Source organism: Cucurbita moschata, unplaced genomic scaffold, assembly GCF_002738365.1.
Source record: "Cucurbita moschata cultivar Rifu unplaced genomic scaffold, Cmos_1.0 Cmo_Scf00012, whole genome shotgun sequence".
NCBI classification, from domain to species: Eukaryota; Viridiplantae; Streptophyta; class Magnoliopsida; order Cucurbitales; family Cucurbitaceae; genus Cucurbita; species Cucurbita moschata.
The window spans coordinates 5,104,889-5,176,366 of NW_019268528.1; the positions used below are offsets into that span (position 1 = coordinate 5,104,889).

At 38.1% G+C, this 71,478-nt stretch overlaps 5 protein-coding genes and 2 long non-coding RNA genes across 8 annotated transcripts in view; 5 read left to right on the forward strand and 2 right to left on the reverse strand.

The window, feature by feature from the left end:
* Positions 1-24,076: 24,076 nt before the first annotated feature.
* Positions 24,077-46,879, reverse strand: LOC111450376 (cytochrome P450 704B1). 2 transcript variants are annotated; one of them, XM_023090461.1, is made up of 7 exons: positions 46,869-46,879; positions 46,724-46,725; positions 27,158-27,705; positions 26,123-26,413; positions 25,657-26,043; positions 25,377-25,577; positions 24,077-24,425 (listed from the first exon to the last, which is right to left on the reverse strand). In XM_023090461.1, exons 3-7 carry the CDS (start codon positions 27,677-27,679, stop codon positions 24,246-24,248), a joined length of 1,581 nt encoding a protein of 526 aa, XP_022946229.1. In that variant the 5' UTR covers positions 27,680-27,705; positions 46,724-46,725; positions 46,869-46,879; the 3' UTR covers positions 24,077-24,245. The 2 variants fall into 2 exon arrangements, with proteins under 2 accessions (XP_022946229.1, XP_022946230.1); XM_023090462.1 differs by lacking the exon at positions 25,377-25,577.
* Positions 28,662-31,195, forward strand: LOC111450377 (origin of replication complex subunit 6). The gene is made up of 10 exons (XM_023090463.1): positions 28,662-28,918; positions 29,019-29,065; positions 29,168-29,272; positions 29,352-29,432; positions 29,658-29,769; positions 29,860-29,922; positions 29,997-30,084; positions 30,174-30,244; positions 30,497-30,593; positions 30,679-31,195. Exons 1-10 carry the CDS (start codon positions 28,799-28,801, stop codon positions 30,738-30,740), a joined length of 846 nt encoding a protein of 281 aa, XP_022946231.1. The 5' UTR covers positions 28,662-28,798; the 3' UTR covers positions 30,741-31,195.
* On the forward strand, positions 33,723-38,182 carry LOC111450375 (probable methyltransferase PMT2). The gene is made up of 7 exons (XM_023090460.1): positions 33,723-33,946; positions 34,530-35,184; positions 35,301-35,511; positions 35,644-35,938; positions 36,052-36,441; positions 36,793-36,870; positions 37,528-38,182. The coding sequence occupies exons 2-7, from the start codon at positions 34,537-34,539 to the stop codon at positions 37,757-37,759; spliced, it is 1,854 nt and encodes a 617-aa protein (XP_022946228.1). The 5' UTR covers positions 33,723-33,946; positions 34,530-34,536; the 3' UTR covers positions 37,760-38,182.
* An 8,271-nt stretch (positions 46,880-55,150) lies between the features above and the next one.
* On the forward strand, positions 55,151-55,777 carry LOC111450846 (uncharacterized mitochondrial protein AtMg00860-like). The gene has a single exon (XM_023091136.1). It carries the CDS (start codon positions 55,151-55,153, stop codon positions 55,775-55,777), a length of 627 nt encoding a protein of 208 aa, XP_022946904.1.
* A 2,045-nt stretch (positions 55,778-57,822) lies between these two features.
* LOC111450222 overlaps positions 57,823-71,478 on the forward strand; it is a 23,634-nt gene continuing 9,978 nt past the window's right edge. The window contains exons 1-2 of the long non-coding RNA XR_002711774.1: positions 57,823-57,835; positions 66,820-66,825. This is a non-coding gene — a long non-coding RNA (uncharacterized LOC111450222). The remainder of the gene's footprint in view (positions 57,836-66,819; positions 66,826-71,478) is intronic.
* Positions 63,736-71,478, reverse strand: part of LOC111450223 — a 13,154-nt gene continuing 5,411 nt past the window's right edge. Inside the window, exons 2-3 of the long non-coding RNA XR_002711775.1 lie at positions 66,104-66,110; positions 63,736-63,747 (exon numbers count right to left, since the gene is read on the reverse strand). This is a non-coding gene — a long non-coding RNA (uncharacterized LOC111450223). The remainder of the gene's footprint in view (positions 63,748-66,103; positions 66,111-71,478) is intronic.
* On the forward strand, positions 69,186-70,780 carry LOC111450220 (sucrose transport protein SUC8-like). Its single transcript, XM_023090234.1, has 2 exons — positions 69,186-70,470; positions 70,563-70,780. The coding sequence occupies exons 1-2, from the start codon at positions 69,195-69,197 to the stop codon at positions 70,778-70,780; spliced, it is 1,494 nt and encodes a 497-aa protein (XP_022946002.1). The 5' UTR covers positions 69,186-69,194.

Genomic DNA, 71,478 nt, shown 5'->3' on the forward strand with positions numbered 1-71,478 from the left:
CGAATTAAACAAAAAGAGAGAATTGAAGATATTTAAATAAGATTTAAATATTTTAATTATGAATAGGGATTCATAATCCATATGTGCTGGAATTGATTGAGATCCACATTTTATTTAATGTTAAACATTAATTAAATTGTTTAATTAATCATTTTATATTATTTTGATTTGAAATTAATTATTTAAATTAATGGTTGAATTACAAGGAAGAAAGTCAAAATGTTGACTTCTTTAAGTTAGTGGAATATTGAGTGTCAATATATAGTTTAACCAAACTTACATGTTGCCACATAATCGCACAAATTTGAGTAGAATTTTGAGTTTCAAAATTTGGTAATCTCAAATTTGCATGAACATGCATATATGACTCTATAAATAGAGTAGTCAAGATACATGGAAAGTCTCCTCGAAATTTTTTTGAGAAAATCTCTCAAAACTCTCTCTTTACATATACTAAATTCCTATCAAGTTTCATCCCTCTCGGATTCCACAATCCCATTCTAAGGCCGGAGAATAGTAGAGAAGACACTAGTGGTGGTTCGAAACCAGTTCGTGAGGAAAAAGGAATTTGAACTACAAAAGGTTAGTATTCAAACTTATTGAGTTTAAATGCTTTTGAACATGCTAGCTAATTTACTATAATTGATGTAATTAGAGTGCTTAAGATCCAAATTGCTCCCGCACATGTTATAGTAACACCATCACGAACTTGATTAAGACTTGATTGAATGGCTCGAATGCAATTCTACCATAAGAATTGTTTGAAACTTAGAAATGACAAAATTGATGCTCGGATTTGTAAGGGAAACGTCTCAATTTGAGATCTGAATTACATTCATCCACGAATTTGATTTTTACCTAATATTTATAGTCTCCCAACAAAAGACGTTTGTGGCCAGGATTTAATCTCGATCCCCTTTAATCTCTCCAAAAGACGAAGTCAAATTGACCATTTGACCGATACAAACTTTATATAGTTAAAAATAAAACTTTCTAATAAAGGTTGACGTGGTTCTGTGGATAAGAAGACAAACTTGAAATCAATTGTGAATCTCTTGGCGTTGGATCATGTAATAGGTCCATTTGAAACACCGTGATTCTTATCATCTTCCTCCTCTTCAAAATGATTCGTCATCGAATCAGAAAAATCATTCTTTCCTTCACCTCCTTATGCAATATTTTGATCAAATATGTCTCCTCCAATCACAACTATTAAAAGGAATAAGAAGAAAATCAAGTGGACTAAATCTATAACTACTTCCCCTCTAGAATAAGTCAACAACATGCTTTGTATCATCCATTTTGTTGCCAGCAATAGAATGAGTCATTTTAATAAATCTATTACTTCAACAAAAATACTATATTTACCCTTTTAGGGTTAAACAAAAACCATAGATACAGTAGTGCAAGGTTTGTTAGGTACATTCAAATGAGTATACAATCTGTTTCGTTGTGATCTACATTTAGCTTCTTTGCTTTTAAAACATTTGCTACACAACTTATGGACATCGTGTTTCATCTTCGGCCAAAAGGAGTGTTTGTGCAACCTCTTATAACTTTATTAATCCTGAGATGTCCCATTAAGTCACTGTGCTTCTCTCAAAATCAAATCTTTTTAAGAGCATTTAGGAATACAAAGTATATTTTTCTTAATTAAAATTTTTTGAAACATATAATAATTATCCATAGTTTTTTTTGCCAAACAAGATGCATAAATAGTTTTGTCATCTCTATATAATTATGTAATATGCTCAAACCCAAAAATTTTTGCACTAAGATAAGTAAAGAGATTATACCTTTCAAATAACACATCAGTTATCAAATTATCTTTACCTTGCTTATATTTGATGACATACGAAAATGTTTCAAGAAAGTCCACCCACTTTGCATGTCTACGATTTAGTTTGCTTTGACCCTTCACATACTTCACGCTTTCATGATCAGAGTGGATCAATAATTCTCTAGACCATAAATAATGTTGACACACATGCAATGTATCAAATATCAAAGTTTTAAAAGTTTTATCAATTTCAATTTCATACCACATACATCACATACATCACATTCATCACATTCAAAGTTTTATCAAAGTTTTATCACACCCCATTCAATTTCATCACATACACTATATCAAAAGTTTTAAAACTACATGCACCACATTCAATTTCAAAAGTTTTATCCAGCCAAAATAAATAATGTGTATTGCTTAATTTCTTTTTAAGAAAATTAAATGCATTATCTTGCATTTCTTCATTTAAAAACGACGTTATTTTTCATTAAGTCATTCTATGGTGCAGCTACGGTACTAAAATCCTTTATTAATCTTTTATAGAAGCTAGTTAACCCATAAAAATTCTGAACACTTTTTGGTGTTGGCAAATCTTTAATGACTTCAACTTTCACTTCTACTCTGTTGAGAGTGACTTTTTCCATGCCTTTATTAGAATTGAATTTCTCTTATCTATTTGTAATCAAAACTAACTTAACATGCTCGGCATCGTCAATCAAAATCTTCAAATAAATTATAATATCATCAATATAAACAATAACATATGTGTTAAGATATTCTCTCAAAACATTATATATTAAACGCATAAATGTACTAGAATCATTAGTTAACCCAAAAGAAATAACAACCATTCATACCATCCAAACTTGATTTTGGAAGTTGTTTTCCATTCATTTCCTACATGCATTCTAATTTGATGATATCCCGATTTCAATATAATCTTTATAAATAGACATGAATCATGCAATAAATCAAGTATATCGTCTAGCTTAGGAATAGGATGTCGATACTGTACAGTGATTTTGTTGATGACTCTATTATCCATGCACATGCGACAAGTTTCATCTTTCTTCCCCACCAATAAGACTGGAACATGGACTCAAACTTTCTCGTATATAGCCCTTCTCCTCTTGCCTTTGAATTTCTTTATTCTCAGTTGGATTGACTCTATAAGCTGGCTTATTAGGAACGACAACCCCCGAAAATGAAGTCTATTTTATGTTCAATACCTCTAATGGGAGGTAGTATTTCGGTACTTTATCTTGAAACACGTCTTCAAATTCTTGTAAAAGAGATTGAAACATGCTAGGCAAAGACAAATTGTTATTGTTTGAGACCAAATATCCTTCCTTGTACATAAGTACAAAGATTGATTTTTGTGAAAACTTTCTCACCTCTACCACTCTAGCCCAACAACTCTGTTTCTTTATTTCTTTTTCAATTTCATCTCTTTTTTTTAGTTTCTTTTTTTTCTCTTTGATTTTTCTCTATTTTTTCACTCAAACTCTTGTTTTTCTTTCAACTCTTTTTCCTCAGACACTTTCTTTTTTTCCTCCATTTAACTGATTAACAAATATATTTGCTGAACTTAAAGGTACAAGAATGATTTTTCTACCATCTTTTACAAAAGAATACCCATTCAAATAGCCATCATACATGACCCTCCTATCAAATTGTGATGGTTGGCCAAGTAATATGTCTCCAACATGCATTGGTAAAGTATCACAAAGACCTTCATCTTTATATTTTCCCAAAGTAAAAACTATCATTGAGTCATTGGAGCTGATAAGGTTTAAGATGGTGTTGGGTTGAAATTTGCAACCTTTTGATCAACATGGTACTTACTATATTTGTGCAACTTCCACAGCGGGTGGAACAGGTTGTCTCTTTAATCATCAACATTATTCTCTGTAGCTTGAGTTTTAATAAGTCTTCTTGTAATGAGTGTCATATGACTCCCATCTTCAAATTCCTTCTCTTTCTTCTGGATTTCTTCAACTAGCTCATTGATCTCCCCTCCACTTCCCTCGTTTTGGTTCATGATTGCACAAACAGTTGCTAAATATGTTGTGGACCTCACAGACTCAACTCACTGATTTTACACTCAGGAACACTCATGATTATTACACACAAAGTTAGGCTATTTGGGAAAGTGACTAAATTATGATCCAGGTAAGCTAATATATGGATAAATCAATTCTTATAGTAGCAAGCTATTCAAAACAATTAAGTCAAGATAGTTATGAAATAACAACCCAATAAAACAAGAAATGAACAAATAAATAAGGGACAAATATATTTTTGGATATAATTGCACACTGAAAAAAAAAAAAGAATTCCAAAGAGAATGGTCGTCAAGATTTGAGAACGATCTAACTTTCCTTTTTACAGAATTCGAAAAAATTTAGAATTTATCTTCGAGTTTAAATGATGAAAGAAGAATATTGAACATAGCAATTCCAGATTTATATGCTTTCGAAAAAATGAGAATTGAAACTTATTTGATCTTCAAATAAGTCTAATGATAAGAATTTATAAATACAAAGAACAATATGATAAGCATTTCTTTTTTGTTTTTTTGTTTTTTTTTTCAAGATCTAAATATGATCTTTAAGAGGATAATAAGACAAAGTAGAAAGATGATGAAGAACGGTGGAAATGGCCACAAGAAAATAAATGGACAGATTTAAAGAAACTATAAACAACATCAGAAATGAAAGATAAAATCAATTCTAGAGTCGGCCACAAAGATGAGCTTGCCACAAGGATGCAACCTAGGCTCTGATACCAAATTGATAAGGCAACCCTAATCCTCAGCCCCACGATCCAAATTTTTGTTGAAGCAAGAATCCTTGAATCAAACTAATTAACATCTCCTTGTACAAAATTCGGATCAACCAAGAGATAAGGTTAGAATTAGATTACCTATTACCTCTCACGATCGAAGATCTAGAAGCAAGATTTGGAAACCTTGTTCTAAATTGAGTCACTCCACAATCGAACTTGATCAAGGCTTGATTGAATGGCTCGGATGCAATTCTACCACAAGAATGGCTTGAAACTTAGAAATGGCAAGATTGATGCTCGAATTTCTAAGGGAAACGTCTCAATTTGAGATCTGAATTACATTCATCCACGAATCTGATTTTTACATAACATATTGTGGGTATTTATAGTCTCCTGACAAAAGACGCTTGTGGCCGAGATTTAATCACGATCCCCTTCAATCTCCACAAAAGACGAAGTCAAATTGACCATTTGACCCTTACAAACTTTATACAATTAAAAATAAAACTTTCTAACAAATGTTATATGCTTTAGTGGCTAAGAAGACAGACTTGAAATCAATTGTGCTTTTGCTCGTGTAGGTTTGAACTTTGTTCTTGACATTTTTAATCTTTTTGGCATTTTTGAATCTCTTGGCGTTGGATCATGTAGTAAGTCCATTTGGAACATCGTGATTCTTATCAGGAGCACAAACATGTAGACAATCGATCCTATCCTTAACAGTATCTCAAAGGAATAAATGAACCTAGGGCTTAGCTCTTCCTTCTTGTCGAACCTAAACCCCTCTCATGGGATTATCTTTAGGAATACATGATCTCCCACTTCAAACTCCAAGTCCTTACATCTGAACTGTGGCATTAGTGACTTGTACAAGTTTTAGTCCCAACTCCAAGTCCTTACATCTGAACTGTGGCATTAGTGACTTGTACAAGTTTTAGTCCCAATAGTTGTAATTTGCCTACTTCTTCCCAAATGACAGAGGATCAATGCACATACATCCATCAAGTGCTTCCCAAATGACAGAGGATCAATGCACATACATCCATCAAGTGCTTCATAAGGTGCGGTTTTTTATAGTTGTTTGATAGCTATTATTGTAGGTAAAATCTATAAGGGGCAGGTATTTGTCCCAACTAGTAAATTTCATGACACATGTCCTCAGCATGTCTTCCAGCACTTGGTTAAATCTTTATGTTTGACCGTCTGTCTGTAGGTGGAAGGTTCTAACCTTAGTTGCATTCCTACTGCTTTCTGCAAGCTCTTCCTAAAGTGAAGCATGAACCTAGTTTCTTGATATGATATTATTGATACATGTACTCCATGTATTCAGACTATTTCTTCATATAGGGTTCGGATCATTGAATACATTGTCTTTCCTAGAATGAAGTGGGTAGATTTTGTTAACTCGTTGATGATGACCCACATGACTATAAAACTCTTTTTAGTCTTGGGCAACCATGAGATAAAGTCCATACTAATGTTCTCCCATTTTCATTGGGGAACACTTGGGGTTGCAAGAGTCTTGATGGGCGTTGTTTTGGCGCTTTTGATATACTAATAGGTCAAACATTGACTTACATATTCTACCATATCTTGTTTCATCCCTTGCCAACGGTAGCAAGACTTCAAGTTGTGATACATTTTGGTACTTACAAGGTGGATAATAAATGGCTAATTGTGAGCCTCCATGAGCAAATCCTTCAATAGTTACTCATCTTTACGTATGCATAATTGACCCTTCCATTACAAGCCCTTGTCTGTGGTCATAGAAAATCCTTCAGGATGCTCGACCTCTTGTTGTTGTAAGACCTTGCTGACATATGAGTCTTTTTCTTTAGCATTTATTATGTGCTTTCTTAGCGTAGGTTGGACCATTAACTATGTCATTGTCGTTATGCCTTTGATTATGACCTCGATGTCGACCCCTTGCATATTCTTTTGAAGATTTCTTTGTCCCGTGATTAATGTCGAGGAGTGAATTGTCTTTCTGTTAAAGGCGTTGGCTACCACATTGGCTTTTTCTAAGTAGTAAAGGATCTTTAGTTCATAATCTTTTACTAACTCCAACCATTTTCTCGATGTTGAGCTCGTTTTTGCATAAATAGGTACTTGAGGCTCTTGTGGTCGGTATGTATATTTTCTCTCCATACAAGTAATGTCATCATATCTGGAGAGCGGACACTACTACCACTAGTTCTAAGTTGTGTGTTGGGTAGTTGCACTTATAGTCCTTAAGTTGACGGTAAGCGTACGCTATAACCCTTTCATTCTGCATTAGTATGCATCCTAGGTATCACTGCAAATGACAATTTCTTGAGTTGTCTAGCAATGTTAAAATCGGAGAAGTTACCAACTTGTCCTTAAGCTCCGTGAAGCTCTTCTCACATGCCAAGTAATCGTCTTCCCTTTTTTGGTCAGCTGGGTTAATGGTGCAGATATATTTGAAAAGTCCTTTATAAACCTTATGTATAGTCTGCCAACTCTAGGATGTTTTTAACTTCAGTGATTATGGTTGACCAGGCCACTTCATAGTTGCTTTGGACCTTGATCAGGTCTACAGAAATACCTTTTTTTTCGACACGACATGTCCAAGGAAGACCACCTAATATGAAATAAAGTATCTTAATTATGTCAGGGATGATTTAGATTTAAAAAGGTTTTATTGTATTTTTTAGGTTTTAGGGAATTGTCTTTCAGATTAGAAGTTACCATTAGTTAGTGATCATTGAGGTACTATTGGCCATGAAAGTTACAATCTTTCAATTAATCATACCTTATTTATAAGGTTTATTTTCGAGTCTTTCGTGTTATTATTTTAGTAGGAAGATTTTGGAGATTAAAAATTGAAGTTTGCATATTATACTTATTAAGCCATGAGTTTGTTCCTTTGCATTTCTTGTATTTAGATTTGCAAGTTAAAGTCATTCAAGTAATCTTGATCCATCTATCTTGTGGAGTGATTCAAATCATAAGTTTTCTTTATTGATCTTGGTCATCAAAGTAATACATTTCAAAACTTTCTCTTGAGTTGATTCTAATCGTATTTGAGATTTTTAAATAAGATTGTTATCTCGAATTTCAAGAGTTTCATAACATTTAGTATTAGTATCAGAGCTGTTCTTGGTGGGATATATGTTTCCATTTTTTTTTCCTTATTTTTCATTATGAAATTTTCTTATTCTTTTTCATTTCTTCCTATTTTGTCCAATCATTTAAAACAAAAAAGTGTCATTTTTGTTATTCTTTTCTTATAGGGTTGCTTTTGTCTTCTGTGGTTTTTTTTTTTTTTTTTAAAAGATCTTGTCGTATTCTAAAAATTTTTATTTTATAAAATATTAAAATTGAGGTTCTATACAAAAATATAAATATGTGTATTTGATAAAGATGTGAGGAAAGACTTTTTTTTTTTTTTTTTTTCTATCTTCTTCTTCTTCTCTTTTTCTTCTTCTTCATCTTCATTATTTGCAACATGTCACAAAGGATATCAACCAAATCTATGCTTCATCGAGCACAAAGACATTGTGAGATCCATATTAATGATGATCCATTTTGAATAGTTTTTCAAGAAAATTTGGATGGAATCCACCGAACTATGAAATACATGTCTAATACATCAAGAGATGAATTTGTAGGACCAAGTAAGAGAGACTAATTGTACAACCCATTCAAAAAGAGGAAGATTGTGTTATGTCACGAGACAACATTTCAAATGATGATATTGTTACTGATGATGTGGAGACCAACAATAACAGTGTGCAAGTATATGTGCTCCATGTCTATTAGAGACGATACGAAAGTGAAAATGAGAAAGAATGTGAGGAATAAATATTTGATGCTTGCATAAAGATTAAAGAGAAATAGAGTAATGTTTTACTTAGAAAACTTTTTCTAAGTGTACTTACCTTTTCTATTGAATTCTTGCGGCAGCAGCGAAGGAAAGGAAAAAAAAAAAAAAACTTGTTGAAAAGTTCAACTTAATAAGAATGATGGTGTTCCCAATGTTACAACTGCACTTATTACACGATCAAGGCCAAAAAGATTCAACAAAAATTCATTCTTCATCTAAAAATGCACTCGATACGAATCATCTATAAAATTGGCTTTCCGAAGGACAATTGAACATTTGCATGGTTGAAGTTGGAAAACTTTAAAATTTTAAAATATCAACAACAGTGTTTGAATCTACACAAATGAAGCCCATTTCTTACCCACCCAAACATATCAACTTTGTTAGAAAACTTTATTGTTTTTTTCATTTTCATTTTGTAACGGTCAAATGGTCAAAATTGACTTCGTCTTCTGTGGAGATTTAGGGGATCGGGATTGAATCTCAGCCACAAACGTCTTTTGTCAGAAGACTATAAATACTCAAAATATGTTAGGTAAAAATCAGATTGGTGAAGGAATGAAATTGAGATCTCGAATTGAGACGTTTTCCTTAGAAATTCGAGCTTGATTTCGTCTTTTGTGGAGATTAAAGGGGATCGGGATTGACTCCAGGCCACAAACGTCTTTTGTTGGGAGACTATAAATACCCACCATATGTTATGTAAAAATCAGATTGATGAATGAAAGAAATTGAGATCTCGAATTGAGACGTTTTCCTTACAAATCCGAGCATCAATTTTGTCATTTCTAAGTTACAAGCAATTCTTGTAGTAGAATTGCATCTGAGCCATTCAATCAAGCCTTGATCAAGTTCGATTATGGAGTGAATCAATTTACAACAAGTTTCCAAATCTTGCTTCTAGATCTTCTATCGTAAAAAGGTAATCTAATTTTAGCCTTATATATTGATTGATCCAAATTTTGTATAAGGATGTGTTAATTACTTTGATTCAAGGGTTTTTACTTCAAAAAAAAAAAAACTTGGATAGTTGTGTTGAGGATTATGGTTGCCTTATCAATTTGGTATTAGAGCATAGGTTTACATCTTTGTGGTCGACTCTAGAATTGATTTTATCTTTCATTTCTGCTATTGTTTATCTTTTCTTTAAATTTGTCCATTTATTTTATTGTTGTTAGTTCTGCCATTATTCATCAACTTTTGACTTTGTTCTTTTTCAAGATCACGTTTAGATCTTGAAAAAAAAATCTTATCATATTTGTTCTTACAAGTGTGATTATAAACAATCTTTATCATTTATTTTAGATCATTTGCATGTTTATTTAAACATCAACTAAACTTCAATTCACATTTTTTTCTTAATCCATATAAATCTAGAACCGTTGTGTTTGATTTTTTTTCTTTCTCGTAATCTACGCATGAAGATAACTTCTAAATTTCTCGAATTCTGTAAAAAGGAGAGTTAGATCTTTCTTAGAATCTTCACGTTCTTTCTTTTTGAATTTTTTTTTTTCTTTTTCATTGTGCAATTCTATCCAAAAATATTTTTGTGTCCCTTATTTGTTTGTTCACTTGTTGTTTTATTTTGTTGTTATTTCATAATTAACTTATCTTGATTGCCTTGAATAGCTTGCTACTATCATAATTGCTTTACCCATATATTAGCCTACCTTGATCATAATTTAGTCACTTTCCCAAACAGCCTACTTTTGTGTGTATAAACACGAGTGTCCCTGAGTGTAAAATCAGTGAATTGAGTGTGTGAGGTCCTAAACATATTCCACTACTGTTTGTACAATCATGAACCAAGACGGAGGAAATGAAAGGGAGATCAATGAAGCTAGGTGGAGAGAAGCATAGGTCGGAACAATTACTCGTTTGAATCAAGTTATTAGTACATTGATAGATCGGATGGAGCGAATTGAAATAGCCTTAGGTAATCTTCAAGGGAGGGAAGTACTCTTGAATGAAGGAGTTGAAAATGAAGAAGATGACAATGTCACCCTTTTAGCGGGACATAGTCCTAAGGGAGGGAGAGATGTCGGTCGAGGGAGAGGAAGAGTCAGAAGAAGGGGTAGAGAAATTTTAGCACCAAAAAGAATTGAGAGGGAGTATCAATATGAGAGAGAAGAAGAAAGAGGAGTCGGGGGAGTAAAGCTAAAAGTTCCAACTTTTTATGAGAGATCTGATCCAGAGGAGTATTTGCAATATGAAAGCAAAATTGAACACGTTTTCGATTGCAACAATTTCAATGGAGAAAGAAAGTTGAAGCTTGTTGTGGCTGAATTTTGTGACGCCATTATATGGTGGACATCTTTGAAATCAGAGTGGGGGAGAAATTATGAAGAACCAATTGAAATGTGGGGGGAATTGAAGACATTAATGAGAAAAAGGTACCTTCCTAAGCATTATTCTTGAGTACTCAACCAAAAACTCTATACTTTGCAATAGGGATCCAAAAGTGTTGAAAAATATTACAAAGAAATGGAGGCCCTTATGAATAGAGCATGTATTGATGAAGATGAGGAAGATATCATGGCTAGATTCCTTGGTGGGCTAAACCGACAACTTGCTCATCAAGTGGATAGGGGCAAGCGTACTTTGATATGCAAGAATTGTTACATCTTGCTGTCAAAATCGAAGGGCAACTAGCTTGGGAGAAGGAGAACTCCAAGAGGTATGGTATTTCAAAGTCTACTACTTTCAACACTTGGAAAAAAAATGCAAATATTGAAAAGATAGATTTCAAAGTTGGAGGCAAGTATTATCTTGACAAAAAGAACAAAGCTGAGACCTCCATGGGTAAAGAGAAAGCGGAGGAATATAAGGAGATTCGAGAAAGAAATAGAGACATCAAATGTTGGAAATGTCAAGGAATTGGTCATCTTAGTCGTGATTGTCCTAATAAGAGAGTCATGATCATCAAGAATGGACAAATTGTCACAGATAGTGAGGAAAGTGATCAGGATGAGGTAGTTGAAGAAGAAATCCAGGAGAACGAGGAGGAACTGGAAGATGGGAGTCATTTGATACTTGTTACCAGAAGACTTCTTAAAACTCAAGTTACAGAAAATGATGTTGATGATCAAAGAAACAACTTATTTCACACAAGGTGTTTAGTTAAGGGGACTCCTTGTAGTCTTGTAATTGATAGTGGAAACTGCACCAATGTCGTAAGTACCATGCGGATCAAAAGGTTGCTAATTCCAACCCAACACCATCCTAAACCTTACAAGCTTCAATGGCTAAATGATAGTGGAACAATGAAGGTAACTTCTCAAGCTTTAATATTTTTTACTTTGGGAAAATATAAAGATGAAGTTCTTTGCGATGTTTTACCATTGATGGCTATTTGAATAGGTATTATTTTGTAAAAGATGGTAGAAAATCCACTCTTGTACCCTTTGAGTTCTAGAAGTGTATTTGCTGATCAATTAAAGTGGGAGGAAAAAAAGAAAGAGTTTGAGGAAAAAGAGTGGAAAGAAAAACCAGAGTTAAAAAATAGAGAAAAGTCAAAGAGAAAAAAACTTAGTGAAAAAAAGAATGAAATTGAAAAAAAAAAAAAAAGAAAGAATGTGAGTTGTTTGGCTAGAGTAGGAGAGGTTAGAAGGGCAATGTTCTCACAAAAAACCATCATTATACTTGTATACAAGGAAGGATGTTTGGTCTCTAACGATAACAATTTGTCTTTGCCTAGTATGTTTCAATCTCTTTTACAGGAATTTGATGACGTATTCCAAGATGAAGTCCCTAAAGGACTACCTCCCATTAGAGGTATTGAACATAGAATAGACTTCATTTCAGGGGCAGCCATTCCTAATAGGCCAGCTTATAGAGCCAACCCAACTGAGACTAAAGAAATTCAAAGGCAAGTAGAGGAGATCATGGAGAATGGCTATATACGAGAGAGTTTGAGTCCATGTTCTGTACTAGTCTTATTGGTGCCAAAGAAAGATGAAACGTAGCGCATGTGCGTGGATTGTAGAGCCATCAACAAAATCACTATAAAGTATCGACATTCTATTCCTAGGCTAGACGATATGCTTGATAAATTGTGGTTCATGTTTATTTACAAATATTGACTTGAAATCTAGATATCATCAAATTAGAATGCATGTAGGCGACGAATGGAAAACAGCGTTCAAAACTAAATTTGGATTGTATGAATGGCTTGTTATGCCTTTTGGGTTAACTAATGCTCCTATAACATTTATGCGCTTAATGATTCACGTTTTGAGAGAATATTTAGGAAAGCATGTTGTTGTGTATTTTGATGATATTTTAATTTATTCAAAGACTTTGCATGAGCATGTGGAGCATCTTAAGTTAGTTTTGACTACCGTTAAAAAAGAGAAACTTTATGCTAATTTTAATAAGTGTAGTTTTTGCATGAAAAAAGTTAACTTTCTTGGCTTCATAGATGGTAAAAATGGAGTAGAAGCTGATAAAAAGAGAGTTAAAGCAATCAGGGATTGACCAACACCAAAAAACGCAAGTGAAGTTCGTAGTTTTCATGGGTTAGCTAGCTTCTATAGGAGATTTATAAAAGATTTTAGCACCATCGCTGCACCATTAAATGACTTAGTGAAAAAGAATGTTGTTTTTAAATGGGAAGATATGCGAGAGACGACATTCAATGAGCTTAAGAATAAATTAACCAATGCACCATTACTTGTCTTGCCTAACTTTGATAAAACTTTTGAAATTGAGTGTGATGCAAGTGGTTTGGGCATAGGTGCTGTTTTGATGCAAGATTGGAAAACCCGTAATGTATTTTAGTGAAAAAGTAAATGGGGCAGCATTGAACTATCCTACCTATGATAAAGAATTGTTTGCTTTAGTTAGCACATTGCACTACTCATGGCCTAGAAAATTTGTGATCCACTCTGATCATGAAAGCTTGAAGTATCTTAAGAGTCAAAGAAAATTGAACCATAGGCATGCAAAGTGGGTGGAGTTTATTGAAACATTTTCGTATGTCATCAAATATAAGCAAGGTGATGATTTATCTGATTCGAGGACGAATCCTTTTGAAGAGGGGAAGATGATAAGAATCACAATGTTCCTACACGATCAAGGCAAAAAAGATTCAACAAACATTCATTCTTCATCTACAAAATTGGATCGGCTCCGTTCAACCAAACCATAGGCATGCAAAATGGTTGGAGTTTATTGAAACATTTCCGTATGTCATCAAATATAAGCAAGGTGATGATTTATCTAATTCGAGGATGAATCCTTTTGAAGAGAGGGAAGATGATAAGAATCATGGTGTTCGATCAAGGCCAAAAAGATTCAACAAACATTTATTCTTCATGCTCCGTTCAACATCATTTCTAGAATTGGAAAACTTCAAAATGTCAACAACAGGGTTTGAACCTACACGAGTGAAGCCCAATAAATTTCAAATTTGTCTCCTTAGCTACTCAAACATATCAACGTTTGTTGGAAGACTTTATTGTTTTTTTCGTTTTTATTTTGTAATGGTCAAATGGTCAAAATTGACTTCGTCTTTTGTGGAAATGAAAGGGGATCGGGATTGAATGCTGACTACTAACATCTTTTGTCAGGGGACTATAAATACCCACAATATGTTAGGTAAAAATCAGATTGGTGAATGAATGAAATTGAGATATCGAATTGAGACATTTTCCTTAGAAATCCGAGCATCAATTTTGTCATTTCTAAGTTTCAAACAATTTTTGTGGTAGAATTGCATCCAAGCCATTCAATCAAGCCTTGATCAAGTTCAATTGTGGAGTGACTCAATTTAAAACAAGGTTCTAAATCTTGCTTCAAGATCTTCGATCGTAAGAGGTAGTCCAATTCTAGCCTTATCTCTTGGTTGATCCAAATTTCATATAAGGAGGTATTAATTACTTTGATTTAAGGGTTCTCGCTTCAACAAAAGCTTGGATCATTGGGCTGAGGATTAGGGTTGCCTTATCACAACTCCAGCCAACATCGAACTCGTGAGAAAAACAAGACCAATGAGCTACACATGAATCGACACTCTCATTCCACTTTTACATCTATGCGTGGCCTAAAGATAAAAGTGAAGACCTCAAGAAGACTAAGACCACAAAATGCAAATGATTTTAAGTTTGCACTACAAGGGGATCAATTGGATTCGAGGACGAATCCTCTTGAAGAATGGGAGAATGATACGAAATAATGTGTCTTAATTATGTCATGCATGATTTAGATTTAAGAAGGTTTTATTACATTTTTTAAGTTTTAGAGAATTGTTTTTAAGATTATAACACCATGAAAGGTACAACCTTTCCATTAACCATAACTTATTATAAGGTTTATTTTCAAGGTTATAAATAGTCATTCATGTTATTGTTTTAGTACGAAGATTTTTGATATTATAATGATAGTTGCATATTATGCTTCTTAAGTCATGAGTTTGTTTATTTGCATTTCTTGTGTTTAGATTTGCATGCTAGAGTCATTTAAGTAGTCTTGATCAAGCTATCTTGTGGAGTGATTTGAATCACGAGTTTAGAAACGAGTGTTCTTTACTCTTGATCTTGATCATCAAGGAAATATGTTCCAAACTTTACCTTGGTTGATCATTATCATTTTTTGGGTTCTTGGATCAAGTTGTTAGATCCAATCCCAAAAGTTCCATAACATTAATGATACGAAAAAGGTGTCTTAATATGCCATGAATGATTTAGATTTAAGAAGATTTTATTGTGTTTTTTAAGTCTTAGAGAATTGTTTTGAGATAGTTAATTACAATTAGTTAGTGGCCATTATGTAAGGATTTGGATTTTTATTTCTTTTAGATTTTATGTAGATTTTATTTTGCTCCCAAAATGAAAAGATATTATGCTCTATGCATTTATTCTCGCTGGAAAAGGTGCACGATTTCTGACAAGGAAGTTCCTACCTTAATGTAAAAGTTATAAAACCTTTTATATTCCTCGATTCAACTCTTCTTCTTGCTTGGAAACGACTTTTGCTCTCCAAACTTGTTTGTGTTTTCGAGGGTGTCTGAGAGTACGGGGAAAATCGAGAGTGTTAGCCGGAAAAACGTGTGAGTTGGTTCGCTGGGTAGTTTTCTTGTTCGGCGAGTTCTCAAAATCGATTGTGTTACTATTTTGGAGGAAGAGTCGAGTGGAAGTTAGCGTCGACGTCGGAATTGCTGCGTCGAAGAAGGCAAGCTATCGGAACGAATTAGGAGGACGCCACGTACCATCGTTGGAAACAAAAGGGATTGCGTGGGCGGTGGTGGCGGCACATAAGATTAGGGTTTTCGTGAGGCTTCGGGCGAAGAAGACGCAGAGTCGGGTCGGGTTTTGGCCTCTAAACCAGCCCACGGAACGAACGCGAGCCCTATGCGTTTCGGCCCAACACGGATGCGCGCTGCAGCCTTGGTCTCGGCTCCGCACACGTGCTCTCGGCTCGGCTTGACGTGTACGGCGGCTTCACTCCGTCAAAACTCGCGGCTCCGCTTGGCGGCTTAGTTGGTCGGCTTGGCAACTCGGCTTGGCGGCTCGGTATCACTATAATATATTGATTCCAAGATTTTTGGCCCTTCCAAAGCCGTTTCTGCCCTTAGTTTTACCATCTGAGGTCAGTATGGTTCCTAACCGTCAAAGATAGATTGGGTCGGGAGTTTATTTTGATAAATAGCATGATATTTAACTAGGGTATGTTATGAAATGTTCCTAAGCTTTTATGTGGTTATTATAAGACGTATTTAACCGTTGGGATTAGGTTGTTGTGAGTGACCCCAACCAAGACCATCGAGGTGAGTAACCTTACTGTTGGAGTTAGTTTACTACGTGTTGTATGATGGTGCATGCCCTGTGATCCCTGCATACACCATGTTTTATTATGTGATATGACTATATGATGTATGAATTATGTGACTGTTTATGCTATGAAACGTAATGGGTTATGTTGACGGTTGACTGTTTATGTTATGTGAAGTTATGAATGATATGTTAGTAATATATGCCATGAAAATGTTGATCGATGTCATGGATACACATAGTATTATCAAGTCATGTCATGAGATGTTTATGCAACTGGAATGTACTTTCATGTTATGTAGTATGTCATGTAATGTAAGTCATGTGAGATGTCATGTAATGTAAGAAACGTATATGCGATATTAGCACTGTTTATGTAATGTCATGTTAGATATGTTAAGGGATCTCATGCATATATGTATGTCACGTGCATCGGGATTCTTCTCCTTTATGATACGAAAGAATGAATTACGATATTTATGTTCGCCATGATATCATGCGGGCCCTTTTCTGTTCTGTGGTGTCCGGCGACGTGTAACACGTTGTGCTCGACCAAGTCAGGCCTAGGGGGTATGTATACGAGCTCGCCTAGTGGGCCCATGTACGCGTACATGGGCCGCGTGTGAAGGAGTACCATAGACCCAACCCTACCCAGAATAGAAAAGCGCCCAAGGCTATGTAAAGTTTATGAAAAGATAGATCCCACTCATATGTTGCATGTGTTTGCATTTCTGACCCCAACAGTGGGGTGACTTACTGAGTATTTCATAAAATACTCAAGCCACGTGCTACCTACATTTTTCAGGTAAAGGCAAGGCGCCAATGTACGGTTGACGGCGGAGCTGAGTACACCATGGAAGTTGGAAATGGGATATTTTTAGGAGTTTACGTTCATTTGATTGTTTTAAGTTATATCATTGAGTATTGTTTCATTTAGATTTATTTTTGAATTCAGTTATTGAAGGTTTATTTTCGGAGATATGTTTGTTTTGGATTTATGAATGTTTATGAAAGACTCTGTTGTGTTTTTACAAGGTTATTTATGATGAGTTTCCGCGTAATAAATTATGCATGCATGAGTGACGTCACTAATTAAGTTTAGAAAATTAGGGGCGTTACACATTATATATTGATGGAGTGATTTAGATTTAAGAACACATTTCTTGTGTTTAGATTTGCATGCGAGAGTCATTTAAGTAGTCTTGATCAAGCTATCTTGTGGAGTGATTTGAATCACGAGTTTAGAAATAAGTGTTCTTTACTCTTGATCTTGATCATGATCATTAAGTGAATATGTTCCAAAACTTTCCTTTGGTTGATAATTATCTTTTTTGAGGTTCTTTGATTAAGTTGTTAGACCGAATCCCAAGAGTTTCATAACATTAATGATACAAAATAAGGTATCTTAATATGCAATGAATGATTAGATTTAAGAATATTTTATTGTATTTTTTAAGTCTCAGATAATTGTCTTTAAGATAATCAATTAGAATTAGTTAGTGACAGTAATGATGTTAGAACCTTTCAATTAACCACATATATTATATAGTTTATTTTCAAGGCTACAAATAGTGGTTCATTTATTGAGATTTTCATGCTAGACTATTTTAAACCATCTTGGTCAAGCTATCTTGTCAGGTTCGAATGACTAGTTTAGAAACTATTTTTCTTTACATTTGATCTTGACAAAGAAAGTAATCTATTTCAAAATTTTCCTTTAGGTTGGTTTCTTATCATTTTTTGGATTTTTGGATAATTTAAATCTAATTTTTTACTCTTATCTAGTTTGATAATCTTGACAATACCTTCTTGAGGTGGTCCTCATGTTCCTTCTCAATCTTAGAGAAGATAAAAGGATGTTGCGGTTGGGATTTATGCATTAAAGTCTAGTAATTAATTATTTAATTTTTACAATAATTTGATTATGTTATTTATAATTTAATATTATTCATTGTATGAAAAATCTAAAGTTATCTGTGAATCTTAAACCATACATGATTAACGTGCAAGAAAATAATGTTCAAGTACTAACCTAAATGTTCATAGTATATAGATAAGTTCGGGTGCATTGTCCTGGTTTGTAACTACCCTAGTTTTATATTAACCTAAAGTCACTATCACATGTATGGCGTAGTATCTTGTGAGGAAATATTCATTTAAAACATATTCATAAAATAATGTCATGAACTTACATGTTTAAGAAAAATATCCTAAAGCAATACAACAAAAAAAAAATTAAAATTAAAATAGACAAATAAAAATAAAACAACAAGACGCTATACTAACTTAAAGTCTACAAAATTAAATGCGACTATCCTATGCATGTGTCATGATCTTTAACTTTGTGATGTCGCGTCAATCGTGTAGAGGTAGAGCCTTTACCTGAAATATAAAAGTAGCATGTGGCTTGAATATTGGAGTTAGATGCACACACATACAATCATGATACTATAGCAAATTTGGAGCTAGATAGAACTTTGGTTAAGGCTAACCAAGTAAATAACCTTATGATTAGCTCGGTATAAAGACTTGTCTTATGTATGACGACACGTCCCATATATGGCTCAACCTTAGACCATTTTCCCAACAAAAATTATAAACAAAAGCTATTACTTCTCAAACAACTTCCAAGAATGATTAAAAACCTACATTAATACCCATTCAGAACAATGACTAGTTTAACTTTGGGGTATAAAAGAAACTCTACCACCCTACCAATTTATGTAAGAAGAAAAGGAAAAAAAATATGTATGTCTAAACCCAAGTGCACTCTTTTTCAACCTAGAATTTGAACTCTCAAATCTTAAAAAAATTATTCAATTACTCGTTGTCAGGAAATATGCATAACTTAGAAGTGTCTAGACCAAAAATTTGCATAACCCAAAAGTGTCTAGTGAAAAACTAAGAAGAGTTATTCTTATTATTCAAGTGAACTGCATCACAAATGTGGTCATACTAAAAATTTTAGGAGGCTAACTAAGAGAGTTTGAGACAAGAGGGTGATCTACATTAGAGTTGGAGGCATTGAAAGGTCCATGGGAGAGAGAGAAAATAAAAAGAGAAAAGAAAAAAAATTAAGGAAATAAATAAAGAGGCCTACTCACAAAAGCAAAGGCATCCAGAGTGGCAATTATTCTAGGAGTGTTGTGGGGGAACACAGAAGCAAGGACTCTACTAGTAACTTGAAACTTGTATGTCTTAGGCTCCAGGGAAGTCTAACAGGCATGGAAGAGTCACCACTCCTCTAAAGTTCTTACATACCAACTATCGAGAACTAGTCAGAAACTCTACTAATAGCACTAAAAAAGCTCCCTATTCCTACATCATTCCAAGTTAGAATAGTGCAAGGCGGGCTCTACATTAAGCCCAACTAAAGCTCGCCAAGTAGTACCCGTTAGAATGTCATAGATCTTAAGTGGGTGACATCACATTCCTATATGCTAAGTAGATCCTCACCGGTCGAGGTGATTCCACGATTAAAGGTACGCCCTTCCTACATCATTCCAAGCTAGAATAGTGCAAGGCAGGCTCTCTATTAAGCACAACCAAAGCTCGCCAAGTAGTACCCATTAGAATGTCATAGATCTTAAGTGGGTGACATCACATTCCTATATGTTAAGTAGATCCTCACCAGTCGAGGTGATTCCACGATTAAAGGTACGCCCCAACCATCCTTGCATAGACCTATTTGACCCGTGTCATCATAAAGGGCCTTTATGTGCCTCAAGGACCAAAGAAAGCTAAAATATAGGCTAAGGCTCACTAACCGATTATATGTATCCTCTAGGGCACATAGCATCTAGTCCGTAAATAAATCAGTGCACACATAAGTATTCTAATCTTCTAACATGCTTTTAGGAACATAAACAACATTTATTCGTAAAGCATACATATCCACACAACATACATGCATATCGAGAAAGTATGGTTAATCATTCATGCCACAATCCAAAGAGTTTACCATATTTTTATAACATCTTTGTGTCCATCAACTTTAATTTGAATAGCTTAAAAATTAGGTCATGAAAATTTTGTATTAGAGCCCTATGTTATAAAACATATAGACATTTCTAGATAGAGAGTTGTACATTCTCTATAGCACAGCTCGAGATACTCCCTGGCGACTAGGTAAGTATGCCAAAAAAAGTATAGAATATTAGAACCACACAACAACACACAATCGATCTAGATGAACATAAAGAACAGATGAGAGAGAAAAATCAAGACCGAATATTAGTTAGAGATTTATATTAATGACTTCAAGTATATAATAGTAAAGAATAAAGAGAATACAAAAAGTAACCTTCAAAACACTGATTAAAGGGTATATATATGGTTCAGTTTACCATCTATAGATTTATAACATATAGTCATCTACTAGATATATATATATATATATATATAATTATATATAATTATCTATAACTTTACCATACATAACCTTTTACTATACATAACTATTTATATTATTTACTATGTAGGACCAAATCTTTATAATATCATTTATCATATATAGCTTAACGATGTATAACTATTGAGTAAACTATAATAAGCACTAGCCTCTATAACCTAACAATTCTCCCACTTGGAAACTGGTCTAGTCAACCAATAATTTTATTATCAAACGGCCATCAATGTCTTGACTACGCTAGATCAATTAAGGCTTTGCACAATCTCAAGTTTTCAATATCAACACATTTTGTCAACATGTCTGCGGGATTCTTTGCACCCTCTATCTTTTTCAAACACATATCACCTTCTTCCACTACCCTGCAAGTGAAATGGTATCGTCTTCTGATGTGCTTTATCTTTGAATGATCTTCTTCACCAACTATATGACACTCTGACTATCTGTATTAAAAATCTTCTCACGCTACTTATTGCCTAATTCTTCTAGATAGTCTGTCGTCCATATCATCTTCTTTCCAACTTCAGCTACTACCACGTACTCGGCCTCAGTTGATGAAAGAGCAACACAATTTTGAAGTCTAGACATCCAACTCATCTCATCATCTATGACTTGCTCCCACTTGGTTGTATGCTCCAACTGTAGGGCATGATCAAAGAACTCTGATTCTTCTTCATCAGTCAACAACAGATAATGTAACGAAGGTGTGACCTATTTGGTACTTTGATAGTTCTAGATGATCTTTTCAACATCTGAACTCAGGTGTCACTTGCTCCACCTTTAGTTCCTCAAAAATAGTCTCAAAGTTTCTTGAGTATTTGCTATAACATCATTGAGAGGATTTTTATGCAACTCAACCTCAACTCCTTGTTGCTTCATTGTCTCGGAACCTTTCTTCTTTTTATCCTTGTATTGACATTTTCATCAACATTCACGTCACAATTTCTCATGAATTTTTTGTTCTTGTCATCCCAAAACCTATACCCGAATATCTCAGAACCATAGTCTTTGACATAGCACTTTACAGCCTCAATGTCAAGCTTGTCTCCCTTCTCTGGATCAACACAAACATATGCAGTGCAGCCAAAAGTTCTCAAGTGAGAGTACTTGAGTTTTTTCTGTCCATACCTCTTCTGGCAACTTAAATTCTTAGGGTACTGACGACCCTCTATTGATCAAGTAGGTTGTTGTATTTACAGCATCGACCCAAAATATCTTTGGAAATCTAGAATGAATCCTCATACTCCTTGCCCGCTCATTCAACGTTCAGTTCATTCTTTCAGTAACATCATTTTGTCTTGTCTTACCAGGAATTGTCCACATTAATCTAATTTCCTCAACGGCAAAAAAAAAAAAAAATGCTTTGAATTCTGACTTGTCATACTCTCCTCCATTGTTAGATCTCAGGCATTTGATTTTCAAGTCGATCTGATTTTCAATTTCTGCTTTCCACTTCTTGAAGATGGAAAACACATCTAACTTGCAGAAAATAAATCCATACCTTTCTGCTGAAACCCTTGATGAAGGTAATATAGAACTTTGATCCACCAAGTGATGGAAATGGAGATGATACCCAAATGTTTGTATGGACCATTTTCAACGGCACTTTTTCAATTCTCTGGCAGCGTTTGTGAAGCTAACTCATTTCTGTTTGCCTATAATGCAACTCTCACAAGAACCCATATCAACAAATTTCAGGCCTTCTAAAAATCCTTTCACAACCAACATCTCCATTCCTTTAACAATCATATGTCGAGTTTATTGTGTCATAGACTTGAATTTGAAACACTTTCAGCAATAACAATTATGTCTATAAACCCTGCCGTGGTGTATAAAGTTCCAAATTTTATGTCACGTGCTACCACCATAGCACCCTTCACAATCTTTCATGAACTCTTCCCAAACTCTGCTGCATAACTTGTGCTATCCAAGTGACAATAGACATTAGGTTCTTCTTGAGACCAAGAATATATCTAATATCCTTTAATGTCCACTAATTTCATGCAATAGTTTTTATGGAAACATCCCCATTTTCTTCAATTTCCAAGGCTTTGTTGTTCCCAAGATACGTCTTCTCGAAATTTCCATATTTTGAAATTCTGAAACAATTTCTTATTTTGAGACGAATGAAAAGATGCACCTGAATCCAAAATTCAGTATTCAATCGGACTTTCCATGCTAAGGATTAGAGCATTCTCAATGTCTTCTACTGAATTTATAGAATCATTATCATCCTCCAATTTGTGATTATGCTTCCGCTTTGGTCTTGTACAATTTTTCAAAAGTGACTTCTTTTCTCCATAATTCCAACACGTTACGTTTGGTCTGTTTTAGAAATTTTCCTAGTTCTTTGATTTTGATCGATCTTTGTTAGAACCCTTCGATTAATTTCTTCCCCTTTTGGTTAATTCTAAGAGCATTACCAGATGAATCCACAATTTCTTGTTTGCAAATACTTTTGCTGAGAACTACATCTCGAATTTCATCGAACTTTAGTTTCTCATAACTCCGAGAACTGTTGATCGCAACAACAACAGTATCTCAAGACTCGGGTAAAGATGACATCAAAATCAATGCTTTAATTTCATCTTCAAAATTAATTTCCACTAAACTTAATTGACTTACAATCATATTGCATTCATATATATGATCTGCAACAGATCTACCTTCAAACATTTGTAGATTGACAATACCCGCATCAAATACATCTTGTTCATAGGCGATGGTTTTTCGTACATATTCAACAACACATTCAACAGATTCGACGTTGTCATCTTCTTGATGATGTTGAACGCCACATTTCTAAACATTGTCAACTAGATTACCCTTAAGGTCAACCAATCTTAAGGTCGACCAACTTTGTGCTTCCACTGTTCCCTGGTCATGGTATCTGCCTTCATCCCCGACAAGGGTTCTTGAAGATCTTTCTGGTACTGGTAATCTTGAAGCTGCATCTTCCAGAAACCAAAATCGAATCCATCAAACTTCTCAATATCAATCTTTGAGCTTTCCATCTTCATAGATCGTGGTGAATCTCGCTTAGTTGGTAGGACCGCACAACAACACACACTCGATATAGATGAACATAAAGAATAGAAGAGAGAAAATAAAGCAGAAATATTGGCTAGAAGTTTATATTGATGACTTCAAGTATGTATAATAAGAGAGAATAAAAAGAATACAAAAAGTACATGTTCAAAGCAGTGCCTAACGTATAATATATTGGTTCAATTGACTATATATAGCTTAATAAAATATATAATCATTGAATAATAAGCCGCAGGGTCATAACCTAACATAAAATGCCTTAAATTTTTATAAGTTATGGTCGAATGATTGGAGTTATTTATTTAAGATTTCAAGATAATATGACATTTCTAATGTCTTGGATCAAGTGGTAATCCTAAATGCTCCCTTGTGATAGATCACGTCATGTAAGAGACAAGGTCCAACTATTAGGGAAGTAAGAACATGAGGCAGAAGACAAGCTTTCAAAAACTCATCTAAGGTGCACTCTCGAGGTCGAGATGCCCTATACACAAAAAACTTAACAAGATCCAACAACCAATCAAGTGGTGCCCCAAGTTCAACAAAGAGTAATTTTATTACATGCTTTTGGTTGATAGTTGATTAAAGAGAGCAATTTTAAGAGCGTCGAGCTACGGTAACTTTCAAGCCATTGGCCATGGACAGAATAGTCATCATTCTGTAGCTCACTTCATGCCCACTCACCAAACTAAATTTGTAGAATCTGCACAAAATGGCAAGCGCCATTTTCATCTGTAGATATGCCGAGTCTTTCCCCATGCAGATCCTTGGTCCTGCCTGCATTAAATAATATATTGTTAGGAATCATAGCTCTTCACGATGATATGATATTGTCCACGTTGAACGTAAGCTCGGGCTTTCCCAATAGGTCTCATACCATTGGAGATGTATTCTTTACTTATAAACTCGTGATCAATCCCTTAATTAGCCCATATGAGACTCCTCTCTCAACAGTTTTCCCCTCGAACAAATTACACCATAGAGCTTCCCCTGAGGCTTATGGAGCCCTCGAACAACCTCCTCTTAATTGAGGCTCAACTCCTTTGGAGCCTTCGAACAAAATAAACCCTTTGTTCGACAGTTGAGTCACTTTTGATTATACCTTCAAGGCTCATAACTTCCTTGTTTGACATTTGAGGATTCTATTTGACATGGCTAAGTTAAAGGCATGACTCTGATACCATGTAAGGAATCACATACCTCCACAAATGGTATGATATTTTCCCCTTTGAACAAAAACTCTCGTGGCTTTGCTTTGGGCTTCCCCAAAAGACCTCACCAATGGAAATGTGTTACTTACGAATAAACTCAGGATTAATCCCTTAATTAGCCAATATGAATTCCTCTTTCAAAAATTCTCCCCTCAAATGGAGTACACTATAGAGCCTCCCCTGAGACCTATGGAGCCCTCAAACCGCCTATCCTTAATTGAGCCTCGACTTCTTTGGAGCCCACGAACAAAGTACACCCATTGTTCGACACTTGAGTCACTTTTGACTACACCTTCGAGACTCACAACTTCTTTGTTCGACATTCGAGGATTCTATTGACATAGCTAAGTTAAGTGCATGACTCTGATACCATGTAAGAAATCACAAACCTCCACAAATGGTATGACATTATCAACGAAGATGTATTCTTTACTAATAAACTCATGATAAACCCCTTAATTAGCCGATACGAGACTCCTCTCTCAACATATGTATAACAGAATAAAGGAATAGTGACCTGAAACGCTGTGAATTTGAATGGGGATTCGTTATGAAAAACGCCTTGTTTGAGCCATCTTTGAGGGTTAAAAGAAGTTGCATCAGAACCCCAATTGTATTCCATTCTTCCCATTGAGTAGGGAACATATGTCACCATCCCTCCAGCTCTTACCTTCGTCCCATCAGGCAATACATCATCCTCCAAAACCCCCTTCGGATCCTAAATACTTATAACATAAACTATTTCATTGTTCATAAACCAAAGCTTTAATGGTTTATAAGTACTAATATTTTTATACCTGAGGGACTGCAGGGTATAGGCGTAGCGTCTCAGTGATCATAGCATGCAAATAATGTAATCTATTAAGAGAATCATAATTAAGAAGCTCTGCAAACTGCGTTACTCTTCTCTCAAAGGATTGGATATCAGATGGATGATGGTGAAGCAATGAAATTCTCTCTTCTTTGGCTCTCTCTTCTTCAAAGCTCTTGAGCTCTGAGTAAACTCTGTCAGCTACATGGCTATGAGTCATTACCATATAAATAGCCCATGAAAGAGTTGCAGCTGTTGTGTCACGTCCAGCAATCACGAAGTTTAGAACGACATCTCTTAAGCTTTTGTTCGTGAAATTGTTGTTTGGATCTTCCCCTAACTCGATAAATCTCGACAATATGTCATGTTTTATCTGTCATATCATGTCATGTCATAGCGAGTGAATTCAAAGTTGAAATGAAGTTAGTGTAAAAGGGTAATGATAAAATGACCTTATTGGGTGTGGTTGGAGCTTGTTGGATCTCTTTTTTCCTTGTGGCAATGACAGAGTAGGTGAAGTGGTCGATGACTTTGATGGACTTCTGAAGAAGAGCTTCGGACCCCAAATTCAGAAACCTTTTAATCTTCCAGAAAGGATCGATGAAGCGAAGGGTGACAATCATGTTGGCTGTGTCAAAGGCCTTAGCGAACCCATTTTCTGGCAAATTTGGAGCCAATGATCCAATTTCAACCCCGAATCCCACCTTGCATATGGAGTCCAAAGTCATTCTCATCAGCAATTCCTGCACCAATAATTTCAACCATGGCTTATGAGAACTGGTTGAGGATTGTCGGGAGGGAGTCCCATATTGGCTAATTTAGAGAATGATCGGGAGTTTATAAGTAAAGAATACATCTCCATTGGTACGAGACCTTTTGGAAAGCCCAAAGCAAAACCACTATAGCTTATGCTCAAAGTGGACAATATCATACCATTGTGGAGAGTCGTTATTCCTAAGATGGTATTAGAGTTATGCCTTTAACTTAGTCATGTCAATAGAATCCTCAAATGTCGAACAAATAAGTTGGGACCCTCGAAAGTGTAGTCAAAAGTGACTCAAGTATCGAACAAAGGGTGTACTTTGTTCGAGGGCTCTAGAGAAACGAGTCGAGCCTCGATTAAGGAGAGGCTGTTCGAAGGCTACATAGGCCTCAAGGGAGACTCTATGGTGTACCTTCAAAAGTGTAGTCAAAAGCGACTCAAGTGTCGAACAAAGTGTGTACTTTGTTCGAGGGCTTCAGAGAAAGAAGTCGAACCTCGATTAAGAGGAGGCTGTTCAAAGACTACATAAACCTCAAGGGAGACTCTATGGTGTACTTTGTTCGAGGGGAGGATTGTTGGGAGAGAGTCCCGCGTTAGCTAATATACGAAATGATTATGGGTTTATAAGTAAATAATACATCTCGATTAGTATGAGGCCATGAGAGCTTATACTCAATATGGACAGTATCATTGTAAAGGGTCATGATTTGGTAACAGAACTCACCTGCACGTCAACTTGCTGGTTATGCAAAGAAGCCCGTGTCAAAATATCCGAGAGCTTGAGGCTATACTCTCTAAAAACCAAGGCACTGAAATCCCTCAAATTCTTAGAAGCAAACTCGAAGCTAGCAGTCTTCCTTTGTTTCCTCCAAAGCTCTCCATCCACATTGAAGATCCCATCTCCAAGAAGCACTTCCATGTAGGAATGGTAGGCGTCGCCCTTAGGGTAGTTGGGGAAGTTGGTCTTGAGAATGTGCTGAACATTGGCAGGGTCAGCAATGTAAGTATAAGTAGTGAAAGGCATAGGAACCACAACAGTTTTGGAGAGATTAAGGTAACCAAGAAGCCAATCATGCATTCTATGGTAGTTCAGGAGCTGCTCCAATGCGGCTCCTAGGAGTGGCCATGTCTTGGGGCCTGTGTTCTTCCTTTGGTTCCATCTATGGATAATCATCCATGTCCAAACCAAGCAGGTTGCCACCCCCAACACTCCACTTTTTGAACTATACCATTCTTGATCAACCATTTCACCACTCAAACACTAACAAAACACTGTTTTGTTTCATGGGGGGAGCTGTTTATATATAATAATAGTAATTTGTATTTGGATACAGCAATCTTTATATGTTTTACTGCATAATTAACATCCCTTTTGTGTGCTCAACCTAACCATTCTTTACCCAATTCATTCACCTAACCTTCCCATTTTAGTTATTACCATCTTTATGTATCTTTTTTTTTTTTTACCATTTTCTTTTCATGGATTTCAATAAAATCTCTCTTTTTTTTTTTTTCAATAATTGGGTTAAAAATTTGAAAAAGGCTTCTAAACTGTTTCAGGAACTTGTACTTTGAAAGGAAGATAGAGTTTGTCGCTAAGTATTTGACCATATAGGATCGTCTAATTCCTATAGAACCTATCACTAAAATATCTATACCCGGAGATAGGGCTAAGCGGAGCAAAAAGGGTTTTGCATGAGATCGAAAATTCAAACTATTAACTCCACACGAGATTTGTGAATAAGTGATTGTATGATGATGAATAAGGAATACCCGTTTTTCTGTTAAACAGGATATATTGAACTCATAATTCATTAGATATTAGATATTTTTTATTAATGTCTGATTATTTGATTTTAGATTTTGAAAATTTAACTATATGGTCATTTGTAAAGCAACTTTAAAAAATAAAAATAAAATAAAATAAGTAATTTTTAAAAATTTATTTTTTTAAAAAAATAAGTTAAAATTTTAAATATTTAATTTAAGAAAAAATAAAAGTATTGTAAATAAATGGGGAAGAAACCAACAAAAATTTTAAACTAATAAAATTATTAAATGGGATTTAAAAAGATATATAATAAGCCTAAATTAAATAAATTAAATAATAACAGTTTTATCTCGCCGAAAAAAACAATTTAAAAAAGAAAATATATATATATATATATATATATATGAGGACGAAAATTTTGGGTTGGCGCCAAAATTGTTCCCGGCAATCGTCCTCAGCGACTGCGCGCGAAAACCCTGAAAATGTCTTTCTTCCCGCCTTCCCCCCTTCGTTTATCTACAACCTTCTTCCTCCATTACTGTCCAATCCTTCTGCGCTTCCAAGAATCCTTCCTTTTCTTCAATTTCCTCCCTCATGGATCTCTCCAAGATTGCCAGGAAGCTCGATCTTTCCGACTCCGAAACCCTCACCCGGAAAGCTGGGGAATTTCGTCGCCTCTCCGATCTCCAGTTCAATTCTTCCGCTATTGGCGTTGTAAGCTTTCATCTGCATCTCTTTCAAGTCTTCTCTGATCGGCAATTGTTCAATTTTGTATTTAATCTATATCTCGTTCTTGGTCTTTTTTTGTTTTTAGGGTGAGGTTTGCAAGGCCATAATCTGTTTGGAAATCGCCGCTACGAGGTGTGGTTTCGATTGGTGATTGAACTTTGTTTCATTCTGGTTTCTAAATTGTAATTCCATTGGTATTTGGATTTTGATTGGAATGGATGCATTATATCGCAGATTAGGGATTTTATTTGATAGATCCAATGCTATCAAGTTAAGTGGGATGTCGGAAAAGGCGTACACCAGATCTTTCAATTTGTTTCAGAATGGTCTTGGTTTCAAGTGCGTCTTTCGAACTCTACCTGTCTGTTTCTGTGATTCTTTAATATATTTAGTTTATCGAATTCCTTTGGTGCTGCAGAAGTAAGCTTGATATCAGAGAATTGGCAGTGCAGTTTGGGTGTGTTAGGCTGGTTGCTTCAGTTCAAAAGGGCTTATCTCTGTAAGATCTCTATAATTGAAACTTTTCGTTTTAGTTTCTTCACATTTCTTCTCAAATCTCATTTTTATTGAATTATGAAATACGCGTATAGCAGTACTCTTGTTCACTGAAATGTTGATCAATGGAAAGTGAATTTCTCTTACCTTCTATCAGTTACTCCAATCTGTAATTTTAACTGTCTTTTTTAAAATTGATCGGCTCATATCATGACATTATTTGTTTCAGATACAAGGATCGGTTTGTTGCATCACTGCCAGCTTCTCGACGTGCTAATGCCGACTTCTCCCGATCAGTATTTACAGCTGCAGCTTTTTACTTGTGTGCAAAAAAACACAAGGTACCCCATGAATTACATTTTTTCCGTTTTGCAACACGGATATATGCTTGTCCTGTAACTTTTACTGGAAATGCTTCTTTCATATAACAGCTGAAGGTTGACAAAGTTAAGCTCATTGAACTCAGTGGAACATCTGAATCTGAATTTTCATGTGTAAGAACATTATTCCTTTCTGTTGAGTTGTGCATGAAATTGAGACAATTATTGACCAATTCTTGGCATTGCAGGTTGCTACTTCCATGAAGGACTTGTGCTTTGACGTCTTTGGAATTTCTAGTGAAAAGAAAGATCCCAGGGATGCCAAAGGGAACAGAGGTATGGGTTTCTCATGCTTCATTTTCTCCATTTTCTCTCACTTTGTTAGCTTAGCTTATGCCTTTTGCACCCTCACAATTGGATTGCAGACATGTTAGATGCATTGCCAGAGAAAAGGAAATGTGAGGATGGCGGATACTTATCTGATGATAATGAAGAGGTACCAAGTAGCTGCATCTCAAGTACTTGAATTTCATGAAAGAAGTCTACTAATTGTCCGTGTTCAAAGATGTCACGCTTTGCATTTTTGCCAAAATTGAGTCTAGAAGAGTTGTTTTTCAATATCATGTTTCAAGCCTTTTCTGTTGTTTCTAAATGTGTCTCGTCTCTGTTTCTTTTCTTGTTCCATTCCATTACATGCTTAATGGCCTTAAATTTTGTATTGACTATTAATGGGGTGTGCTATTTCTAGTTTTCAAGAACAAAACGACGCAAACCAATGGATGAACATGCTTATAATCAGTGGAAATCCTCTGTCATTGCTTCCAATAACCTGACCAAGACAAGAGGTCTTTTGACAATACTCATCTTCCATTGTTTAAATTTCTGGTTTTAGTCACATAACATCTAACTATTATTGTGCTCTTCTTCCAGTTCTTAGCAAGCGAACCAGGCAAACTTCCCTCATGGAAATTAAAGAAAAGATGTCAAAGTAGGAGATGAACAAGTCTTTGAGGTGCAGTATTTGAATGAAGATTGTCACAAAGGGAGGGAGAAGTGGATGGTTGAACCACTCTATTTCCTTGCATCAAATTGGGTTGCATAAGTTGAGCATTTGGGGTTGCATCAAATTGGGTTGCATAAGTTGAGCATTTGGGGTTGCATCGGGAGGATAACATCACTACCATGGCCACATTTTTCTTACAAACCGTTGTGCCACAGAAATGCCAGAAATTTTGCCTGGACACATTAGTGTCCCAATGTATTTATGAATGTAACGTACAGACACGAGTCTCAAAGTTCTATGAATCCTCAGTTCCAACTCCACTGGTGGATTATCCATTTGAGGTTGAGAATGAATATCTTGTAGGGAACTGTTTATCGATGTATGTAAACATTCCTCCACGTCTCATGCTTCTGAATAAATACTGTATGAATTGTTGTTATTCAACTTTAGAAATGAAAGAATATAATTATAGATAAAAGTATTTTTTTCACACATTCTTATTTTTACCTCTTAAAAGAGGTAATCTAAGAGTCTTAGAGTCGAGAACAAGAACATGAAAGAGTATGAAACGATCAAGAGCCTATAAGTAGATTGCTTATTAAGTTTTTGTACCTTGACCCGGGTATACACATCAATAACATAAATTTAATGTTATTGTCCATTTATAAAATGTTAGGTGGAGACGCATGACCTACAACTATGGCGCTAAAGCTCGCAAATCAATTGATTACACACTTTAAGAATGAATGATCAACAAATTGAATTCAACGTAAATGAATTACACCCTTTAAGAATGAATTATCAACAAATTGAATTCAACATAAATGAATGTATGGATTGAATTCAACATAAATGAATGTATGGAGTACTCTGAATTATATGGAAGAATATTCTAAGAAAAAGAAATTAGAGAAAGAGCAGTAAGAACAAGCAGAAGAGAGTATAGTGAGAACTGAAGAGAAAGAACATTACCAAATGAGACCTTCTAATAAGGATCACGGTGTTCCAACGGGACCTAGTACACGATTCATGCCCAAGAAAATTCAACAAGTAATAATTTTTTATCTACAAAATTGGAAATCTCGGTCCAAACATTATTTCATGTGTTACAAGTTGATTCAATCGAGAAATGACTATTTAGAGGTTCAAAAGTGAATATTTACACGGTTGAAGTAGCCGATAAAGTTGATATAAATTACATTTGATTGATAAGTTGTTAGAAAACTTTATTTTATTATTTTTAATCTCATAGTTCTTGGAAGAAAAAGGTAGGTAGTTATTTGTCAAGGTAGTAGTTATTTGTCAAATTAATCTAGTGGAGATCAAAAGGGAGTGAGAGTAAATTATGATTACTAATTTATTCGGTGAGCACTTGAAGAATTGAAATTTTTTTTTGTGCAGAAATTATAAATACCCACAAATTATTAAGTAAAAGTCCAATTTTGATGAATGAAAATTTAACTCTCGAGAGACTTTTACCTTAGAAATTTAAACATGATATGGTCATTTCTAAGTTGCAAAGTTTTAAGATTGTGGCAGACTGCAACCGAACTATTCAATCAAGCTTTTATCTTTGATTGTGAAGTGACTCAATTAAAAATAAGATTTCAAATTTGTTTCTAGATTTTTATCTTAATTTCTTTAATTAAAAAATTTTTGCTTCAACAAAAAAAAACTTAGATCGTTGGGCTGAGGATTAAGGTTGTCTTATCAGTTTTATATAAATAACATAAAGCATTACTATCCAAACTAGGGAGGCACAAGGAGGTGGTAAAACCTCATGGAACGAAGAAGAGTTTTAGCGCAAAGAAAGTAGGTGAGATTCTTATAGAGAAGAGTTGACAAACTAAAAAAGTGGTTTTCAACAATTCCTGAAGAGACTTCTCAAGACAAAGATAAGCTGGAAGTGCATTGAGAGACTTGAAGGCAACCTTATCCTACATCACTAAGTTTGTCAAGAGTCGGTTGACAAAGACGTCAACCACTTGAGTGGAGAAGAATGTTACGGTCATGCTTGTCCAATTCGTATTACTTGTAGCCGTATGTCGAATGTTCCAGTCATGCTTGTCCAGGACGTGTTGTCCACGAACACATGCACATTCCAAACTCCTTTTACTTACTTTCATGTATATTTAGGTCTTTACTATTCCTATCATGTTAATCGGGGGTGTACGATTGTTCACCAAAATCATATCTACAATTACCAAGGCTAAAATGCCAAAAAATGTACTATAGAAGGACGTGACTAGTCATCAATTCTTCCTATCCAAGTAATATGCTATCAAAGTTGAAGGTGGATGGGAAACAAAGAATGGGTATTGTTTGTTGTTGGTGGTAGAACACGTGAGGAGGATGCGCACGTGATAAGGTTTGTTTCTCTAAATATCTCACCCACCGACTCACCCTCCATACTCCCCCATGTCTTCGCATTCCCACTTTTGTTGACTTTTTTTAATCTTTTATTTCTTTTAAACTGATCGTGGCCGTCCATGGATCAATTATTCAATCTGGTCTGTGTCCCTAATCATGCGTTCAAATCAAAGCGCGTGCGGGCCCCACTCCTACAACTCAGGTGTGGAACTGGAACTGGCACCCATACGACGTCGTTCAAATCATGTTCTATTTATTTATTTATTACCTGATTCGTTAAATTAAATAATCAGGAAATGAGAAAAGACTAGAGTTATTGGATCAAATTTTAAATTTTTCTTTAAAGTTTTCATTATTAAAAAAATATTTTATGTTTCTATATATATCACGAATAAATAGAAGATTAAAGTGATTTATAAAGTCATAAACCAATTTAACGATATTATTGAAACATGTTATTAATCATTTTTAAAATTTAATTTTAAAATTTAATAATATTTTTGAAATATAGTATAAATAAGATATAATATATTTATTTTTTTTAATGTAAGAAAATGTTTTGAAAAGAAATTAGAGGTTAAATAAAGAAGTATTTAAAATAATTTACATGTTTTAGATTCCAGTGAGAGAGGTGACAGAGATCTTTTAGAGTCTTGGTTGGAGCTGGGTGGGGTTTCTCTCACTCATTGTTTCTTCTCTTCCGTTTCCTTTCAGATCCCCCACCTCCACCTTCCCACCAGATCTAAACTCCATTCCACCACCTACTCTTTCGTATTTCTTCTTCTTCTTCTGCTGCCGATTGCTTCGCCTCTCTTCCTGCCATCGGTGAGGGATCTGATTCGGAACACTTGCGCGCTTTTCTTTGTTTCAATTTCAGAATTGGCGTCATTGTTTCTTATTTTCTACTCTATGTTTGATTTACTTTACCTCGTTTTTTGTGTTGATCGGAGTGTTGGATTCCTAATTCTTCCATTTTATTCTTTTTCTCTGCTGTCGGTGAGTGGGTTGCGGTCTGTCTTTCTGCTCCTCGGATTTCTGAAATTTAGTTACGTTTGTAGTTTGATTCTATTGCACGTTTAATTATACTATACTTGTATCCAATTTACGTTTTCGTTTCTTAGGGCTCAAGCTTCTGTTAAAATAGTCGGGATGCGAGATTTACTAGGTGAACTATTGGTATTTGTTTTTTCAAGACTCTTGTCGCGGATCTGAGTGGATCCGGTTTTTATTTATTTATTTATTTTTTATTTTTATTATTATTTTAGAGATGATACTTCTAGGCATTGATTACTTTGGGATTGCTATTACAATCCAGAGCTGTTAGAATTAAAGTGGAACATGCGTATGAATTATCTACTTTGATAGCGCTACTTTGTACTTTACTTACTATTGTGTGGAAACCATACAGGGGCATTATGGCACCCAAACCAAGCTCAGGTGATGGTAGGACAAGGAGTTGGGTCCAAATTTTTATAGTTGTAGGATTGTGTCTTTTCTTCTACATACTAGGGGCATGGCAGCGGAGTGGGTTTGGGAAGGGAGATAGTATAGCTATGGAGATTACTAAGACTGGATCTGACTGCAATATTGTTTCGAATTTGAATTTTGAGACGCACCATGGAGGTGAGGTCGAGACTATTAATGAGTCGGAATCAAAATCTAAAATATTTGAGCCATGTAAAGCTCGATATACGGATTATACTCCTTGTCAAGATCAAAGGCGTGCAATGACCTTCCCCAGGAATAACATGATTTATCGTGAGAGACATTGCCCTGCTGAGGAAGAAAAGTTGCATTGTTTGATACCAGCCCCCAAAGGATATGTAACACCCTTCCCTTGGCCAAAAAGTCGAGACTATGTTCCATTTGCGAATGCACCGTATAAGAGTTTGACCGTCGAGAAAGCTATACAGAACTGGATTCAGTATGAGGGCAATGTATTTAGGTTCCCTGGTGGGGGAACTCAGTTTCCTCAAGGGGCTGATAAGTATATCGATCAACTTGCTGCTGTGATTCCTATTAAAAATGGGACAGTTAGGACAGCTCTTGATACTGGTTGCGGGGTATGCTATTCTCATTATACTTCTTACTTATTTCTTTTTTACTTTCCTTATATGCACTTTAAATTCTCTTAGGTACATGCATTTGTTTATTGAATTTCTGTTCTCTGTTTCGTTAGGTTGCCAGTTGGGGTGCGTATCTTCTAAGTAGAAATGTGCTAGCCATGTCATTTGCACCACGAGACTCTCACGAAGCACAGGTTCAATTTGCTCTTGAAAGAGGAGTGCCTGCAGTTATTGGTGTTCTGGGTACCATTAAGCTGCCTTATCCATCTAGAGCCTTTGACATGGCTCATTGTTCTCGCTGCTTAATCCCGTGGGGTGGAAATGGTGAGAATTAGGATTGACGCACTTACAAAATGTACCTTACAAAAAGCATTGTTGAGTTTTATACAACAAAATTATGAATAAAAGCAAGCAGTGTTGGTAATTTTAGAGGTCACATCTATTCTTTTTCTGCAGATGGAACATACCTAATGGAAGTTGATCGAGTTCTGAGGCCAGGTGGTTATTGGGTGCTTTCGGGTCCTCCAATCAACTGGAAGACTAATTATAAGTCATGGCAGCGCCCTAGAGATGAACTAGAGGAGGAGCAGAGAAAGATTGAGGATATTGCCAAGCTTCTTTGCTGGGAAAAGAAGTTTGAGAAGGGTGAAATTGCTATTTGGCAGAAGAGAGTAAATACTGATTCATGCCCTGACAGACAGGATGATTCTCGTGATATCTTTTGCAAATCTCCAGTATCAGATGATGTCTGGTATGATCGCAGTTGGTGTTCTTATCAGTAGTTTCGTCTATTTATATAAAAACGCTTTTATTAAAACTAATCGTTGCATGGACTCAGACTGATGCATACGTTAATGAACTTAGGTATGAAAAAATGGAGGCCTGTATCACTCCATATCCTTATGTTGAGAGCTCCGATGAGGTTGCCGGTGGTGAACTGAAGACATTTCCTTCAAGGTTGTATGCTGTACCTCCTAGAATTTCTAGTGGTTCTATTCCTGGAATTTCTGTTGAGGCCTATCATGAGGACAATAACAAATGGAAGAGGCATGTGAAGGCTTACAAGAAGATCAATAAACTTATTGATACTGGAAGATATCGTAACATTATGGATATGAATGCCGGTTTGGGAAGCTTTGCCGCAGCCCTTGAATCTTCTAAACTATGGGTAATGAACGTGGTACCCACTATAGCCGAGAAAAATACTCTTGGTGCCATCTATGAACGAGGATTAATTGGCATTTACCATGACTGGTATCTCTCTTCCCCTTTATTCATCTTATATGATGTTAGCAATTCATATGAATTTATTCTTCATTTGTTTTAAACTTTAAGGAAATATCCTCTACTCTTTTAGTTAAACTTTAAGGTAACTTATGATTTCACCCCAAAATGCATTTCCTAATGATCAAGAACACACTTTAAGCATTTTAGAACATCCATTTTGAGTCCTCTGATATTGAACGTATTTATTTTCAAGTTCTGTTGCTTCTGTTCATTACAATAACTAGTTTCTGAGTTATTTAATACATTTTCCCTATTATATTCTACTGCCGTGTAGCATTTTAAGACATGCTCTGTTTTCTTTTCTATTTTATGGTTCAGGTGTGAAGCTTTCTCCACTTATCCTAGGACGTATGATCTCATTCATGCCCATGCCATTTTCAGTTTGTACAAGGACAAGTAAGTACTTGAATTTGAATAAACATCAAATTTGAAGTTTCTTCTCCTGCAATTTATATTTTCACGCGTTAGTGGTAGTGTTGGATGTGTTAGGAATCACGACTCTCCACTGTCCACTTTGAGCATAAGCTCTCGTGGCTTTGCTTTGGGCTTCCTCAAAAAGCCTCATACAAATGGAGATAGTATTCTTTGATTATAGACCCACCGACTTTCATCTAACATCTCCCCTCGAACAAAGTACGTCTACCCTTAATCGAGGCTCGATTCTTTTTGGAGTTTTAGTCATTTTTACCATGCCTTCGAGGCTCACAATACTTTTGTTCGACATTTGAGAGTTTTATTGACATGACTAAGTTTAGGGCATGGCTCTGATAGCATGTTAGATGAACACGACTCTCCACAATTGTATGATATTGTCCACTTTGAGCATGAACTCTCGTGGCTTTGCTTTGGGTTTCGCCAAAAAGCCTTATACCAATGAAGATGTATTCCTTACTTGTAAACCCATGATCATTCTCTACTCTAGATTATAATTTATTAATTGCATTGGTTTAGTTTGTCTTTTTGTTTTTGCTTTTTGTTAATTTACCGAATGATATAACATTTATTCTTATTGTGTAACTGATATGGTTGTAATGTAATTATTATTATACACAGATGCAAGATGGAGGACATTCTTCTGGAAATGGACAGGATTTTGAGACCGGAAGGAGCAGTGATATTCCGGGACGAAGTCGACGTACTTGTTAAGGTAAAGAAGATGATAGGAGGAATGAGATGGGATGCAAAAATGGTGGATCATGAGGATGGTCCTCTCGTGTCTGAGAAGATACTGGTTGCTGTGAAGCAGTATTGGGTCGTAGGTGGAAACAACTCCACATCACACTGAAATTTCTTTCCAGGGCTGCTTACAAAATTCCGTCGCTCAACATACAACGCCCTCCTCCCCCGTAATATAGTCTTTTTTCTACACACCACGGAGGGAAAGTGGGAGAACGCAGAGCCCAGCTAAGCTAGCTAGCTTTGTTTAGCTGCAGGTGCGCTTTGTTTCAAAATTTCCCCTGTTTTTTTGAGCCTGTCTGTTGTGACCAAGACAATTACTGCCTTAGCTCCCATTTTTATGTGCTAATTGTGTTGTCTAATTTATTATCCACGCACCCCTTTCAAAGAAAGAAACTTCAATGTCTGGTCGAAAAAACATTATAGTTGGGTTGGATTGAGTTCGGTGGTTGTTTTCTCTTGTCTGCCTTCTCTGTAATTCTATTATGTTACTAACTTATATAATGCCTATATCTTTGGTAATTTATTTTCCTTCCAATGTTTAGTTTATTTATTTTTAGGGTTAAGTTTTAGTTAGTTAATTTAAAATAATTATGATTTGAATTTTTTTAACTACTTTTAACCATGAAAGAAAATTAGATTAATAATTTTAAATTAATTAAGAGTCATTAATTAATTTAAAATTTTAACTAATGAGTCATGGTTGGGGACGAAAATAGAAATCAAATGCAAATGGAAATCATGTTGTTCATTCCTCGGTGGGATTTAAAACCATGATCTAGGACTCCAGCTCGAGTCCCAGCTCTTTGTTATGCTCGGGACATGCATCAATTTTGAATACAGTCTAATGTGCATTACTTTCATACACATAAACACTACTTTCATGGAACCTAAGTCTCATTGGGTATGCACCATTTTTTGTATATAAGCGGTATCAATTTTATACTTAATGACTCTACACTAAAATGTTTTAATACCAATAGAGATCCCAAAAAAGTGAGAAAGAAAAGAACACAAATATAATTTTTTTCTTCATGTCTATATGAATTACACAGTTAGATAGAAGGCATATGTTTTAATACGGGATGAATCATCACACTCATTCCTTTCATATATATAGTCTCATCATTTCCATGCCAAACATATAACATTTCAACGATATGATCATTTACGTTGATAACTTCCTATAGAGGCTTAATTTCAATGGAGTCCAAAATTTTCGACTACCTATCTTTGCATGCAGGTAATAACCTTAAAACTCATGTATCTCCCTAGATAGGTTTAAAGAATTCTTGAATCGACTCAAAACCGGAGGAAAAGACACGAAATCGATCCAAAACAATGAAGAAACCTTGAAGGACCTGGCTAAACCAAGTCAAATTGGACCTACACCAATCCTAATGGTATTGAACCGACCTGAACTCCATTGCATTGTTCCAAATTTGCTTGAATTGACTAGGGTAGTTTTATCAATGAGAAAGACGGTTCAACCAAGTTTAATTAAAGAGTACGGATCATTTTAGTCAATACCATCAATATTCAGCTTCACGGACCATTCCTATCTCACACTAATAGACTAATGGTATACTTTAAACACATTTTGAATGGGTATTGATATACTTACGTTTAGATGAATTTGAATGTGTATTGAAAACCACTTATGCACTAATGATTTACTTGAAATTGCATATTTGAATGAGTCAACTATGATATACGTGAAATGAATTTTGAATTAATACTGATGGTTAGACTTGAAATTGCACATAGGACAAGAACTATATATATTTGAACTAATATGTAGTTACATGAAATTGAAAATATAGTTCTCAATGAAAGTATTTGTAAATGAAAAATTGAAGAGTTATTTGGTAGTGTTCTCGGTGTTGACTAAAGGGGAAGAAGTAAATTGAAGGACCAAACAAAGGCCGATCAAAATCAAAGAATCGGACATTTTTTTCAAGCAAACGAAATGTAATGTATTGGAATTGTGGAGAAAAGGGTCACTTTCTATCTGATTATACAAGAGCAAAGAGAAACCAAAATCACAAATTAAGGATGATAATGATTCTATAAATTTAGCAGAAGACATTGAGGATGGTCTATTCCTTAGTGTGGACAGTCTGAATGAATCCTAGATTTTGGACTTAGATGCATCTTTTATTTGTCTCCAGAATGCGTATCTGATGACAACAAAGCCTTGGAGATTGAAGAAAAGAGGATGTCTACATAAACTCTTGTAGGAAATCAGTGAACGTTGATGCTAGATGAGAAAGGAGTTTTAGAAGGCATGAAATTTTTGATATGGGTCCTTGTAAGAGCTCGGTTACGGGCAAACAGAAATGAGTTAGCTTCACAAAAGTTATTGAGAATTGAAGAAAATGCGGTTGGAAATGGTCCATTCAAACGTTTGAGGACTATCTCCAGTTCCATCACTTGGTGGATCAAAGTTCTACGTTGCCTTCATCGATGATTTCAGCAAGAAGGTGTGGATTTATTTCCTGAAACACAAGTTATATGTGTTTGCTACCTTCAAGAATTGGAGAGCTGAAGTTGTAAATTAGACCGACTTGAAGATCAAATGCATGAGATTTGACACTGGAGAAGAGTACGACAAGTCATAATTCAAATCATTTTGTGCGTGAGGGAATTAGATTAACGAGGACAATTCCTAGTACAACAAGACAAAATGGTGTTGCTAAAAGGATGAACATGACATTGAACGAGCGGGCAATGAGTATTTCAATTCATTTTGGATTGCTAAAGACATTGTGCGCCGATGTTGTAAATACAACAACCTACTTGATCAATGTCATGTTCAAATCATTTTGTGCGTGAGGGAATTAGATTAACGAGGACAATTCCTAGTACAACAAGACAAAATGGTGTTGCTAAAAGAATGAACATGACATTGAACGAGCGGGCAATGAGTATTTAAATTCATTTTGGATTGCTAAAGACATTGTGCGCCGATGTTGTAAATACAACAACCTACTTGATCAATAGAGGGCTGTCAGTACCCTTGGGTTCAAGTTGTCAAAAGAGGTATGGGAAGAAAAAGATCTCAAGTACTCTCACTTGAGAACTTTTGGTTGTACTGTTCAAGCTTGACACTGAGGTTGTGAAGTACTAATTCTAGACTATGATTCTGACAAGTTCGAATATAGATTTTGAGATGACAAAAACATTCTGAAACATTGTGAGGTGACTTTTGATGAAAATGTCTAAGTACAAAGACAAAAAGAAGAAAAATTTCAGAACAATGAAGTAAGTGGGAGGAGTGTACATTTAACCCAACAACCCGAATCAAACCAACCCGAATAATTCGGTTCAGATTCTAGGTTCATGGAAAAAAATCTGAACCAGACAAAATCTTATATAGAACTGATTTATGTGTCTACCAAAGTGGTAATTCTTTTATTAGCAATTTTGTTTCTTTATATTTTTTAATTATTTTTTATTTTCTTTTATATATTTTATTATTTTGTTTACTTTCTTTTATATTATTTTATTATTTTGTTTAGTTTTGGTTTGAGAAAACAAATATCATTTTTTATTTCATATCCATAATATTTTATACCGTTTTAAACACAAATAGCTATCATAAGTTTTTTTTTTTTTTTTTTTTTTAAAGTTTTAAGAATATAATTTATATTGATTCATTGATATTATTATTTAGGCATACAATTAGGTTATTTCGTAACAAAAACATATTGTTCCATGTTCATAGATTATATATATATTTAAGTAATTTTAGAATATATTGTTTTTATTTTATGGATTTTTAAATGTATTTTTTGAAACTAATAATTTCTATATTTGTATTAGTTGTAAAGTGAAAGCTTTTTTAGAATTCTTTTTTACTTTCAATCCACCTCACTTGGATTAACTCCAAGGTAATGCTTTTATATATTGAATTTTATAAAAAAAAAAAAAAAAAATAAATAAATAAATAAATTGTCCAAAATATTTTGATCATTCTAGTATTTAGCGTAATTTATATGAATTTCAAATTATTGATTATTTTAGGAGTTTTAACCAGGGACACAAAACTAGTTTTTGTAAAAAGTTAGTTTCAAATCTAAGATTTTGTTCAATATTAAATTTATTTATTATCACTTAATTGCGTTGTTATATCCCAATTTATATTTATTCAATTTTTTTTGGTAGGTGAGTGTCCTCCATTTTCAACAATGTCACGCACAATTAAATCTATTTTAATGTATGTAAAATGTCGATATATAAATCTATTTTAAGAGACAATCGATCCTTAAAAAAACAATTTATTTTTTTTTAGCGAATCATCTGCTGTATGATGATGAGGGTGTTCATGAGACACACGAGACTATGGGGTTCCACTGATCTCCGGATGTCGCTACAGATTAGTTTAACCAGAGGGTCCAGGGGGTGTCCGAGCGCCCTAGGGATTCACACTCACACGTGTGAGTTTGTGTAGGGAAGTACTACACATCCAATTTGTCCGAGACTGGAGGTCACCCCTATGATGTTAGAGATAGGTCCCTAAATCATGATTGCATGTGTTCTTACGGAGTATTCTTCGAAATTCTCAAGCCATGTGCCATATCATTTTTCAGGTAAAGGCAGGGTGCACTTGTATTAAGGATGGTGGCATTGCGAGCAGAGGCTGTGGCACGTGCATAGGGTAGACTCATATTTAAATTTCTAGTCTTAAGTTAGAGTAGGTGGTTGTGCATTTCATTATTTTAAATTATTTTGTATTTGTTTTTATTTTCTCTAAATTTCAGTATTTCGTATTTAAACACATAAGACTGTGACTGTGTTTTCCAGAGAAGAAGTTGCTTTAAGTGTTTTCGAAGTTTATGTTATAAATGTTCATTTTAAGAGTTATATTTCTGCATTAGAGATGAGCATGAGACGTTAGTAGCGACTCTTAATATGTGAAAATTTAGGGTCATTACATTTATGATCAAATTTGTAAATAAAATGAATTATTTGTCCTCTTACAAAAATTAAATTTTTAGATATTTTATTGAATGGTTGTATACTGTGAATGTAGATAATTTAATTATATGAATGCAATAGAGAAAAGTTTATAGGTGGTAATTGTTTTAACTTTTTAAATGATAGCATCACAACTTTTAGTTCAAAGGAGTCTTGAGTCCATTACACAATAAAAGTTTATAGGTGATAAAAATTTAAATGTCAAAATATCCATGCAACAATTAACTTTTTAATTTTTTTTGGAACAATAAAAAAATAGAGAGTTGGATTGTGAAAATTGTTGGGTTGGGTTGGATTACGAATCCAACCAACTCAAATTTTTTGGGTTGGTCCAAAAAATTCCCTCAATCCAACCCAACTTAGACTATGTACTTGAGTTGAGGTTGAGTGACATAAAAATTCATTTAGTGATGTTATAGCAAATACTCAAGAAACTTATGAAACTATTGCTGAGGAACCAAAGCTGGAGCAAGTGATACCTGAGCAAGTGTTGAAAAGATCATCCAGAACTATGAGAGTACTATATAGGTATGTACCTTCGTTACATTATCTGACTGGTGAAAGGGAACTAGAGTTCTTTGATGATGTTCTGTAGTTGTAGGATACAACCAAGTAGGAGCAAGTGATCGATAATAAGATGAGTTGGATGTCTAAGCTTCAGAATTATGTTGCTTTTTCAACAGAGGTTGAGTACGTGGCAATAGTTGAAGTTGAATAAGAGATAATATGGGTGACATACTTTCTAGAAGTATTAAGCAAGAAGCAATGCGAGAAAATTCTTTATACAGATAATCAGAGTGCTATACATTTGGTGAAGTACCTAGTCTATAATTTAAAGACAAAACACATTAGAAGATGATAACATTTCACTTGTAGGTTAATGGAAGAAGGTGATATGTAGTTAGAGAAGATAAAAGGTGTAAGGAATGCAGCAAATATGATGATAAAATGTGTTTATGTTGGAAAATTGAGGTTGTGCAAAACCTTAGTTGGTCTGGTGTAGTGAAGATATTGATGGCTGTTTAAGAATGAAATTATTGGTTGATTGGATCGGTCTACAAGTGAGAGAAGTGTTAGGTTATAGAGTCAGCTGCTTATTTAGAACTTATTCAATGATGATAAAGAGTAAAGCTATATATGGTACATGACATATAAATGATAGTATATAGTAAACAACTATGTATAGTAAACGCTATATCTAGTAATGCTATATATGGTAGAGAGGTTGAGACTATGGATATACATATACCTCTTTGGTATTGCTTAAAAAATGTACTCTATGCATTATGTTTTATTTATATACTTGGAATCATCACTATAAACCTCTCCCCAATATTGTTCCTTGAATTTTTCTCTCTTTTGTTATTTGGGCTCATCTAAATCGAGTGTATGTTGTTGTGTACGAGTTGATTCAAACTGTATCTGGGATATTGGAGGAAACTATGTACGAATTGATTCAAGCCAAGAGACATAAGATTCAAACTGTGTCAAGGCTACGCAAGTAGCTTGAGCTGCTGGAGATGTGTCTTGCTTCTGCGTCTAGGCATGGGATGTGCTTAGGCTTGGGCTTTGCTTAGACCCAAGATTTGATCTCTTGACAATTTCAGAAGTAACGAACTATGACACTATTTTCTGTGAAGTCGAGTTCATGGTAGCCGTTGTGGTATCCTGCCAAGCATTGTGGTTGAGAAATTTGTTGAGAGAAGTGACTGGAAGTGAATTAAAGCCAGTAAGTTTCTACGTCGACGAAAAATTTGCGATTGCATTGATGAAAAAATTGATATTTCACGAACAAAACAAAAATATTGACACTCACTTCCAATTCATCCTTGAATGTGTCGAGAAGAGACAAATTGTTGTGGAGTTCATATGCACTAGTGAGAAAAGCGTGCAAATATTCTCACCAAGGCTCTAGCAAAGGTTGAAGAGATGTAGGAGTTGCTGGTTGTGAAGAATCTCAAATCCAAGTCCTAATGAAATCAAGATAACCATGTGTTCCGGCATAAATAGTCATTATCTGTTATTCTACCCTTGTGAGAGGGGTTGATTGGGAGATTTTGGGTTGATGGGGAGATTTTGAATCAATAAACTTGACTTAGACTTAGTAGAAGAAGTTACTACCTTGGAGCAATTTTAGGAAAATTGTTAGTAGTTGAGGCGTGGACTAAGTTTGATTTACTTAAAGAAGATTGTTATTAGTTTTTGACTTGAGGAGAAAGTTTAGGAAACATGTTAGTACTTTCTCCACCATAAATACGATGTACGCTCTATTCACAAAAATGAAGAGAAATGAAAATCATAAGTGCTTCAATTCTTTAGTTCAAAGGATCTTTACTCACAAGTATATTTGTTTTGGTATATTTCGATTGTGGGTCATATCCAACATTAGCCTTGGTCAAATGGTAGAAGGTAGAAGAGTATAGTTAGTCAACTCGTTCCTCAAGATACTCAACAAAAATGTAACCATGTTGATGAAGATAAAATGGTCGTGAAACCGCTTGTATAAAATACTAATGAAAGACCATCAACATCTTCCAGAAGTATTCACTTGTATGGAAGGCAATAATGCATAGAAGAAACCAGTGAGTCAGGAGAATAAGAAATCGAAGAACATAGCTGAAAAAATTAGAGGTTATTTCGATTAGAAAAGAGCAACCTACAAGTCAGTGTGCTTCATCCAACTTATCATCTCAACCATGGAGGTCTAAAGGAGACAAAATAAGAATAAGAAGAAGGAGGATCCAATAATAATAGAGGTGACATTTACCAATTTGTTCCGACCCTTTCTATTGAACATCCGTGTGGTCCTTCCAACTTGCTTGAGATTGATGGTGTCCCAAAAAATTCTAAAAAACTTGTACAATTAGAGTGCATATTTGAAAGATAGAGGAGTACCTTACAAGATGATTAAATTCCTATACATTAAAGAGTGGAGAAGGAATTGCATGTTGCAAAATTAAATTTCTTTTATGAAGAAGACGAAGTTGATCAAAGACCAAGAACCGTTGACACTACAGAGCAACATGATATATTCTCACCAAAATCCTAGCAAAGGTTAAACTTTAAAGACATGCAAGAGTTGCTTAGAGTGACAAAGCTCAAGCAAAGTCAAACTTACGAGAAGGATGCGAGTCAATAAAGTTGACCTAATAAAAATAGTTACTAATTGGATAAGTTAAGGAAAATGGTGATAAGTTAAGTAAAATGGGTAGGGGTTTATTTAAGAGAATTTAGTTGCAAAAGTGGGTAGCAAAGTTTAGGAAATGGTCCGTAATTTATTTAGAATAATTTAGTGTTTTCTTCCACGTGAATACTCCTACGAACAACAAAGTGAATTGAAAAACTTGTGGTTAAGGTTTTCAGTTCAAATGATTTCTCTCTTCAAATTGTTCCTTCTACTTTATTTATTTATTTCGGTATATTTCGTTCTTGGATCATATCAAATATTAGCCTTTGTCAAAAGATAGAAGAAGGAAAAAGAGTGTAGTTAGTCGTAGAAGAAGGAAAAAGAGTGTAGTTAGTCGACTTGTTCCTCAAGATACTCAAAAGAATCGTAGCTCTGTTGATGAAGGTAAAATGTTTGTGAAACTGCCTGTATAAAATATTAAGGAAAGACTATCAACATCTTCTAGAAGTCTCCATTGGCATTGAAGGCAAGAATGCGAAGTAGAAACCAGTGAGTTAGGAGAAGAAGGACTCGAAGAACATAGCTAAAAAAAATTGGAGGTTACTTCGATAAGCAAAGAGCAACATACAAGTCAATTTGCTTCATCAAACTTATCATCTCAACTAAGGAGACCTAGAGGTAGACTATAAAAGAAACAAGAATCCAATAATAACAGAGATCACAATTACCCATTTTTTTCAGGCCCTTTCTATTGAACATCCAAGTGGTTCATCGAACTTGTTCGAGACTGATGTTGTCCCAAAAATTTCTAAAGAACTTGTCTTAAAGCAATTTGGATCTTAGGCACTCTAAGTACATCAATTATAGTAAATTAGTTAGCATGTTCAAAATCATTAAAACTCAATGAGTTTGAATACTAACATTTTGTTGCTCAAGTTTCTTTTTCCTCACGAACCGGTTTCGAACCACTACTAATATCTTCTCCACTATTCTCCGGCCTTAGAACGAGATTGTGGAATCCAGCGAGTGACTAAACTTGGGAGGGATTTAGTATCTATGAAGAGAGAGTTTGTAAGAGGTTTTTCTCGTTTTTTTTTTTTCAAAGGAAGACCTTCCATGTACCATGATCACTCTATTTATAGAGTCATGTTTGCATGTTCATGCAAATTTGAGATCACCAAATTTTGACACTCAACATTCCACTCAAATATTTGGGATTATGTGGCAAGCATGAAAGTTTGAGTTCACAAAAATTTTGACACTCAAAATTCCACTAAAATTTATGGGGTTTATTTGGCAAGCATACAAGTTTGGTTAAACCAAATTTTGACACCTCAAAATTCCACGGACTCAAACATGATTTTTTCATTAAATGAAGTTAGCATTTTGACTTTTTCCATTTTGATTGAACAATTCATTTGAATAATTAATTTTAAATTAAAGTAATATTAAATGATTAATTAACTATTTAATTAATATTTAATATTAATTCAAATGCCAATCCCAATCAAATCCAACACATATTTGATTAAGATATTTAAATCTTATTTAAATATCTCAGATTCTCTCTTTTTGTTTAATTCGTAAATAAAACAAAAATGCGGTTAAATATATCGTATATATGTAGCGCATATTCCCTAATTTGAATTCGAACACTTCGAACTCACTCGTCACACTGTTCTATGGTTTAGTCTGATATGAGCTAGTAGAGGGACCTAATGGACCTATAGATCATGGGCTCCAACGATCCAAGATTAACCGGTTAAACTCATTAACCTTGTTAACTAACATTCGTTAACTACTAGGACACTCCACTGTAGCTTAGTAGTTGCACTCCCCTCACTATAGATATATTTCTGTCCATTTGATATAACCATGATTAGTAAGTCGATCCTTCATAGGTTGTTCGTAACTAGAGCTGGGTCAATTTACCGTTTTACCCCTAAAGTTACTTCTTGTTCCTTATGTCTCACTGATCCTCTAATGAACAATTGGTTTGTGGTCCAACCAGTCAACCGAATCCCTCTCAGGCCAATGAGAGGGTGGGCCCCTTGTTCAAGACTTGGAGTCAGTGCTTAAGGGAACTACCTCTCTTCTATCCCTAAAAGTGGGTAGGAGTGAATTCTATCTTGCACCCCACGTCCCCAGCCATTCACCCAGTCTTACCCCTGAAATGGGAGGCCTATTGAGTCAGCGAACTCGAGTCACTCTCACCCATGCAAATCTAAGGATAATTCCGAATAAACAAGAGTTCATGGTTAGCTCAGGATTAAAATCCAGTTACCTAGGTCATCGAATGAAAAGAAAATCAGTCTCAACAGTAAACGACATTATAAAGTGAGAGTGATTTTCTTCATGGTCCGATCTTATGCAATACTCATTGCATAGGACACCCCCACTCACATGTCTCCACATGTACAATTTAGTGATCACATTGTTTATGTCATATACAAAAGTGGGTTGCATCCATATTATCCCCAGGATAAGGTACTCAGCCTTATCCTCATACTATAGATCATTTTGACTATATACTTGAACTTGATCCACTCTTATGTCTCTACATATAATTCAAGTAATCATACTATAGTCAAAGTGTTCTTAGTTTATTGGATTTAGATTAATAATCGTAAAGTTCACTATATTCAATAACAATCTTTACCGAATAAACAACAATAATAACTTTATTGAAAATAGAATATGTTTTTGTTTACAAACTATAAGTTTTAGGACATAAAACCCAACACTTACGAGATGATGAAGTTTTGAGGCATAAAAGAGGAGCGGAAGAAATTTCATGTTGCAAAATTAAAATTTCTTATGAAGAAGACAAAAGTGATCAGGGACCAAGCAACGTTGAAACTACAGAGCAACGTGCATATATTCTCACCAAGGCCCTAACAAAGGTTAAACTTTGAAGACGTGTGAGAGTTGCTCGGAGTAACGAAGCTCAAGCAAAGTCAAGCTTATGGGGAAGAATGTGAGTCAATAAGGTTCTTAGTAAAAAATAGATATTAACTTGCAAATTTAAAAAAAATAGTTAGTGATTTATCGTGGATAAGTTTAGGAAAATGATTATTGATTTATTTCCGATAATTTTTAGTGGTTTTTAACTTAGGACATTAAATTTGAAAAACATCAAAAACATCGTATGTATGCTCTATTCACACCAACAAAGAGAATTGAAAAACATAAGTGATTAAGGTTCTTCCGTTCAAAGGATATCTCCCCTCAAGTTGTTCTTTCTACTTCATTTATTTTTTTCGGTATATTTCGATTGTGGACCATCCAATATTAGTGATACCAAAATAAGGTGTCTTAATCTTGCAATGAATGACTTAGATTTAAGAAGGTTTTATTGTATTTTTTTTTTAAGTTTTAGAGAATTGTCTTTAATTATAAGTTACAATTTAGCGGGTTGTAATTATGGTATTGATAGTCATGAAAGTTACCACCTCTTAATTCACTCTAAATTCACTCTAGGTAATAATAAGGTTTATTTTCAAGACTATAAATAGTCGTTACTACTTCACCTCACATTTTGGAATTAAAAAGAATAAAATTTCTATTTTAGCTTGAGCTAGACTTTTAGCTTGGATGATCCAAATATCTAGAATTGTTCTCCCATAACCTCCAAGCAACTCTTGAAGGGATATTAACCAGAATCGGACTCCAAACAAACAAAACCGAGGTGGAAAGGGTTTTCCCTTCTTCCCTCTCTCAAGCCTCTCTCCCCTTCCTTTCTTTTTTTTCTTTTTCTTCTCCATTAGGCTATGTTCAGACCCCTTAATTAGTAAGGAGGCGAAAATGACCATTTTAGCCTTTCATGATTGACTTTGACCAATTTTTCTATTTATTTTACTATTTTATAAAAATTGAGGAGTTAAATCTAATGGGAACGGGAATGTTACATAACTATTAAAATTGAATCAAGTTGAGATTCATAATCTTTCACCATTCATTTAGCTTGATTTTGTAGGGATTAATGCAGTAGTTTTGATTCGAGCTAAGTAAAGTGAGTTTTGGGGCTTAATAACTAGAACATCAATAACAAAATTAGTCATGTACAGTGTTTAATTGAAGAGATTCTTGTGCCCCTCATTTAAACACGACTATATGCCACATAGAGAACAAATGAATGAACATAAAGAACAAATGAACGAACGATCAAAGGATCCACAATTATTCCTTTATCATGAACTTAACCATAAGGAAAAGGGTTTGTACGGGTATATAGTATCATGAACTTAACCGAGTCACTAACTAATCTCTAATAGTAGACCACTATTGAATGATATTTCCCATAACGTTCCAGTTGCTCGATGGTAGGATCTAGTTATAGTTGGCTCTAGCAGATGCATGACACATGGATAGATGACACAAGCAATATCACTTAACACATTTGTAATGCTATTATAATAATAATAATAATAATAATAAAAATAATAAAAATAATAAAAACAAAGTCGGTCAAAGTCAAAGGGGCAAAATGGGCATTTTACCCCTCAACTCTCCACAGAGGACCTGCAAAAGAGAAAAGTGTGAGAAAGAAATTTGGGAGAAAACCTGAGAGGGAAAGGTAAATCGTCGGAGTCCTTGTCAGAGAATCACCAACGAAATTCATCCTCTACTGAGACTTACACTCTGGAGTTTCTTCTTGGAGAGAAGAAAGACTCGTGTTGTTGAGGTTCCTTCTTTCGTCAAGATCCGAGAGAAATTCGCAAGGTAAGATCTCGAGCGTTATTGTTTAGATCTGAGATCTTCATTTGGGAATAGAGTGTTAAAGTTTATTATCTTCATCTAGGGAAGATCCGCCACTGATTTTGTGAGGAAATCAGACGAAATGTCGAGATCTGAGAATCTATCAGAGAACGATAAGGATGTTATCGGACCTCTTTCCGACGCTCATAACTCGTCGTATGATTAAGTAAAAATCAAGAAAAAATATTGGCACGTAGGTTGTAGTATGATCTAAAACTTTGTTGAAGAAGTTAGTAGGTTTAGATTAAGAATTGAGAGATCAAAAAATGAGAAGAACGTCGAAAAACTAATCGAAAACCTTGTTTTTCTACTAAGAGGAGAGAGAAGACGGCGGCGCGCCACGTGTCAACCGGCAAGAGGATTGCGTGCACCAACTACCATCGGACATGCGTCGAATGCCACCTGGGGAGACGCGGCTCCAGCCTTCTAGCGACACGCATCCGCAACCACGTAACTCGGCCCCCATCCCTCGGCTGACCCGGTACCCGTGCGACGAAACGAACCGTGGCGAACCGTGGTCCACCCAAACCACTGCACACGAACCGAACCGACGACCCATGGTTGCAAAAAATCGTGGGCGCGTGACACTCGCGCGTGGAACCTGCGAGTGACTTTGTTCCAGCGCGTGGAAGCGCGTGTAAACCCGTTTTCATCCCGTTTGACTCCTATTTTCCTCCCGAATCCAATCCTAACTCTATTTTATATGAAATAGGATCTAATTGAAGAAAAATTACCACTTTTTGATATGCTAATTGTGTAGAAACGCTGCGTAAGAGCACACATCATCCAGGTAAGTCACCATAAGGAACTTTAGGGAGAAATACTTGTAGGAGTCGCTTGGAATGCATGCATGCTAGTTTGATTATCTTAAGGAGTCGCTTGGAATGCATCCATGCTAGTTTGATTATCTTATGTGGTAGCTTCCCGTGATTGAATGTAGGTATTTGATTGTTATGAGTAAGGATGTATTATGTGATATATTATGAGAATTATCTGTGTATTGCTATTATGTTTTAAGCTTCCGCTTTATATGTAAATGATTAATTCATGCTGAAAGGAGGATGGGAACATGTGAACTCTACGCTCCGGGAGCTTGAGGGATGTTATCGCCTCGTTGAGCATGTGTTTATTTTGCATGAATTATGTATGATGATGTTGAATGATAGTTGTGTGCACACTCCATAGGTATAGTAAAGTCTAGGGATTTGTGGTTAGAGTGACAAGTCACTAAGGTATAGACCTAACCTTTCCCCTAGTAGTGTAACAGACCACCATAGCACACGAACCCTCACTAGAGTGATTGGTGTCATAGCTTCGTGGGGGACTAGGGGGTTCCTAATCAAAATCCGACTGCTCTTAGCTGTTTTAGCATGGAAAACATGTGCCTGCGTCGTATAGACCATTTAGCTTGATGGGTTAAGGAGGGCAACTCTCCCCGACCAGGAGGATTATCATGGGCCTAAGGGGTTGCAACTCACTTCCTAGGTAAGATACCAGATAGTCCAGAGTCATGCCGAGGTAGCTACTCGAAGGGCACCAATCATTACACAGGTCGGCATAAGGGAACTCTTAAGGATTTTTAAATGAAAGGACAAAGAACCAAGAAGCCGTAAGAGGAACTGCAGAGGAGCTAAAACGAAAACTAGATGTCCTAGAGCTAAATAGAGTCTGTGGGAGTTTGTTAAGATTAGGATGCGATAAGGGCCTACAAGTAGGTGGCTTACTGAGTATAATTTTATACTCATTCTTGCTATACTTTTCTTTTTTAGGTACGTGAGGCGTCAGGTCAAGAGAGGGCGCGTTGAACGATGTGGGTTGTCACAAAGGAAGCGTGTCCCGGGGCATTAGTCCAGTCTTACTGATTAGTACACTTTTTCCTTCATGTTTTCTTTCCTGTCTATAACTAGTCACATATGTCCTCTTTGTATTGAAACACTTTTCTTACGAAAGAAACAATTCATATTTTTTTAAATAATGTTTTCCTTTGAATTTCTTGCATACACGCTACACGTCATAGTCATTGTTACAACTTGAGGTTAATTTTTTTGGGGTCATGACAAATTTGGTATCAGAGCACCAGGGCATAGGTTCGGTAGACACTTAGGTTAGAGAGTCATATCCTCTATGACGCGCCCATCAATCACGTGCCGCTCGCAACCAGACAGTCTCACAAATTTGAATTGCGAAATTAAGAGCTAAGTTGTTAAGTAGAAAATTTATCATGATTGCTTTCCTGTGTTATACTGCACATTTCCTAGAGGTTGAGCTTTGAATGAATTGTAACCGCAATTTTTCTATTGTGGTAGCTAAATAGCACCAAAGAGATGTAGAACTTACCTCGGGCCTAGACCTAGAAGGGGAAGAAGAAGAGTCGCTCAGGACACTGATGTTCCGTCACCTAAGGTGGAACAACCTATACCCGAACCTCAAGAGGAGGTTGATGAAATGCCCCAATGGTTCGAAAGTCCTATACCACGGGCACTAAGATCAGGAATGAGTCAAAAGAGAGCAATGACTCAAGACTTACCCGACGCAGACTCTACTGCTCCTTCTCCTGAGGCGATCCCACTGGTGCCCACCAATAATGTAAAGGTTCCACCTAATCAGCCAACAACTAACCTCACTACAAATGTACTACAACCATTCATGTGTAACCTCTATGGAAAACCAGACTCAGATGATGTAGACACTGGTCACTAACCAGGCTACAATGCAACAGGCAGCAATGCAACAGATAGCATTGCAAGGGACCAGAGACTCTATGACTATGACTGTAGAGTCTCGTTATCTGAAAGACTTCTAGAGTCAAAACTTGCCTTCCTTTGAAGGTGGTAAAATAAATCCCATTGTAGTAGAAAACTAGCTCGAGGCTATGAAAACAGACTTCTTTTATATGAATTGTCCGCTGGAATATCAGGTTCATTGTGAAACTTATATGTTGAAGGGAGAGACTCATTTCTGGTGGATGGGTGCTAAAAAAATATGATTACACCGCTTGAAGAGTCTATTTCTTGGTTTTAGTTCAAAGAGGCCTACCTCCGCAAATACAATCCAGTTACTGTAGAATGAAGCTGCAGGCAGCATTTCATGAACTCAAGCAGGGTGACCAATCTGTGGAGGATTATGATATGGAATTCAATAGATTGACAAGATTCTCTCCTATATATGTCAATACTGAAGAGCTTAAGGCTGAACGTTTTATTGTCGGTCTAAGAGAGAAGATTAAAGGTTATGTGGCATCTCAGGCATCCACAGATTATACAGCAGCCCTTAAGTTGATGACCCTCATTGATGCGCCTCCTACTGACAAATTACAGTCAGGGTCAGCCCAAAAATCCCATATCGCAGTTCAGGAAAACAGATAAACTGGAACTATCCCAGGACTGACAGACCACCCCGTGGTGGCACTGCCAATCACGGAAGAGCCCCAGCACATTACAGGACTAATTGCCCTCCGTGTTAGGTCCTCACAAGGGGGAGTGTCGTGCTGGAACTAATGCATGTTTCAGTTGTGGCCAAACAGGGCACTATGCAACGGACTGTCCTCAGATGAGAGATCAGAACACTAATCGACCTGTAATACAAAATCAAAGGGGCCGGGATGCCCAACAGCAGCAGGGGCAAGCTGTAGCCCATGCAACCACAGGCAAGCAAGTCGACGCACCTGACGCAGTTGTTACAGGTACACTACCCGTTTTTGGTCATTTAGATTTTGTACTATTTGATTCGAGTTCTATACACTCGTTTGTGTCTGAGGAATTCGTTGACTTAGCACACCTAGAAAAAGAACCCTTAGAGATCATCCTATCAGTGTCCACCCCTACTCACGAGCTATTAATGGCTACTCATAGAGTTAAGGAAGATAGTGTGACAGTGTCCGGACGTGTTATAAAAGCTACTTTAATAGTATTAAGTATGCAGGACTTTGATGTCATTTTAGGTATGGATTGACCAGGCATGAATCGCGCTCTAATAGATTGTGAAACTCGAATAGTTACTCTCTGACTCCCGTCAGGGGATAGTTTTACATATAAGGGGGTCACTTCCAAAAGAACCCCAAACGTCATAACTGCACTAAAGGCTAGAAAGATGATCCGCAGTGGTGCAAACGCATTTTTAGCCAGTGTGACCCTAGACAGCGGAAATGAATAGACAGACTCGTCAGTACACATTGTCAGGGAATTCATTGATGTTTTCCCTGAGGATTTGCCAAGTTTGCCCCCAGTTAGGGAAGTTGACTTTAGGATCAACCTAGAACCAGGAGCTGCGCCGATCTCCAAGGCACCCTACAGAATGACACCTGCAGAACTTAGGGAATTGAAAGAACAGTTACAGGAGCTATTGGATAAGAGTTTCATACGACCTAGTGTGTCACCATAGAGAGCTCCTCTTCTGTTTGTCAATAAGAAGAATGGATCTCTGCATCTGTGTATAGACTATAGAGAACTGAACAAGGTCACCATAAAGAATAAGTACCCCCTCCAGAGAATCGACGACTTGTTTGATCAATTGTAGGGAGCGACGGTATTCTCCAAAATTGACTTGAGATTAGGATATCATCAATTGAGAATAAGAGAAGAAGATATACCCAAAACGGCCTTCAAAAGTCGCTATGGACATTATGAGTTTCTCGTCATGTCCTATGGCCTTACCAATGCACCAGCCGTCTTCATGGAACTAATGAACAGGGTGTTTAAGGAATTTTTAGACACTTTTGTTATAGTGTTTATTGATGATATTTTGGTGTACTCTAAGTCAGAAATAGAGCACGAAGAGCATTTGAGGGAAGTTCTGACCGTGCTGAGAACGCAGCAACTGTACGCCAAGTTTTCCAAGGGTGAGTTTTGGCTATCTGAGGTAGCGTTTTTGGGTCATGTGGTGTCAAGTAGAGGAATCACAGTGGACCCAGCTAAGATAGAGGCAGTGATGAAGTGGCCAAGGCAGACCACAGTCACTGAAGTACGGAGTTTTCTAGGACTAGTTAGATATTACAGAAGGTTTGTCCAAGATTTCTCTAAAATATCTTCGGCATTAACTCAGTTAACCAAGAAGGGTAAGCCGTTTGTGTGGACATCAGCTTGCAAACAGAGTTTCCAGGAACTCAAAGAGAGGTTGGTGACAACACCAGTCCTCACAGTTCTAGATGGTTCAGGGAATCTAGTGGTGTACAGTGACGCACTAGGAAAAGGTTTAGGATGCGTGCTCAGGCAGAAGGGTAAGATGATAGCTTATGCTTCTAAACAACTGAAGGAATATGAATGAAATTATCCCACTCATGATCTCAAGTTAGCAACAGTGGTGTTTGCACTGAAAACATGACGACATTATCTGTATGGAGAGAAAATCCAAGTATTCACTAATCACAAGAGCCTCAAGTACCTATTTACACAGAAGGAGCTTAACATGAGACAGAGGAGATGGTTGGAACTAGTAAAGGATTATGACATCGAGATCCAGTACCATCCAGGCAAGGCCGATGTTGTGGCGGACGCATTGAGCAGAAAGGCTATTCATACTTCCGCGATGATCACCAAGCAAGAAAGAATACAGGATGAGATGAAGAGGGCTGGAATCGATGTTGTAATTAGTGGTGGTACTGCTCAGATAACACAGATGACCGTGCAACCCACCTTGCGAAAACGAATTATTGACGCTCAGAGGTCTGATGAACACCTTGGGAAAGTGTGGAATCAGACAGAGACCGAAAGACCAGTAGGGTACTCTATCTCTTCAGACGGAGCCCTGCTGTGGAAAAACCGCCTGTGTGTTCCTCGTGACAAGAAAATTCTGAAGGAGATTATGATGGAAGCTCACGATACTTCTTACACGTTTCACCCTGGAAGTACAAAAATGTATCAGGATCTTAAGGGATATTATTTGTGGCCAGGGATGAAGAAGGATATAGCAGATTTTGTAAGTCGATGCTTGACCTGTCAGCAGGTGAAGGCCCCAAGACAGCTCCCAGCAGGACTGCTACAATCCTTAAAGGTCCCTCAGTGGAAATGGGAAGTAGTTTGTATGGATTTTATGTCGTGCTTGCCCAAGACCAAGTAGAGCTTCAACATAATTTGGGTAGTGGTTGATATACTTACCAAAATGGCTCACTTCATCCTAGGAAAATCCACTTATCGTGTGGATCGGTGGGCTCAACTGTATATCAGAGAGATAGTACGCCTGCATGGTGTATCGGTGTCCATAGTATCTGATCGGGACACTAGGTTCACCTCTCAGTTTTGGAAAAGCCTCCAAAAATCATTGGGGACTCAGCTAAGGTTTAGTACAACATTTCATCCTCAGACGGACGGACAGACCGAAAGACTGAACCAAATCTTAGAAGATATGTTGCGAGCCTATGTCATAGATTTCACTGGGTGCTAGGACGAACATCTACCTCTGATAGAGTTTGCTTACAATAATAGCTATCAAGCTACCATCCAAATGGACCCTTTTGAGGCACTATATGGGCGTAGGTATCAAAACCGGTATTTTGGGAAGAAGTAGGCACGCAACAACTACTGGGACCAGAGTTGGTTTAGGTCACCAACGCAGTAGTGTAGAAAATTAAGCAAAGAATCCTCACTGCATAGAGCCGACAGAAGAGCTATGCGAATTTGCGTAGAAGGGACCTCGAGTTCAAGGTGGGTTGTTAAATAAAAGTCATGCCTTATTTAGTTAGGTTTGTAAAAATATCTAAATTCACGCAATGGAGGAGCGTGATTCTAGGGACCATTGTTTTGGCAATTTGGGCGAAGTCTTCGTCCACTTCTTCTATTTTTGTATAATTGGTTTTTCTATTTTTGTAATTAGATTTGTTATTTAAACTGTTCAACTGAAGTAAAATAAAATATCGAGTCTTCAGCAATCTCAGCGAATCTCTCACTCTCTCTCCTTTTACTTCCGCTAAATTTTTTCTTTGAAGAAACCTTCGGCCAATTTTTCGTCGACACTGTCTTTCGAATTGCCAGTGTCAACAAGTGGTATCAGAGCCTCGTTGAAGCGATCGGTAGTATACTATCACAGAAGAGCCATCTTATCAACAATCAAGTTGAATAGCTCAAGTGGCTAGAGTGTCAACCTAACAACACACAGGTCTCAGGTTCGAGTAGAAGAAAATGCAAAGCGCAAAAATAAATACATCGTTGGGGTTTGTCTCGAGCAGGCTCGCTCACTCCTCCAGGCCGCCAAGTGCCGGCATCTCCATCATCACCACCACAATGAGGCCGGCCCGGCATCTCCATCATCACCACCACAAAGAGGCCGGCCCGGCATCTCCATCATCACCACCACAAAGAGGCCACAACGAGTGGGCCTTGTTGATGCGTGAAAACCATTATGTTCGTCAGTAAGGGAGGCGAGCATCGCAACCTTATGAGCCTAGGTCAACTCGATGAGACAGGTTGCTTCATTTCCATCGAGCGCGAACTACTCAAAATCTGCGATAACCAACGACGGCTGCTCACGCAGGCAAGGAGCACGACAAACCGTCTTTACATCCTGGAGTTACAGATAGACCAACCCGTCAACCTCTCGGCCAAGACCGAAGAGGTATCTTGGAGGTGGCACGCAAGGTACGGGCACTTAAACTTTCCTGCCCTAGAAAAGCTACAAAAGAAGGAGTTGGTGCACGGTTTGCCAGCAATCAAAGGCGTGACCAAGCTGTGCGACGGGTGCCTCATTGGCAAACAGAGGCGCACACCCTTTCCGTCTCGAACCTCCTACCGAGCCGATGAGCCGTTGGAACTTGTACACGGCGATATCTGCGGGCCCATCAAGCCGGCGACCCCAGACGGTAAGAGTCTCTTCCTCCTGGTAGTCGATGACAAAAGCCGCTTCATGTGGCTGACCCTGCTGCAAACGAAAAGTGAGGCGGTTAAGCGCATTAAAGCGCAAGCGGAGGCCAATGTGAGAAGAAGATGCGAGTGCTGCGCACAGACCGAGGCGGAGAATTCACCTCGGCAAGTTTCAGTAAGTATTGCGACGAGATCGGCATACAACGGTGCCGTGCAAGCTGACCGACGTCTACCTCATCCCGAGGCTCAAGGCTAACCTTATGAGCCTGGGTCAACTCGATGAGACAGGTTGCTTCATTTCCATCGAGCGCAAACTACTCAAAATCTGCGATAACCAACGACGGCTGCTCACGCAGGCAAGGAGCACGACAAACCGTCTTTACATCCTGGAGTTACAGATAGACCAACCCGTCAACCTCTCGGCCAAGACCGAAGAGGTATCTTGGAGGTGGCACGCAAGGTACGGGCACTTAAACTTTCCTGCCCTAGAAAAGCTACAAAAGAAGGAGTTGGTGCACGGTTTGCCAGCAATCAAAGGCGTGACCAAGCTGTGCGACGGGTGCCTCATTGGCAAACAGAGGCGCACACCCTTTCCGTCTCGAACCTCCTACCGAGCCGATGAGCCGTTGGAACTTGTACACGGCGATATCTGCGGGCCCATCAAGCCGGCGACCCCAGACGGTAAGAGTCTCTTCCTCCTGGTAGTCGATGACAAAAGCCGCTTCATGTGGCTGACCCTGCTGCAAACGAAAAGTGAGGCGGTTAAGCGCATTAAAGCGCAAGCGGAGGCCAATGTGAGAAGAAGATGCGAGTGCTGCGCACAGACCGAGGCGGAGAATTCACCTCGGCAAGTTTCAGTAAGTATTGCGACGAGATCGGCATACAACGGTGCCGTGCAAGCTGACCGACGTCTACCTCATCCCGAGGCTCAAGGCTAACCTTATGAGCCTGGGTCAACTCGATGAGACAGGTTGCTTCATTTCCATCGAGCGCAAACTACTCAAAATCTGCGATAACCAACGACGGCTGCTCACGCAGGCAAGGAGCACGACAAACCGTCTTTACATCCTGGAGTTACAGATAGACCAACCCGTCAGCCTCTCAGCCAAGACCGAAGAGGTATCTTGGAGGTGGCACGCAAGGTACGGGCACTTAAACTTTCCTGCCCTAGAAAAGCTACAAAAGAAGGAGTTGGTGCACGGTTTGCCAGCAATCAAAGGCGTGAACAAGCTGTGCGACGGGTGCCTCATTGGCAAACAGAGGCGCACACCCTTTCCGTCTCGAACCTCCTACCGAGCCGATGAGCCGTTGGAACTTGTACACGGCGATATCTGTGGGCCCATCAAGCCGGCGACCCCAGACGGTAAGAGTCTCTTCCTCCTGGTAGTCGATGACAAAAGCCGCTTCATGTGGCTGACCCTGCTGCAAACGAAAAGTGAGGCGGTTAAGCGCATTAAAGCGCAAGCGGAGGCCAAATGTGAGAAAAAGATGCGAGTGCTGCGCACAGACCGAGGCGGAGAATTCACCTCAGCAAGTTTCAGTAAGTATTGCGACGAGATTGGCATACAACGGTGCCGTGCAAGCTGACCGACGTCTACCTCATCCCGAGGCTCAATGCTAACCTTATGAGCCTGGGTCAACTCGATGAGACAGGTTACTTCATTTTCATCGAGCGCGAACTACTCAAAATCTACGATAACCAACGACGGCTGCTCACGCAGGCAAGGAGCACGACAAACCGTCTTTACATCCTGGAGTTAGAGATAGACCAACCCGTCAGCCTCTCGGCCAAGACCGAAGAGGTATCTTGGAGGTGGCACGCAAGGTACGGGCACTTAAACTTTCCTGCCCTAGAAAAGCTACAAAAGAAGGAGTTGGTGCACGGTTTGCCAGCAATCAAAGGCGTGAACAAGCTGTGCGACGGGTGCCTCATTGGCAAACAGAGGCGCACACCCTTTCCGTCTCGAACCTCCTACCGAGCCGATGAGCCGTTGGAACTTGTACACGGCGATATCTGCGGGCCCATCAAGCCGGCGACCCCAGACGGTAAGAGTCTCTTCCTCCTGGTAGTCGATGACAAAAGCCGCTTCATGTGGCTGACCCTGCTGCAAACGAAAAGTGAGGCGGTTAAGCGCATTAAAGCGCAAGCGGAGGCCAAATGTGAGAAAAAGATGCGAGTGCTGCGCACAGACCGAGGCGGAGAATTCACCTCAGCAAGTTTCAGTAAGTATTGCGACGAGATTGGCATACAACGGTGCCGTGCAAGCTGACCGACGTCTACCTCATCCCGAGGCTCAATGCTAACCTTATGAGCCTGGGTCAACTCGATGAGACAGGTTACTTCATTTTCATCGAGCGCGAACTACTCAAAATCTACGATAACCAACGACGGCTGCTCACGCAGGCAAGGAGCACGACAAACCGTCTTTACATCCTGGAGTTAGAGATAGACCAACCCGTCAGCCTCTCGGCCAAGACCGAAGAGGTATCTTGGAGGTGGCACGCAAGGTACGGGCACTTAAACTTTCCTGCCCTAGAAAAGCTACAAAAGAAGGAGTTGGTGCACGGTTTGCCAGCAATCAAAGGCGTGAACAAGCTGTGCGACGGGTGCCTCATTGGCAAACAGAGGCGCACACCCTTTCCGTCTCGAACCTCCTACCGAGCCGATGAGCCGTTGGAACTTGTACACGGCGATATCTGCGGGCCCATCAAGCCGGCGACCCCAGGCGGTAAGAGTCTCTTCTTCCTGGTAGTCGATGACAAAAGCCGCTTCATGTGGCTGACCCTGCTGCAAACGAAAAGTGAGGCGGTTAAGCGCATTAAAGCGCAAGCGGAGGCCGAATGTGAGAAGAAGATGCGAGTGCTGCGCACAGACCGAGGCGGAGAATTCACCTCGGCAAGTTTCAGTAAGTATTGCGACGAGATCGGCATACAACGGCACCTAACGGCGCCTTACCTCCCCCCAACAAGAACGGAGTGGTAGAGCGCCAAAATCAGACCATTGTCAGGACAGCGAGGTCATTGTTGGTGACGGCCGGGATGCCTGGGAGATTCTGGGGAGAGGCAGTAATGACGGCTGTCTATCTCCTCAATCGGTCACCAGCCCGAAGCCTCGACGGGAAGACGCCATATGAGGCCTAGTACAACAAAAAACCAATAGTACATCATTTCCGCGTGTTCGGCTGCGTCGCATACATGAAGGTAACACATCCCCACCTCGCCAAGCTCGATCCAAGGGGGCTGAAGGTCGTCTTCATCGGCTACGAACCCGAGAGCAAGGCGTACAGACTCTATGATCCTGTAGGGGGGCGAGCTCACGTGTCTCGCGACGTCGTCTTCGACGAAAGCACCTTCTGGCAGTGGAATGACGTGAGCAAGGCAGACCGTAATCCAAATCAATTCACGATGGAGTACCTTGTCACCAAGCCTGAAGAAGGAGGAGCCCAACATCAGGAGACGTCACCGCCACCAGCAGGTGCACCACCTGAACCAGTGGAATTCTCAACACCACAGACTGCGGATTCGACGCTGGATGCCGATCACGATACTGATTTGGAGGCCAGGTATCGGAGGATGGATGACCTAGTGGGAGGAGGTGAACCACCTGGACTGGCAGCGCATGAGCTCGAAGAAGTGGCCGAACTACATGCCATCAGTACAGATGAACCGAACACCTTCGCCGAAGCAGAAAAGAACCCATGCTGGCTGAAGGCAATGCAGGAGGAGATGACATCCATCACCGAGAACCAGACGTGGAGTCTGGAGGATATGCCGCTGGGACACCGAGCCATAGGGCTCAAATGGGTCTTCAAACTGAAGCGCAACAAAAAAGGAGAAGTTGTGAAGCACAAGGCCCGTCTGATGGCGAAGGGCTACGTCCAGAAGCAAGGAGTGGACTTCGAAGAGGTATTTGCGCCAGTAGCAAGGTTAGAATCCGTTCGTTTCTTGCTGGCAATTGCGGCACATTACTCTTGGGAGGTTCACCATATGGACGTAAAGTCTACTTTCCTTAACGAAGAGTTGAAGGAGACCATCTATGTTCGACAACCACCTGGCTTCCTAGACAACGACAACCCTAATAAGGTACTGCGCCTGCACAAAGCACTCTACAGGCTTCGACAAGCCCCACGAGCCTGGAACGCGAAGCTTGATAGTACCCTACTGTCACTGAAATTCAAACGTTGTGCCTCTAAGCATGGCATGTACACGCACGGCCACGGCAAGAAGCGACTGATCGTGGGAGTGTACGTCGACGACCTCATAATCACTGGAGGCGACTTGGTAGTCCTCGGAAGGTTCAAGAAAGAGATGTCGAAAAACTTCGAGATGAGCGATCTCGGCGTGCTCAGCTACTACCTCGGCATCGAAGTGCAACAGAACTCTTCCGGCATCTCCATCTGCCAAAGTGCATATGCGAAGAAGTTGCTGGACACAACTGGGCTTGTGGACAGTAATCCTACCAGGACGCCAATGGAGGCCCGACTCCAACTAAGGAAGGCCGGCACTACAACGACAGTTGACTCCACCAATTACCGCAGCATTGTTGGGAGTCTGCGCTATCTGGTAAACTCTCGTTCTGATCTTGCTTATTTTGTTAGATTTGTGAGCAGGTTTATGGAAGCACCTAGGGAGGAGCATCTAGTGGCTGTCAAGCGCATCCTGCGCTATGTAGCCGGAACCAGAGGCTGGGGCGTAAGATACTGCGCAGGGAGCGGAAAGAAGAAACTCAAGCTGGTCGGCTACAGTGATAGTGACATGGCCGGTGACGTTGATGATCGTAAGAGCACCAGCGGAATGATCTACTTTCTCTCAGGCGGTGCGATCTGCTGGCAATCAACAAAACAGAAGGTAATTGCTTTGTCTTCCTGCGAAGCATAATACATCGTCGCTTCGATGGCAGCAACACAAGGGATCTGGCTTGCACGACTAATGGAAGAACTCATCGGGAGAGAAAGCGATCCACCAATGCTATACGTAGACAACAAAGCTACGATCTCCCTGATAAAAAATCCAGTTTTGCACGACTGGAGCAAGCACATAGAAATCAGATTCCACTACATTCGAGAATGTGCAGATCGAGGGCTCATCAAGATTGATTTCATCCGAACATAGGAACAACTTGGAGACATTTGAAGAACTACGCTCAAAGATCGGAGTTCAAATAATAAGGTAGAGCTTTTAGGAGGAGATTGTTAAATAAAAGCCATGCCTTATTTAGTTAGGTTCGTAAAAAATATATGAATTCACGCGAATGGAGAAGCGTGATTCTAGGGGCCATTGTTTTGGCAATTTGGGCGAAGTCTTCGTCCACTTCTTCTATTTTTGTATAATTAGTTTTTCTATTTTTGTAATTAGATTTGTTATTTAAACCGTTCAACTGAAGTAAAATAAAATATCGAGTCTTCAGCAATCTCAGCGAATCTCTCACTCTCTCTCCTTTTACTTCCGCTAAATTTTTTCTTCGAAGAAACCTTCGGCCAATTTTTCATCAACACTGTCTTCCGAATTGCCAGAGTCAACATGGGCGACCATGTGTTCTTGAAGGTTGCCTCTATGAGGGGGTGATGAGGTTTGGAAAGAAGGGAAAGTTAAGCCCAAGGTTTATATGCCCTTTCGAGATTTTAGAGAGAGTTGGGGTCGTGGCTTATAGGATTGCTCTACCACCAAACCTTGCCGTCGTTCACAACATATTCCACGTGTCTATGCTGCAAAAGTACACCCCAAACCCTACTCATGTGATTGAACACGAAACCCTTCCTCTTCGGGAAGATTTGTCCTACGAGGAAAGACTTAGTAGAATTCTAGCTTGAGACACTAAGCGACTGCGCAACAAAGTTATCCCCTTGGTGAAAGTCGCATGAGGTAACCATCGAAACAATGAGGCAACCTGGAAATAAGAAGATGATGTAAGGAGAGCTTATCCCGAACTCTTCTAAGAGATACCAACTTTCGGGGACAAAAGTTTCTAAGGAGGGGAGAGTTTGTAATGCTAAATAATAATAATAATAATAATATAAAATAAGTCGATCAAAGCAAAAGGGAAAAATGGGCATTTTACCCCTCAGCCCATTATAGGGGTCTTGAGGGTTCTCCAGAGAGTACCTGCAAAAGAGAAGTGTGAGAAAGAAAGTTGAGAGAAAACTTGAGAGGGAAAGGTAATCGCCGAAGTCCTCGTTGGAGAATTACCAACGAAATTCATCCTCTACCGAGACTTACACTCTGGAGTTTCTTCTTGAAGAGAAGAAAGACTCGTGTTGTTGAGGTTCCTTCTTTCGTCAAGATTCGAGAGAAATCTGCAAGGTAAGATCTTGAACGTTACTTTTCAAATCTGAGATCTTCGTTTGGGAATAGAGTGTTAAAGTTTACTATCTTCATCTAGGGAAGATCCGCTACTGATTTTGTGAGGAAATCGGATGAAACATCGAGATCTGAGAATCTTTCCAAGAATGGTAAGGATGTTATCGGACCTCTTTCACACGCTCATAACTCGATGTATGATTAAGTAAAAATCAAGAAAAAATATTGGCACGTAGGTTGTAGTAAGATCTAAAAATTTGTTGAAAAAGTCATTATGGTTTGGATTAAGAATCGAGAGATAGAAAAATAAGAAGAACGTCGGAAAACTAATCAGAAACCTTGTTTTTCTACTAGGAGGAGAGAGAAGACGACGGCGTGCCACGTGTCAACCGGCAAGAGGACCGCGTGCGCCAACAACCATTGGACACACGTCAAACGCCGCTGGGGAGACGCGGCTCCAGCCTTCCAGCGACACGCGTCCCTGGCCACGCAACCCGACCTGCGTCCATCGGCTGGCCTGGTACCTGCGCGACGAAACGAATTGCGGTGACCCGCAGTCCACCCAAACCACTGCACGCGAATCGAACCGACGATCCGCGGCTGCAAAAAATCATGGGTGTGTGACACTCGCGCGTGGAACCTGCGAGTGACTTTGTCCAGGCACGTGGCTGACGCGTGGAAGTGCGTGTAAGCCCGTTTTCATACCGTTCGACTCCTATTTTCTCTATTTTCTTCCCAAATCCAATCCTAACTCTATTTTATATGAAATAGGATCTAATTGAAGAAAAGTCACTACTTTTTGATACGCTAATTGTGTGGAAACGCTGCGTAAAGGCACGCATCATCTAGGTAAGTCACCACAAGGAACTTTAGGGAGAAATACTTGTAGGAGTCACTTGGAATGCATGCATGCTAGTTTGATTATCTTAAGGAGTCGCTTGGAATGCATGCATGCTAGTTTGATTATCTTATGTGGTAGCCTCCCGTGATTGAATGTAATGTAGGTATTTGATTGTTATGAGTAAGGATGTATTATGTGATATATTATGAGAATTATCTGAGTATTGCTATTATGTTTGAAGCTTCCGCTTTATATGTAAATGATTAATTCATGCTGAAAGGAGGATGAGAACTTGTGAACTCTGCGCTTCGGGAGCTTGAGGGTGTTATTGTCTCGTTGAGCATGTGTTTATTTTGCATGAATTTGGTATGATGATGTTGAATGATAGTTGTGTGCACACTCAGTTAATTTCCATGACCCACAGGTATGGTAAAGTCTAGAGATTTGTGGTTAGAGTGACAAGTCACTAAGGTATAGACTTAACCTTTCCCCTAGTAGTGTAACAGACCACCACGACATACGAACCCTTACTAGAGTGCCCTTAGGCTACATGTGTGTGATTGGTGTCATAGCTTCGTGGGGGACCAGGGGGTTCCTGATCAGAATCCGACCGCTCTTAGCCATTTTAGCATGGAAAACATGTGCCCACGTCGTATAGACCATTTAGCTTGATGGGTTAAGGAGGGCAACTCTCCCCGACCAGGGGGATTATCATGGGCCTAGGGAGTTGTAACTCACTTCCTAGGTAAGATACCAGATAGTCTCAGAGTCATGCCGAGGTAGCTACTCGTAGGGCACCAGTCATTACACAGGTCGGCATAAGGGAACTCTTAAGGATTTTTAAATGAAAGGATAAAGAACCAAAAAGCCACAAGGGGAACAGCAAAGGAGCTAAAACGAAAACTAGATGTCCTAGAGCTAAAGTAGAGTCTGTGGGAGTTTGTTAAGATTAGGATGCGATAAGGGCCTACAAGTAGGTGACTTACTGAGTATAATTTTATACTCATTCTTGCTATACTTTTCTTTTTCAGGTACGTGAGGCGTCAGGTCAAGAGAGGACGTGTTGAACGATGTGGGTTATCACAAAGGAAGCGTGTCTTGGGGCGTCAATCCAATCTTACTGATTAGTCCACTTTGTCCTTCATGTTTTCTTTCCTTGTCTAGAACTAGTCACATATGTCCTCTTTGTATTGAAACGCTTTCCTTACAAAAGAAACGATTCATTTTTTTTGAAATAATATTTTCCTTTGAATTTCTTGCATACATGCTACACGTCATAGTCATTGTTAGTCACAATTTGAGGTTAATTTTTTTAGGGTCGTGACAAATTTGGTATCAGAGCACTAGGACATAAGTTCTGTAGACACTTAGGTTAGAGAGTCGTATCCTCTGTGACACGCCCATCAATCACGTGCCGCTCGCGACCAGACAGTCTCACGAATTTGAATTTCGAAATTAAGAGCTAAGTTATTAAATAGAAAATTTATCATGACTGCTTTCCTGTGTTATACTGCACATTCCCTAGAGATCAAGCTTTAAATGAATTGTTACCGCAATTTTTCTATTGTGGTAGCTAAATGGCACCAAAGAGATGTAAAACCTACCTCGGGCTTGGACCTAGAAGGGGAAGAAGAAGAGTCGCTGAGGACACTAATGTTCTGTCACCTGAGGCGGAACAACCTGTACCTGAACCTCAAGAGGAGGTTGATGAAATGCTCCAATGGTTCGAGAGTCCTATATCACGGGCACCAAGATCAGGAATGAGTCAAAAGAGAGAAATGACTCAAGACTTACCCGACGCAGACTCTACTGCTCCTTCTCTTGAGGCGGTCCCACCGGTGCCCACCAATAATGTAGAGGTTCCACCTAGTCAGCCAACAACTAACCTCACTACAGATGTACTACAACCATTCATGTGTAACCTCTATGGAAAATCAGACTTAGATGATGCAGACACGGGTCACTAACCAGGCTACAGTGCAACAGGCAATACAACAGGCAGCAATGCAACAGACAGCATTACAAGGGACCAGAGACTCTATGACTATGAATGTGGAGTCTTATTATTTGAAAGACTTTCATAGTCAAAACTTGCCTTCCTTTGAAGGTGGTAAAATAAATCCCGTTGTAGCAGAAAACTGGCTCGAAGCTATGAAAACAGCCTTCTTTTACATGAATTGTCCGTTGGAGTATCAGGTTCATTACGGAACTTATATGTTGAAGGGAGAGGCTCATTTCTAGTGGAGGGTGCTAAAAAAATGAATCCACCAACGCCCTATATGGGCACAAACGTGCTATGAAGAGTCGTGTTAATGAGACATCATGATATGACGAGCAGCCGTAGGGGGCCAGATTATCAAAGCCTAGAGAGTGAGGATTAGATGAATAAAATCTCAAGGGACAATTCATGTAAAAGAAGGCTGTTTTCATAGCTTCGAGCCAGTTTTATGCTACAACGGGATTTATTTTACCACCTTCAAAGGAAGGCAAGTTTTGACTATGAAAGTCTTTCAGATAATAAGACTCCACATTCATAGTCATAGAGTCTCTGGTCCCTTGTAATGCTGTCTGTTGCATTGCTGCCTGTTGTATTGCCTGTTGCACTGTAGCCTGGTTAGTGACCCGTGTCTACATCATCTAAGTCTGATTTTCCATAGAGGTTACACATGAATGGTTGTAGTACATCTGTAGTGAGGTTAGTTGTTGGCTGACTAGGTGGAACCTCTACATTATTGGTGGGCACCGGTGGGACCGCCTCAAGAGAAGGAGCAGTAGAGTCTGCGTCGGGTAAGTCTTGAGTCATTTCTCTCTTTTGACTCATTCCTCTTTTGACTCATTCCTGATCTTGGTGTAGTAGAGTATTGAATTCTCTAAGTTATTAGTCTTGAACAATTGGTGACTCATCCAAGAAGGTCAATACCCTACAAAAGCTTGTCGTGGAGCGGTAGATCTCAATAATTAGTCTTGGACAGTCAGTGAGTTATTTAGGAGGTTCAATACTCTGCAAGGACAAACGTGATTCTTAGATAACCAGTGACTTAACCAAATGGTTTAGTGCCCTACATATGTACAATATGCTCATTTTCTTTTTTCAAACGGATCATGCAACAGGTTGACAATTGAAGTATTCATCAGTCATGCAGTTATAGGAGAACAATGGATCAAAATCATGCTTTGATTTCCATGTATTTTTGTCTTATGTCTATTGGTTAGAGTCTTTTAAACCTTTCATGTCAAAACGTAGTGGTCCACAATTTGAGATCTCGAAAAGCAAGTTGTTACAAGTAACGTGGCATATACTATACAACATGTCATCTCAATTTTCACAATTTCGAAGTTATTTTTAATAGTAGGATTTGGACTTTGCTTTAATTTTGAACCACTTGGGTAATTTTATTTTTTCATGCGATATATTTATATATTATTAATTGGATTAAAAAAACAAAAAAGGAGGTCAAAGGCATCATTTAAGTTTATTTTGAGACCACACCAGATCCACACACTTGGTTCCCCTGAACTTACTTCTTCAACATTTCTGTTTATGGCTTCCAATTTTGAGAGGCTTCATTGCTATACAAGTGTCAAACAAGCGCCCATCTCCTCAGCATTCATCAATGCAACAAGGGAATAATAGGGAATAATAGGGAATAATATTGAATTCCTTCTTTCAATTACTTGGAAAATCCAAAACCCAAAAAAAAAGAAAGAAAAAACACATCGAAAATTGAATTAAATATCTTTACTAGCAAGCATGGAGCATGGAGATATTGTGAGCAAGGGCAAGGGCATGGTCTCCCATCCTTCAAGTTCCTACAAACAAATCATAATAGTTGCGGCAATTGCAGCCGGCCTCCAATTTGGTTGGGCTCTCCAGCTTTCGTTGCTCACACCTTACGTACAACAACTGGGAGTTCCACGCACATGGTCATCTTTCATATGGCTTTGCGGCCCAATGTCAGGCCTCATTGTGCAGCCCACTGTGGGATACTACAGCGATCGTTGCACCTCTAGGTTTGGGCGTCGTCGGCCCTTCATTGTTGCTGGGGCTGTCTTTGTGGCGGTTGCAGTTTTCCTCATAGGCTTCGCTGCAGACATTGGGCATTCCGCGGGGGACGAGCTTGCCAAACGCACAAAGCCAAGGGCTGTGGCCATATTCGTGGTTGGATTCTGGGTTCTTGATGTGGCTAACAACATGCTCCAAGGCCCTTGTAGGGCCCTGTTGGCAGACATGTCTTGTAACAACCACAAAAAGATGAGAGTGGCCAATGGGCTGTTCTCCTTCTTCTTGGGCGTAGGGAATGTGTTGGGGTACGCAGCTGGGGCCAATAGCCAACTCCATACACTCCTTCCATTCACAATCACCGAAGCATGCGATGTTTATTGCGCCAACCTCAAAACCTGCTTCTTGATAGACATCGTGTTTCTCCTCACGGTTACCACGTTCGCGATGTTGATGGTGGGTGAGAAGCCGTGGGAGCCCATACACATGGACGGAGAATCAACGCCCTTCTTTGTGCAGTTGATTGGTGCGCTGAAGCAGTTGTCGAGGCCCATGTGGATCCTGATGCTGGTGACAGCCTTGAATTGGGTGGGTTGGTTCCCATTTATAATGTACGACACCGACTGGATGGGTGCGGAAGTGTACGGAGGAAAGCCGAAAGGGAGTCCGGAAGAATCCAAGTTGTATGAGATGGGTGTTCGAGCAGGGGCGCTGGGGCTGATGATAAACTCCTTCGTGCTCGGGTTTTCCTCTTTGGGGATAGAGCCATTGAGCCGTATTGTAGGAGGGCTCAGGTGGGTGTGGGGAATTGTGAACATTATATTTACGGTTTGTATGGGAGGCATGGTGGTGGTTACAACGGTGGCAGAGCGTTGGAGGTCGGTTCATGGGTTGGCGCATCCGCCGCCCAACGTCAGGGCTGGAGCCTTTTCAATCTTTGCAGTGTTGGGCATTCCACTTTCGGTCACTTTCAGCGTTCCCTTTGCGCTGGCATCTATCTTTTCTTCAAATTCCAACGCGGGGCAAGGTAGGTACCAAATTCCTAACTTACTTCCTTCCCATTGGCGCTTACCTATAAATGACTAAGAAGGGGTATTTGTGTAATCTGACGTGGGACAGGGCTGTCCTTGGGAATCCTGAACCTGTTCATAGTGATCCCACAGCTTTTAGTGTCGGCAGTTAGTGGGCCCTTAGACGCAGCCTTCGGGGGAGGGAACTTACCGGCGTTCGTGATGGGTGGAATTGCGGCCTTTGCAAGCGCCATGTGTGCCATCTTCCTGCTCCCCGACCCACCACCTCAGTCTGATGTGTCCTTAACAATGGGCGGTGGCCATTGATTCTTCCACCACTCGTTCATTCTTCCAAATTTTGTATCAACTTCTTCCGTTGTTTACCAGTTAGTTAATAAAAATAGCATAATTTATCTTCAACTCTCCCCTATGTTTCCATTATAACATAACATACATGTATCCTAGAATGCCTGCATCGCAAGGACCAGGGAAATAAGCGAGAAGGGCACCTAGATTCTGACATCTATGGAAGTGAGGTTGATAATCTTAGACATCAATGACTTCAATGTTATCTTAGGGATGGATTGACTAGCCGACAACTATGCCTATATAGATTATCAGGCAAGGGATGTATCAACTAGACCACCGTCTAGAGAAAGTCTCAAGTACAAAGGGGAATGTTCAAGAGACGTCTCAAGGTTAATCTCAGCCATGAAGCAAAAAGGCTGATCAAACACAGAGCGTGAGTGTTCCTAGCCATCATCACCAAAGCTAATAAAGCAAACATCGATATATCCTCCATACTAGTAGTAAGGGACTTTTAGAATTTCTTTACAAAGGAGGCCTACCCACAGTCAGAGGGACAGACTTTGGGATCGAGTTAGAAACTCAGCCGATCTCCAAGGCCCCTTATAGAACGACTTTTTCTGAACCAAGGAACTCAAAGAACAACTGCAAGAACTATTAGTCAAAGGGTTCATAAGACCAAGTGTCTCACCATGGGGAGCTCAAATACTTTCATAAAA

Bases quoted from the DNA above. Each gene is read 5' to 3' on its own strand.
- LOC111450376 (XM_023090461.1), bottom strand. From the start codon at position 27,679: ATGGTTGATCAAGAATGGTATAGTTCAAAAAGTGGAGTGTTGGGGGTG. The intron at 26,044-26,122 runs GTCATTTTATCA...ATGATATGACAG, and splicing joins CTCCAACCACACCCAATAAG to ATAAAACATGACATATTGTC. The intron at 25,578-25,656 runs GTATAAAAATAT...ATAAGTATTTAG, and splicing joins TATACCCTGCAGTCCCTCAG to GATCCGAAGGGGGTTTTGGA.
- LOC111450377 (XM_023090463.1), top strand. From the start codon at position 28,799: ATGGATCTCTCCAAGATTGCCAGGAAGCTCGATCTTTCCGACTCCGAA. The intron at 28,919-29,018 runs GTAAGCTTTCAT...TTTTGTTTTTAG, and splicing joins ATTCTTCCGCTATTGGCGTT to GGTGAGGTTTGCAAGGCCAT. The intron at 30,594-30,678 runs GTCTTTTGACAA...CTCTTCTTCCAG, and splicing joins TAACCTGACCAAGACAAGAG to TTCTTAGCAAGCGAACCAGG.
- LOC111450375 (XM_023090460.1), top strand. From the start codon at position 34,537: ATGGCACCCAAACCAAGCTCAGGTGATGGTAGGACAAGGAGTTGGGTC. The intron at 35,939-36,051 runs GTATGATCGCAG...TAATGAACTTAG, and splicing joins CCAGTATCAGATGATGTCTG to GTATGAAAAAATGGAGGCCT. The intron at 36,871-37,527 runs GTAAGTACTTGA...TATTATACACAG, and splicing joins TTCAGTTTGTACAAGGACAA to ATGCAAGATGGAGGACATTC.
- LOC111450846 (XM_023091136.1), top strand. From the start codon at position 55,151: ATGTCCTATGGCCTTACCAATGCACCAGCCGTCTTCATGGAACTAATG.
- LOC111450220 (XM_023090234.1), top strand. From the start codon at position 69,195: ATGGAGCATGGAGATATTGTGAGCAAGGGCAAGGGCATGGTCTCCCAT. The intron at 70,471-70,562 runs GTAGGTACCAAA...GACGTGGGACAG, and splicing joins AAATTCCAACGCGGGGCAAG to GGCTGTCCTTGGGAATCCTG.